The sequence below is a fragment of the Protopterus annectens genome, chromosome 3.part1 (genome assembly GCF_019279795.1).
Source record: "Protopterus annectens isolate FY-2018-M chromosome 3.part1, PAN1.0, whole genome shotgun sequence".
NCBI lineage: Eukaryota > Metazoa > Chordata > Ceratodontiformes > Protopteridae > Protopterus > Protopterus annectens.
The window spans coordinates 336,948,644-337,020,732 of NC_056732.1; positions in this window are offsets into that span (position 1 = coordinate 336,948,644).

Here is a 72,089-nt window from a genome sequence, read left to right on the forward strand (position 1 = left end):
ATTGTAAGTTCTCTAGGTTCTCATGCACAGATTTTTCACTAGGGTAGCCCTAAACTTTTAGGTTCTATACTTTAAAAACTACATATTTACGTAAAGATGGGGATAGAAAATGGGCTTTGAATATACTTGAAACTACTTTAATTTTAAATAAAACGTGTTACATAGCTCTCAGTGGTCCAACAGGTGCTGACTGAGGTTTCTTTTTTGGGGATAACTCTTGGCTAGGCTTGTAAGGACCTTAGGCCCATTTGCCTAATAACCTCCTATGATCCTATGAATACTGACCTAGCATGACAATATCTGACTTATTCATAGGATCATAGGAGGTTACTATGCTGTTGTCCCAAAGGCTTCTACAAGCCTAGCCATGTTATACCCTTGTTCCCTTATGGACCAAGATACATAGTCTATGTTTGCACATGAGTCTAAGATCAGCACTGGCTGCCCCTGTCTAAGAGGGACATAGGTGAAACCCCCAATGTAAATTTACGGTTTTCAGTCCAGTTGTCCAGGTTATACTTAAATAGGGTCATTGAGGAGCTCTATTTTACATGAATTGGGAGTTTGTTCAAGAGGAGTGGCAACCTCTGGGAGGCATATCTGTCTCTCCAGCATGGCCTGCTCTGTAGGCCAGACACAAGTCATTTCTAAGCAATCTGCATGATACAGAGTAAAGTGATAGGGCCTTCAGTCTGTCCGTGTAGGTCATGTGTTGTAGGCCCCGAGTTTTCTTGGTGAGCAACTTCTGATGTCTCTCCAGTTGCTGCAGATGTCTGGTGAGGTTCATACAGAGGAGAGCATTGTACTCTATTATTAGTCTGATGAGAACTGAGTACAGGAGAGTTCTAACCTCCTTAGCTTTGGATGCTATACCCTTGCTTATGAGGTATGCAACGTAGAAGGCCATACTTACTACTGTGGACACCTGATGATCAAAATTAAGGCTGCTATCAACTTGCATTCCTAAATCTCTCACCACTGGGTTTGAACTTAGGGGGATATTATTAATGTTGTAATTAGCAGGAATATCTTCTTTAATGAAGGGGATGATAATTCATTTTTTGTGTTTAGTTTAAGTCTGTGGTGTTGACACCAGTCATTTGTCTGTGTAAGCCCATTTTGTAGTATGTTGACATCTTTTGGTGGATTCAATGATTGCACCCAGTTTGCACTCATCAGCAAACTTGGTAAGCCATAGTGTATCTATTTTTGCTTGGAAATCTGAAAAATAGATACCAAACAGTAGGGGTCCTAACACAGATCCCTGTAGAACACCATTGGTAACAGGTCTGCTAGTAGAGTTGGCATCCCTAATTCTGTATGTGTTCTGAGCCAGCTGGCAACCCATCTAGTGATGTAAGGGTTAATCCCCAGCTGGGTGAGTTTCTTTATGATGCCTGAGTGAGGGATTGTGTCAAAGGCCTTGGCTAGGTCGAGATAGGCAGTTTGAACTGTTTTGCCTTCATCCAGAGCCTTGGTGACATTCTTGAAGACGTCCACCAGGTTTAACAGGCAAGATCTGCCCTTAACAAAGTCAACTGGGTCGAATCAAGAGTTTGAGGGTCACCTATATCCTTGTTGATAAGATCCATGATGATTCTCTCCATGGTCTTGCAGATGAGGCTGATTAGGCTTATGAGTTTATAATTCCTGTGGTTGGTTGAGGAACCCCCTTTGTGCAAGGGGATTAAGGTTGCTGTTTTCTACTCAGCTGGGAGAAAGCCAGTGCTTAGACCGAGATTAAAGACTGTGCTGCTAACTCCTGTTTTAAACCATTTAAATGGCAGCCTGGGATATTGTATAGAGGCTGTGTTTTTGGCCTTGGAGAGTGTGACTATGACCTGCTCTCTGGAGATACTAGGCAGAAAACTGGTGACAGGTTTGTTATAGGGTATGACTGGTGGGGACAAGCGGGTGAAGTTTTCACTAAACCCATCCGCTTAGTAGGTTGGCAATGTCCTCAAGTTCAGTAAAGTTATACTGTCCACAGCTATTTCGACACAAAGCTGGGCCTTCCCTTTTAGATTTCAAATGTAGCTAAAGAGTGCTTTGTGATTTTCCTTAGCTAGGGATGCTAATTTAGTTTCATAGTTAGCTTTAGAGGACTTTACAAGATGTCTAATCTGCTTGTTTATACTTTGGAGGGAATTCTTCCTTTGCTGGGACTGTTACCTCTTGTTTTTTGACAGCACTTTCTTTCTCTTATTGTATAACCTATTTATGCTGGATGTCCACCTGGGTGGTTTATTTTTTCATGAGAATCTTGATTTGATCCGTTCCAGTGCGACTGAGTCTACACAATTATATAGGTGTTTATACAGGACATTTGTGGACACCTCAGCATAGGGATGATTGCTGTCAGTGTGGGCAGGGGGTCTGAAACTAATGATGCCATTAGTCAGTAGGCTATAGTTTGCTTTGGAGAAATTTTTTAACGTTTTTGCTCCTGAGGGTGGCTCAGGTAGAATCTTTACTTCGAACAAGACTGATTTATGATTGGACTTTACCACAGAGGGCCCCACACATGGGGTGGTACAGTGATCTCCCATGTTGGTAAGCACTATGTCAAGGATGTTAGAGCTCCTTGTGGGGCTGCTATCTGCTCCAGAGCATTTGTGTTAACAAAGTCCAGGAATCTTTGGGGGCATGTTTGTTCTCATATATGTTACCCAATCGATGGAAAGATAGTTAAAGTCACCCATGACCAGGGTATTTGGCTGTACTGAGAGTGACTCAAGTAGGTCCAGGTAGGCTGTGTGGTTTTCTTGGTTCATGGTGGGGGACCTAGAGCTAATATTGACGTTGGGGGGGGGGGTCTTTCCTACAACTAGTTGGACTTGGAGTAACTCTAGGGAGTCATACGGTTTAACCAGTCTAGAGGTGTATATGTCTTTAATGAATATGGATACTGCTCCTCCACTGTATTTTTCATGCTCATTGTGTGCTCTGAATGTGTGGAAGGCATTGTAGCCCTGCAGGGTACTCTCTGAGGCCTTGAACCATGTCTCTGTGGCTGTGGAAACATCAACATCTTCCAGGGTGAGAACTGTTTCAAGTAGGTGCATTTTCTGATTTAGACTGCTGTAATTAGTACCAGGCTAAATGCCCTTGTAGGCCATTCCAAACTCAGCCAATTACACCATGTGAGAATCAAACCCTGCCCCTTATGCCTATAAGGTGAACACCATAACCACTTTTCACATTTTTAGATACTTGCATTTTAAACTGTTGTCTTTGAACTTCTGTTGTTTATTTGTTTCCCATTAATGACAAAAAGACCAGCATTTGTCCTGTAGGAAGAATTTTGTGACACAATTTTATGTATGCCTTCCTTGAATAAAGTCACATTAGTTTAAATAACCTAACCTGGTTATATATGGTTAGAGTCTCTTAGCCAATACTGAATGATATAAAGATGGATAATTTAAAATGAGGGTCAAGATTAACAATAGACTTTGGAGCATATTTCAAAAATAGATAGACTGCATTCAATTTATGCATGTATGAATGTTTTTTTATGCATGTATTTATTTATATAATGGTTGATTTCTTAACTGGGAAAGACTTGATGGACACTGTTCATTTTCAATAAAGAGTTGGGGAAAAGGCTCCTAGCAGTGAATGTAACAACAACTATCACTTGGAAGCTATTTTTGAAATGTAAATTTACAAAAATATTTAACAAATTACATCAATAGACTTTACAGCATTAGTTTTTAATATCTAGCTTTATGTATATATATATGTAAGTATGCATATATATATAGTGAGCTTAGTATAAACAGGATTTTGATTAAATAGTTTTATTATATTACAGACAGAAATATCATTGCATGGATTGTATTATTTTAAACCTGGATAAGAAAAAGTAATCATGACCAGGCATACAACAAACTGATCTGGAATTGGGTAAAGTTGACAGAATAAATAATCATAATTAATTAGGAAACCAGGCAAAAGCCAGCATGAAGGACTGGGTACGAGACACGCAAAGACAGTTTGTTTAAATTATTTTATTAGATAGTTAGAATAGCAACTCCTGCAGGGGAGGTATGGTTTTGATGTAGGAAAAGACAGCTAGTGGAGGATACGTTTGAAGAATATAGTTATTAGAGTGAGATAAAGATCAGAGGTATGTTACTTTTTGTAGGGGAATATTGTGTTACTAGATGATAGCTAAACTGAATCTAATGAATACTGATTATATGGCACATCACTGCTTTACCAATTATCAGATACATGGAGGTCTAGTGACTTTTTGTTGACTTTTAAAGAGATAGTTGAGCATTATTTTCTAAGATTTGTATGCCATTTTTCCAACAATTCTCAACATATACAACAAGTATTCTATCCCACAAATCTGTTCTGGCTGTGGGTATAATTATATTGCTCAGCATGCTTAGATTTATTTAGTGTTTTTACAACCTCCTGTACTTTTTTCTTTAACCACGAGGAACTTGTAGCTATACCGGTTTCAGAGTCTTAATGTGGCTATCTCATAGGTTCATAGGTTCATAGGTTCATACTAGGCTATCTGCTTCTCCACCTAGGTTTTAAGTGCCTCCTGCAGGAGTATGTTTACCTTTTTAAATTAATTAATTTTGCCTATTTACCTTTTTTTAGAAGGTATACTGTGCCTCTGTCTAACAGTGACACAGGCATACCGGGTAAACCCGGTAAAATCCCCTCCATCCCACTCATCAAGATTCCTCTCGAGAGCCAGACTCTGCCTAACCTGACTAATTTGGGATTTATCTTTATTCAGAGTTGAAGGAGCCTCTGGGTTATGAATCTGTCCCTCCAGCATGTCCCTATTTATTCAGTGAGGAGCAAGTCTCTTCTCAGATAGCTCAGCTCAATGATTTTTGGATTCAAATTAGAAACTACAAGAATACACCACAAAATGCTAATGTGAAAAGGTAAAATATAAGTCAATAATGTAATCCTGAAATGTCTCTGGGATTGCATCCAGTTTTAGGACTTAGGGAAATGAGAGTAAAATGTAATTTATAATGCTCAGAGTAAGTATTTTGATGTCTCGTACTGACTGTATCTCTACCTTTTTTGACCTCAGACGTTTGCCACATGTCTTATTGTATGCCTGGTGACTGTCATGCAGGAAATGTAAATATTCATGCAAATGTTCTAACTGATTATATTGCTTATTCTGCCTTATGGAAATATAACTGTCTAGCCAATTGCTTCAAACAACATCTAAATGTCTCCAAATAAACTGCAGAAAATAACAGAAAAAGACCCACTTCAACAAAATTCAGAAACATCCGTCAGTTTTTCTGTTGCCATGTTTTACATCCTTTAAGTTCACATAGAGAAACAAGTATACATTTGTACTGTTAATTGAAAGGGATACCATCAGTTGTGAACACATACATACACGCATATATATATATATATATATATATATATGTAAATATATATATATATATATATATATATATATATATATATATATATATATATATGTAAATATATATGGGTTACTGTTAATTGGTCAGTCACATCATTGAATGCAGAACGTGTTTTGAAAAGTGTTAAACAGATATTTTATCAAATGAAAGCTATGTCAAAACAAGTGTAATTGAGTGTAATTCAATAAGGTAAGTGTGGGTTTGGGATGGTAATCCTAACACTTTTAGATACTTCAAAAGTTTCAACATTAAGAGTAGAAATGTGCATGCACATGTTTGAGGGTAAGGGATAGGTAATGAAACAAAATTAATGTTTTTGCATGTGAAGTAATGTATATGGTGCATGTCTGACATCTAGTGCAGTGATGGTGTTACGGAAAGGGTTTTTCTAAGGCCAAGTATACTGATAGACCAAGCTTTTCTGATCATATCAACCAACTGGTTAACGATAGTTATAAACAAAAAGTTGTATAAAAAGATTTCTGGAGTCTAGAAAATGATTCAATATTTTTTTCAAGTTACATTAGACTCAAACTAGAGTACTGAGTAATGATATAGAAACCTTATAAGAAAACTAGCATAAGTAAATTGACAAAGAGTACAGCTGAATATAATCTAGGGCATCCAAAGATGTGGAAGTTTTAAGTTACTGTAAAATATTAAGATATCTTAACTCATACATTGGCTCATAGAGACATTTAAGAGGCAATCATATTCAGCTATATAAGGCATTTAGAACCAGAAGAGCAGAGTGGTGCAGTGGAAGTGTACTAGGCCCATAACCCAGAGGTCGATAGATCAAAACCATCCTCTGCTATGGAAAGGGTAGAAAGCGTTTAACACTAGTCAGGTGTTTGAGTGGGAGGCTGGCATAATGGATAAGGTGTTTACGTTACAGGCACAAGTTGCAGGGTTTGATTCTCACATGGGGTAACTTGCTTAAAATGGCCTGAAAGGTATGTTAGCCTAGTATTAACCTATGAACTACCTTTGAGAATGCTTGGGGTTATCAACAAATAAAAGAAGCATCTGACAACCTGTGTAGATTACACAGGAATGCGAAATGTACTAATTTTATTTATTTATTCCAGTTTGATGACCGGGGAGGTCCACTGGGCTTGGGGAGCCCGTTTTCAGTGAAGGTCCGGGGAGAAAAGCTCCAACAATACATAGTTACATGAATAATTACAAAGAAACTTTGCATTACTGACATAAACAGGTAGCATTCATAAAGAAACAAACAATTACAATTTTGTTTAGGTGTAAAAGACAGGCAAATGGCCTTGAGGCTAGATTTTACAGTATAGTTATATATACATAATACAAATGAGCAAGGTTAGCTAGGTGAGAGGTTAACCAGGAGTAAACGTGGAGTAGACCTTGACAGGTATAGGGTGAAAAGTACAGTGGCATTTCCTGTTTGAGTAAAGGTAAGAATGAAGAAGAGTTTGAAAGTTTTCAAGGTTATTGCAGGTCCTAAGAGTGGAGGGAAGAGCATTCCATTTTTTGGCTAAGGTGAAGGAAAGCAGAAGTTGACCAGCTGGGCGCTTGGGTTTGTGGATGGTGATTAGGTTTTGCTGGGTAGATCTAATTGTTCTATGGGGAGTATATGGTTGTATGATATTGGATAGTGAAGGGCACTTGGTAGGTTGGAATAGTAGTCTACAGGCAGTCGTGATTTGGAGAAAGTCAAGTTGGTTATGGAGTTCAAGCCAGTTTAATGAGTGAAGGGAGGAACAGTGATGACAGGGAGATTTGACTTTGCTAGCAAATCTGGAGATTTTATTATAACATATTTCTAGTTTGGAAGATAGTGAGGAGTATAAATTAGTAAGCAGGGGGCGCCATACAGTAGAGTGGGAAGGAGATAAGTAGTGGCAAGAGTTAGTCTGGTAGCAGGAGAGAGGAAGTGGTTGTTTCTATAAAGTAGGCTGAGTTTTAAGTGGGTTTTCTTTATGTTTAGCTGGACGTGAGTATTAAATTTTAGGTGTTCATTAATGGTTACACCAAGAAGTTTGGCAGAGGGACGACCTCTAAAATGGAGTTGTTATGGCTGATTATTTGGAATGAGTTTTTATCAATAGTGGAGGACTTAGAAGGAGAGAATAGAAGGATTTTAGTTTTGTTAACATTTAATGAGAGGTGATTTTGGAGCATCCAGTATTCGGTAGTTGAGAAGGCTGTTTGTGTCAGTAGTTGGAGATCTGTTAAGTTGGAGGCGCAGCAGATCAAAGTAGAATCGTCAGCATATTGAACAATTTTAGTATTGGGTATGGCCTTGTAAAAGTCGTTAATAAAGATGTTGAATAGAATTGGGCCAAGTATGGATTCTTGGGGTACTCTAGTGGGGGTAAGATGGAAGGTGGAGGTGCCCTGGCCCCATTTGACAGCCTGGGACCTGTTGGAAAGATAGCTGGAGAACCAGGAGACAGTTTTGTGGGAGAGATTGAGATTAGACAGATGATTTAGAAGGTGGGTGTGGGAGATGGTATCAAAAGCTTTAGATAAGTCCAGCAGAACTGAGGATACTAAATTACCGGAGTCATGGACTAAATTGACAGTATGTAAGAAGGAGAGAAGGGCGGAGTTGGTACTGTGTCCTGGGCAGAAACCGTGTTAGGTAGGAGAGAGTAGCTGGTGTTTGGTAAGGAATGGCAAGAGCTGAAGGTGGATGCATTTTTGAAGGAGTTTAGAGAGAGGGGAAAGGATGGCTATGGGGCGGAAATTAGATACGTTACAGTTTTTGCCACCCTTGTGAAGTGGAAGAATATATGCAGAGCACCATAATTTGAGTACATAGGATTCAAGTAGGGATCTATTGATCAAGATGCTAATAGGGAGAGCAATACCATTGGAGGCTATTTTTAAGAAGGAGGAGGGCATGTTGTCGGGGGCTTTGGAGCAAGGCTTTAGTGTAGAGAGTAGTTTCTTTATTTGGTAGGTGGAGATGGGTTTAAGTTCGAAAGTAGGGGAGAGAGGAGGGAGAGGATGTTTGGTTGGGGTGGGGTTGAGGGTTGTTGTTAGTAAAGGTCTTGGTTAGCTTAGCAATAGAAGTGATGAAGAAGGTGTTGAATTGTGAGGCAATTTCAAGGTCAGATTTGCTGGTGTTGGGGCAGGGATTGTTTTTAGTACCTGGCCTAAGGAGAAAGTTGATAGAGTTCCAAAATTTGGGGGTTTTCTTTGCATGATTTGTTTGCATTTTGATGTAGTAGGACTTTTTATCTTTGATAACTTGTTTGTTGGCAAGGTTTCTTAGTTGTTTGTATTTAAGTAAGATGTCTGGTTGTTTAGTTTGGAGGTATGTTTTCCAGGTTTTATTTTTTTGCAGCATAATCTTTTTGGTGTCTTTGGTAAGCCACAGGATGGTCTTAGTTTTTACTCTTTTTGTTCTTACTGGAGCTAGGGAGTTAAGGACATTTAAGAAAGTTGAATTGTAAAAGTCAACGGCTGAGTCTAATGGAAGAGTTTTCAGGGGGTACCAATTGGTATTCCTGAATGAATCAGAGAAAGTAGTAGGGTTAAAGTTAGAGAGGTTCCGAGTATGGATAAACTGGTGGGAGTGTGGGGGTGAGGGAAGCACGATGGGTGAAGGCAGGGAGGTGGTCTCCTAATGGGTCTGGTATGACACCAGATTGTATCACTTTATTGGGATGAGATACTAGGATCCAGTCTAGTATGGAGCCTGGGGGGTTGGTTTTGTTGGGTCTAGTGATGGTGTTAGTAAGTTGAGTGTAGTTAAATAGATTGATTGACATGGTGGGGTTAGGGTTGTTGATTTTGTTCCAGTCTATATTTACATCCACCCAATATGTAGGTTTCCAGTTTAATATTTGAGGAGGCCCAGGACAGGATGTCTTCCAGGGTGTTGGTGTTGTTACCTGGAGGAATATAGAGGGAAATGAAGCAGATGCTTTTATGATTGTTAATTTTTAGAAGGCCTGCTACAAGTTCAGCATTATTGAAAGAAGGGATGGGATTAGGATATGGAGTAAAGGACAGCTGTTTGGAGTAGACTAGTGCAACACCGCCACCTCGAGTACTTAGGCGGTCAGATCGAAGTGATTGAAATCCAGGGGGAAGGAATTCAGAGTCACTTATGTGAGGTTTTAGCCAGGTTTCAGAGATGGCTACAATGTCAGGTGAGTTGTGAGTGAGCTAGGCATGAAAGTGGGTTATTTTATTTTTTAGGCTTTGGGCGTTGATGGTGAGGAATTTGAGGTATTTATTGGTGGAATTATTGTGGGAGCTAGTGTGGTTAGTAGGAGAGAAGTTTGGTCCTGGATTATGGTGAATGTCACTGGCTAAGCAGAGGTAAGTGAGATAAGGAATAAGTTGTTTTGGTTTGTACTTAGTTAGAAGTGTCTGATAATGAAAAGGTCTGGGTTTGTAGTATTTAGTAGTGATTGGGAGAAGTTTTACTTTGAAGAAGAGGGAAGGGTGGGAGGGAACTAAAGAGGCTGAGATGTTGTGGAAGTGTGTTGTGTGGGGGAGGTGGGGAGGCAGAGGTGGAGGGTGTAGATGGAAGTGAGTATAGGAGGTGGCATGGTATAGAGGAAGTAGAAGAAGGATGAGGAAGGAAGTGGAAATAAAGGTTTTAGGAGTAGGAGAGTGCATGATAGGTGGGGCCTGTTGGATGTAATAGAGAGGAGGTTAAGGGACTTAGGAGGGAAGTGGTGAGGTAGTGAGAGGCAGGTGGGGTGGAGGGAAAGTGTTGAAGTCAACAGTCAGGAAATTCAGGAAATCTCAAGGCAGGATACACCAGGGAATGATATACATGCAGCAGGACAAAACTTTGGTTCTTTTGAGTGTTAGTACAGGTTCTGCTCAGGGGACCAGTACAGCACTGGGAAAGTAAGCGTTCACTTTAGATGGATGTCAACAGTCAGGAAATTCAGGATTCAGATATTGGTACAGTTGTTTCATGCCACTCAAAAGTTGTACATATCTTACATGAACAAAACCATTAAATACTACTTATCCAAATTCAGTCAATAGACAGCAACAATTCACAGACAAAAAAATGAAATGCCATTAATATTCTAGTCCCAAACTCAGACCAGTCTTTTCAGCTCGTCATCTTAGTATCTTCAGCCATTGAATTCAAATTTGGTTCATCCAACAGGTGACCATTTTGATGAAGCTATTATGTATCCCTGCAATAATGAAATATATCCCTAAACACTTCCTCTTCTCTGTTCCTGAATTTGTAGACACATTTCTTCACTTTTACTTGTCTGTTAAGGACCTTCAGGGTGCTCTAGGGAAATACTCTTCTCAGGTAGTGCTTCTTAAAGCTTTCAAAAGATGAAGAGAAAGCCAGAAATTATGAAGTCTCACAGCACGCAGGCAGATGGTACAGTCCCATTCCAGGGTCTACAGGTTCCACGTACACATACATCAAAACAACTGCTTCAGTCTCACTGAAATCCAACTTGGGATTTGTTAATGTTGTTCTTGGTAATGTGCTTTACCATGCAGGACTTCTTCCATAACTCCGACACATTTGCTATATATCATCGATCAGATGCTCCTCCTCAGACAGCTCTGTGTATAATGGCTGAAACACTCACGTTAACTTAGTAACTGATGCCTGGAATAGACTATCAACTTATATCAAAGCAGGGATCAATGTCATTATGTCAACTGCAGATATAATTGATATCCATAATATTGAACTGAAAACACTGATGCTGCAGAACATCAAAAAAACACAACAGACCTCAGAAAACATATTTTTTTGCAGGGGGATAAACCCCTTGTACTTGCATCATTTAAACCGCCACACTAATTTTATGTATCAAGTCCAAGATTGCACTACAATGGGCGAAGGGCAAAACCCCAGTCCGTACTGTACCACAATTTCAAACAAACAACAACATCCACAGTTCGATGTGCCATAGCTTCAATGTTTTCAGTTTGATATTCTATCTGTCAACTATTTCTGCAGTTAACATTATGATATAGAGCCTAAAGCAAACACTAGCTTATATAGTTTTAAGAACAGCTTTGACATTTATTATGAGGATGTATGTTCTGGTATGTTGGCAGGCTAGATGGGTATTATAGTCTGTGCCTGAATTATCTGTATGTATGTATGTATGTATGCATGTATGTATTTTAAAGATTTTATAAGTTTCAGTATTTGTCTTTAACATCCTGTGGTGTTACTTTGCTGTGCTTGTTGCATGTTGGTACTGTTTTAGCTAACAGTAGTTGTTTTCTGAGCTACCTGACTGCAGTTACAGAGCTGCAAAGTCATTTATAATGCTAGTATGAAGGTGTGGTTCAGTACCAGTGTCTCCAGACATGACTTGTTTTCCTTTATTACAATTGTCAATAAAATATGAAAACAGACTGCACAATCATCTTACACTTTGAGAATTCAGATCTGATTGTCTGGAGCTGCTTTTGCATAACTGTATGAACTAGCTGAAAGGACAATTGGTTTTGCTGACATTACAAAATACATTCTGCTTGTGTGTCACATGAAACCTAGCAGACAAGTATTGCTCAATTAGACAGACCATCTTAGGTAGGAAAAAACAAGTAATAATGTTAACAAATCCAACATACAGAACAAAAGTATTGGAAGAAGCCCAGCTGAAGTCACGGGGAAGGGGGGGAGGTTAGAGCCCTGAGTGCACCCCAGATGACCTGTGCTGGAGAGACTTGATGGGAAGGATGCCAGTGAGCTGCTGATGCCAGCATGCCTATGATGGAGGACGAGACATTCTGCACTACTGACATCTGCAGGAATGCAGTGCACTGCCACAGCATGCCTGTGCTGCAAGCAGTGTGCCTCTTGGTTAGGAGGTTGTGCATGCAAGGAAGTATGCTTGTCCCTCCTCAAGCAGGCATAGCTGAGCTTCTGAGTGTGTGCGGTTAGGACAATCTGTAGTCCAGGGGATCTGCAGACTGTCCCACTTGCTAACACCTGACTCTGACCTCCACTGGGGAATGAATGGGCCAGGGGTCTCTCAACTTGAAGGAAGAATAAATGGATCATTGGAGTGCAGAAGGGAAGTCAATTGGCAAATCCTGTGGATAAAAAGAAAAAAAAATGTGTTGAATGAAACAATTAAATTAAAGACATAATGGAAATAAAATAAATCAGTAGTGCATTACAAAATCCAGACTGGAAGTATTGATATGTCTGTTTCGACTGCAGTGACAGAAAGCAGTAAACCTGCTACGTTAATTGCCATGGAACTGAATTACTTCTGAAACTTCTAGGCATTTACTGATATCCCCAGTGAAAATCATTTTTATCTTCTTTCTCATTGCATAAATCCCACTCTGATTGCCGAATCAATGTATTTTGCTCACTCGTGCAGTAGTAGTCCCATAAAAATGCAGTGCATAAGAGCAAAAAAATGTTATTGCTAATTTTAAGAACTGAGAAAGTGCCTGACAGGGAGAATTATGAGAAGGTAGTGAGTGGCACTGAACAGAGACAAATTTCACCAAGAAGCGAGTGAAAAGGAAACTTTCAAGAAAACACTTGCAGTGGATGAGAAACATTATTCTGGTGTGTGGATGCCCATACACATGAACATTGTAGCACTGTCCATGTGGATGTTAACTATTCCCGTACACATTTCAGCATTTAATTACTCTCTCTTCATCTAGGAAGCAAATTAATCTATATGGCTGAAGGCATGAATGTAGTCTGCATGACAGTTGAAGATGAACTTTTCCATCATCTGCATTTATCCCTCTTTGTGAACATTGTATAAAATGTCTGTCGAAATAAATGAAACTAAGATATTGTATGTGATTACTTGTCCTCAATTGTAATTTTAATGCAACTCTCCTGCTGTTGTAAAACAATTCCTAATTTGTTTGCCTACTAAATTTTTTTCAGCCATGGGTGTTTAGGTGGGAAAGGACAGCTGTTGTAGATAGTTTTCTTATTTGGTTGGTTGTTGGTAAATATGATACTAATTTATACAGTATTGTCACACTCAGCAATTGATTATATATTTCTGTGTATATCAATTGTTGTCTGGATAAATTTATTTAAGCATTTATATTTATAAAAAATTACACCGCTGTGACTGGAGTTTGGTGTAATGTTATAAAAGATATTTTGGCAGCCTTGTTGGATTTTTTTGTTATAAAAGATATGTTACATTAATTATGAGGCAAAATGCTAAGATAACAGAATCTAAATTCTGAAAGAGAAAATGAGAAATGAATGTCACTCAACAAATGTCTAGTACTATAAAGCTCTCTGATACTTTGAATTGTTCATTTAGTCTGTTGTATTTTGTGTTTGTGTGTGTGTGTGTGTGTGTGTGTGTGTGTGTGTGTGTGTGTGTGTGTGTGTGTGTGTGTGTGTGTGTGTGTGTGTGTGTGTGTGTGTGTGTGTGTGTGTGTGTATGTGTTTGTGTGCGTATCTGCAGCTGTGCACACATACACGTGGGTGCCTGTATCTCTGCCTATATACTTAGCAGGACTATGACATATTTGCTACATATGCCACAATACTGACTGTTACAAAAATATGATAAGTACTTGCTTCTATTTTATACTGTCATGTACTGGGATGTGAGCTGTTAGGATAAGAATCATGAAGTATTTCAGTAGTTTAACATATGCTTGAGATTCAGTGAGTGTGACTCATAAAGTAAATCTGGTTAATGTATAGGGGCAAAAGATCTATAAAAAATTATTTTACAGCCCTGAAGAGTGTATAATATTTGAAAATGTCAAAATAGTTTGATTTCATATTTTTGCAGTGACAATTTATTGAAGGGCAAAAAAGAGGCATTCACAAGACTGTGACACATAATAAAAAGCACCAAAAGTGATTAGACAAATCTTTATTGTTGGTATTTGTTGAGACATCTAGCAGGAGGAGGCAGAACAGCTGAGAATGCAAAATATAAACCTAAAATTACAGGATGAGCTGAAATAAGTCTCAATGCGTGCGTGTGTGCGTGCGTGTGTGTGTGTGTGTGTGTGTGTGTGTGTGTGTGTGTGTGTGTGTGTGTGTGTGTGTACATTTCTGTGTGTTTTTATTCATGTGTGTATGAGAGTGCCTGTGTAGTGGGTTGATCTCCCAGCCTATGTTTGCATGTATATTTGGAGTATGTATGTTTCTGTTTGTATGTTTGTGTTTTTGTGCATATGTGTGTGTGGGGGTGGTTGGATGGGTACATGCCTGTGTGTGAGTGCGGGCGGGGGAAGAAAGGGAAGACAGCTGCACACATTTACCATGAGGGATAACAGAGACAAAAAAGAGAAGTATGGACCTTGACAGCACTTTATGAACTCTTGACTAATTTAGTCCGCATATTTTCTTCACTACTGAATAATCTACAGTAAGAGTGAAAGGGAAGGTCTACAAGAGGGTAGTGAGACCAGCTATGTTATATGTGTTGGAGACACTGGCATTGACAAAAAGGCAGGAGTTTGAGCTGGATGTGGCAGAGTTAAAGATGTTAAGATTTGCACTGGGTGTGACGAGGGTGGACAGGATTAGGAATAAGTATATTAGAGGGTCAACCCAAGTTGGAAGGTTTGGAGACAAAGCCAGAGAGACAAGATTATGTTGGTTTGGACATGTGCTGAGGAGGGATGCTGAGTATATTGGGAAAAAGATGCTAAGGATGAAGCTACCAGGTAACAGGAAAAGAGGAAGGCCTAAGATAAGGTCTATGGATGTGGTGAGAGAGGACATGCAGGTGGTTGGTGTGACAGAGCAAGATGCAGAGGACAGGAAGAAATGGAAACAGATGATCCACTGTGGCGACCCCTAATGGGAACAACTGAAAGAAGATGATGATGACTGGATAATCTACAGGGCCTACCATACAGTTTATGTCCACCCAGGTCTCATAAGAATAGCGTTGACTTTTCTATACGTTTTCAAATTATCTTCTGTTTTTTAAGTTCACTACAAAGAATGTACAAATCATTCACCATTCTTTCTGTGAAAAATGACTTTCCTGTATTCCTCTTCTAAGTCTAAGCAGTATCTTCAAATCATGGCATCTTCTTTTTGTGCACCTATTTTTTCATAGTTAGAGTCTGTAGATTTTCTTTAAGTACTGACTACTTATACTATACCTTTATCTATAATTCTTTTATTAGAACTTCCAGTCCTTTCAAGTGAATGCCTTACACTATCATTTTTGGGGGGATGGGAGTGCTCCAGCTGTCCATAGAGAGGCAACAATTTGTAATCTTCTCCTTTTTGTTTCTTCCTGATCCTAATGTCTTTCGCTGATCTAATGATCCTAATGTCTCTCGCTGATCTCCTGTGACTAATGTCTTTAGCTGATCTCCTGTGACTAAAGTCTCTCGCTGATATCCTGATCCTAATGTCTCTTGCTGATCTCCTGTGACTAATGTCTCTAGCTGATCTCCTGTGACTAATGTATCTCGCTGATCTCCTGATCCTAATGTCTCTTGCTGATCTCCTGTGAATTGCTCATCTGCTTTATGCTCTTGCAAAACTAAGATCTCAGGAGCTGCATACTCTACTCTAAAGGATTTTACATTACTGTCTCTACAAAAGACTACAGTTTCACAAAAAAAGGCCACAGTTTTCCTGGAAAAAAAATCAAACTCAAACCTTCAAAAATACAGAAATAATCAAAAAACAGTGATTTTGAATGTAGAAAGCCCCCTACACCTCTCACATATAAGAGACTGTGGCCTCCACACCCCACCAGCTCTAAACATACTAGTACAAAATAGAGGATAAGGAGAAACTTTCTTTCCGCTACTGTTCTATGATCTCATTTCAACACACTTACCTACACAAACAAACACACACACACACACACACACACACACACACACACACACACACACACACACACACACACACACACACACACACACACACACAGACATACACACACACACACACACACACACACACACACACACACACATATATATATATATATATACATATGTGAGTGTATAGCTACTCCACATTGCGTCTGCTGTAGACTTACTCTGCACAATAAAGGCACTGCAAACTAAAGAAAGGTTGTCTGTTTATTTCCTGTTGCTGTATATCTATGCACCTGTACAATCTGCACAGCCCTAGACATAAACAAACATCTTCCCATTCTGCACTTAAACGTTTTTCTTATCTGAATGCAATATTATAGGACAAACCAGCATTATGTGGATACTGTTTTATAAAGCATGAGAAACTGCATAACTTGAGGGTAATAAATAATTCAGTCTGGATCCCTCTGAAGTACACAGATACATTGGTGACAAAACATTTACAAATTGTATATTTACAGTTTGATTCTCAGTCAGACACCATACTTTTTGCACCCCAAATATGCGCAATATAAAAATATTTTAATCTGTACATGTTTTGGACATCTTGTCTGACAACAGGATATTGGATTAGTTAAAAATATGACTCTTAAAATTAATTTTTTTAAAAATTATTTTAATTTACAATTGTAAAGTTTATACACACATGCACACGCACACACAAACACGCACACACGCACACACACACACACACACACACACACACACACACACACACACACACACACACACACACACACACACACACACACACTGAGTTCTTCACACTGTCTGTCATTTCATAGCTAAAAAAACAGTGACTCACTTGTGATCAATTCACTTCCTAATTAGAAGAGTAAATAAAATATGTCATCTGAAATGTTATCACATCAGAGAAATTTACAGTGTTTTTGGGTGACAATCTTCCTTATTGCCATTTCTGTATTGATTATTTAAAATGTACACCTGAATTTCTTTTTCCCATGCATTTCAAATTAGATTATATTCCCATTTCTGTGCAATTATAAACCTATTAATCAAAGGAATATTCTAGGAAACCTACTCAGCGCAGCAATACACAGTGTCAATATACAGTTATTTTGTGAGCAGTTCTCAGTCTTGCTACCATAATGAAAACAGTGTTTTTCTGTACAATAGTAATATGTTTAGGTCATACATGAGATGCCTGGATAAAACTAATACTTTTAAGTCAACTTTTGCTCAGCACTAGGACAGATTTTCAATTACATTTGTTGCCGCCATAGATTCTGTCAGTACCTTTGATAGTAATTTTTGAAGAAAATAAACCAAGTGGGATAGAAACCAAAATCAGCAGCAGGCAAACTGGCCTCAGCTATACATGCCTTTGCATACCAGAACTCCCAGAAGTCCATGCTCAGCTGTGTTTGATCACTTCCTTTTCCTTCCTCTCTCTGCCTGCAGCTGTTCATCACAGTGAGAGCAGTGTTGTTAAGCTGTCATCCTCCAGTCAACAGTAAACCCATTCTGAGGAGAAAGAAATATGGGTGGCTTCAGCGGGGTCTAGTTAGGTGACCATACAGGTTTAATTCCTTTTCCACTGGGGGAGGTAGAGAGGGAGGGGAAGAGATGGGTCTGACTCTCGGGCTTCAGTTTCTTTAGTATGAATCTGAAATGCAGTGTTGCTGTATATGAAAGACTTGCTTCACACATCTCTTGTGAGATGAAGCTATACAAAGCTCTTTCATACAGCCACTGTTAAGATGATTTCATTGGTCCACCCCCACTTTAACAAAATCCTTCTCACAGAGTGTAAATAAAGTGTAGTGGTGTAGTACAGCTTTTCTACTCTGAAGTGTACTTATTTTTTAAAAATGATGATTTGACATTGTGCGACAGACACTATCAAAAACTATTTTCCTGTCCTATTTAGTATTCATGATGTGAAAAAACAATGAAAATGTAGTTAAAATGGTGCTGTTGTTTCATTTCAATTCACTTATCAGAAATATTTACTTCTCAGGTATTCACTTAACTGGAATCGACTGTGCTATAATTGCCTATTTCTTTGGTCCATTGGCTGTTAACCTTGAAGTGACTAGGGTAAAACTGTTGAGGCCTTCCCTGTCAGACCTGACCTCTCACTGCGCTGGAGAGGGTGCTGCCATGACAACCGCGACAGATGTCAGCTAAGCAATATGCACCCTAGAAAGACTCCTGTATTGAGAAAATCGATCTTGCAATGGTACTACTGAGTGCATTCAGTGAACTGCCAAATGTTCCAGGCTTAATCATTTATTTCATCTCACAGAGAGGAGAAAACATAAAAGAAATGAAATGAATTTGACCTCTGTCTCTGGGTGACTTTAGTTCTGTACTAAACTCAACCAAGAGCCTTTTATGAATTAAAAAAAAAAATCACATTAGGAATAACATTTTGCAGTGAAATGATTCTTGTAATACTTACCCTCCAGAAACATGCTGCTGCTGTTTGAAATGTCAAAACATAATAGTCATTTACAAATTCCGTCATGTGAGCAGAGGTTATCTATATCCAGACTGTATACATCAAGTAAATCAGTACTAGGAAAATAGAAAAGTGCCTTGAAAAAAATAAAGGAAGGAAAAGTTTATTTTCATCACAGCAAATATTTTTAAAATGACATATGTAAGCTGCATAGACACACTGAGTGTGATTATTTGAAACACGTAAGGAGGTCAGGCCTCTGTTGAATTCTCTCTGCACTTCTCTACCATCACACAAACCCCTCCTTTCTTGTTCCAAACCATGTTTCACAAAGTACACAAATCGTGGCGTATAGAAGAATTCATGAAAGGTAGGCAGGTTTCATTCCTTTTTCTGCCATTACTTAAGAAAGATAAGGAGGCTTCAGTTCATAAGGTTGTAAAGAGATGGGATCATGTTTATACCTGCTGGGACAGCAATAAAGTGCATTATTTTTATGTTTCATTATAGGACCATAAATAATGGCACAACCATTTATTACGCATTGTTTTTTATATCAGCCGTCTTCTTCTAGGGTACTTTTGTGTGTTGTAATACAAAATTAAGAAAATCAAGTATTTCCCTTAAGTAGATTTTTGATCTGCTATAGATAAAGGCTGTGAGGAAGACTGGAATCAATGACAAAGCACCGTTTGCATATAGTGCACCTTTTCCATGCTACACTGATCTTTACTTGATCTTCCTTCAGTCTGACAAAGCCAGGGGCAAAAAGCAACATTTTATTGCAGCAATGTGTTTTCTGATGCAGATTGCTGAGGTAAACAAACAGAGGGTACAGAAGTCCAAATAATTCTCTGGCTGGGCTTGACAGATTTTGCAGAGCAACAACAACAAAAAAGCAGTGTTGTGCAAACCTTCATTTTTCAGAGTACATGAGAGTGTAACACTTGCAAAATATATTAATTGCATGTGAATTAATATAGATGTGCAACTTCACATCCAACCCGTAGTCAGTCAAGCAGGCATCTGATTCAATCTTCGGTTAGATTTATTCCAATCCAAGATGCGCAGCTTTAAAATGATGCTTGTAAAGTAATATGTGTTTGCTTTAGTACAACTGCATTTGATACTTTTATTAATTTACAAGTAGTATTTTTTGTTGTCCAGCTGTTTTCACAAATGGATTTATAAATGTTGCCAATAATTACACCATAAATAAAACATAATACCTATGTAAAACCAAAATATATTTTGAAACAATAATATGATGTTTTCTCTCTCCCTACACCATTTGCATTCACTTAGGTTTCTATGTGATACAGCTCAGACAGATATTTTGAATAGGATTCTTCAAGTCATCTGTCACTTCTAATGACAATCATCGCACTTCATTATCAGTACCGACTGTGACGTCACTAATAGTAACATCACAAGAAAGTGACCAAGTCAAGCCTCTACTGAAGGGTTCTCCTTGGTGGTTAGAATGCCATTGTTAATGATGATCCAATGAAGCTGACGAAACACAAGGAAAAGTTACTTATTTCAATTGCTGGCAAAATAAGAAACATCTAGTAGTCAAGTTTATTTACAAAAGGATGTATTTGTGCATTTATTTATTTATTTGTTTTTTGAAATTGGTAAAGTCCGATTAGATACATTTTCTGTAAAAAAATTAGAAAATAAAAGTTCCTCAAATTACATTACAATAAAACATAAACATAAGTAATTAATTACAATAAACTGAAATTTGCAAAAACATTTGACTAACATAAAATTTCCAACCACAGTATTTATTTTTGTACATATAAAGAATTAACAACAATGACGGAAATTTCCTTACACATTTTAGATTACAAAGTTATAGGGCTGACAAAACAATATGTGTTTATAAATTGTGTACATGCCTTAAATAGATAATTTCCTGTAAGATTCATAGATGGCTAACGAAAGGCACAGTACAAACATAGGAGGGGTAGCAGCTATGTGTAAGGTGTTCGAAGACACTGACAGTATATAAGCACAATGTCCAATGACATTATACTGTCATGTAAATTGCACAGCAAATACAAACAAGTGACAACGAATATGTAAATGCAGCGAGCCAATATGACAGACTGATTCCTAGACCTATAAAATGGCAGTGCTGCTTTTCCTTGCACACAGATTTTGAACACTATGATTTATGGAGTACATGTTGGTAGCTGCCATCAGAGTCAGTGCTGACAATGTTGTATATCAAAGACTGTTATGTCATGAAGAGGGTGCAGGAAGGAACTCACTTCAGCTGACATCATCCCTCTTTTGTCCATTCGCGCTGACTCCTCCACCACCATAGCCGCCTTAGGCATAGGCCAACTAGGCGGCTGCCTAGGGTGCCGGTCTAGCAGGGGCACTTTTCCAGTATTTATTTGGTGTAGGTAGACAGGATGGAGGCACCAGGTGGTGTGGGGGGGTGCCATGGAGCCCTTTTGCCTAGGGCACCAGTTGACCTAAGGCCACTCCTGTCCACCACTGAAACTTGTGAATAGATAATAAATGAGACATCATTGTAAGGTCACAGACATGTGCTATTAATATCCCCCTATGATACACATCTTGGTACATATGGACCAACAGCACTATAAATAGGTTTTAACATGCAACCTGTTAGGCAGGGTGCTGTAGTTGAAAACTAGAACTGCCTAGAAGGTTAGATGTGCAGGGAGCAAATGGTCATATCCTCTACACTTTGTGCATAGCTATGTGACATAGCCTACTCTGCAGTGCTAATGTGGTACTTCCCGAAATGAGACACACGGGTAGCATATACTAGACCTATAGCCACATCCAAGCCTCCAACTGGTATGAGGGCCTTTTCTGCAGTCCAGAAGGTGACACTAAAATATCTCCCAGCTCTGTTTCTACTACTACAGTGTTGGTGATCCTCCCCCTGTGGTAGTCCTGTCTTATATAATGTCCTCAGCTCCTTGTTTAGCATGGGATATCAAATCCATAATCATCCTTTGCACTTGCTATTGGGACTTATGATTACCCACGGCAATCACATCCTGGACCATGCCTGCTAGATTTAGTTTCTGACATGCTAGCCTGCACCATCTTTGTCCAGTAGGCACATGCCTGTATGTGGTGGATATGCAGTAGCAAATATTTCTCCTCAACTGTGAATGTCTCTAGGTGTTGCTTCCCCAAGTGGCCATACCAGTAGATGCACGTCTGCAGAAAAACTGTTGCTCATTGAGTGTATGTTCTAAGCTTACTCATGCATCTACTAATGACAAAAGCCCCCCCCCCCCACTGTATCTACCAGAATATTACCTACATTTGCTAATGAGAAAGGTCTCCCCTTTGTATATGGTAGACTAGTCATGCAGTTATGTTGAGGCATGACAGCCCATTATATACAGTGATATAACTCATGCAGTTTGCTCTGGGCAATGCAATCCCCTCCCACACTGGCATACAAAATTGTGCTGTATAACTATGTGGTGTCCCTGAGGTGTGTATCACCTGTGGACCTGACACTACCATATGTTTGCCATAAGTGGAGTGGAATAACCATGTATGACTAATGCCTGCATATTTGTCATGTATACAAAGAACAATACAATGACTCTCCCTTGACCTGAGGGGCACCATCACCACCATTACAAGGTATATTATCAGCATAATTTTCCTTCATTGTGTCTCTCAAATTCTGCATTTATAACACAGCTGTTGCAGCTCTATTAAATCCCTTTCATTAGGTTAAAAGCAGTCATGCACAAGATGGTGGCAACACTTTAAATCACATTAATACATGGCAATTTGCTTGATAGTTCTTCAGATGCGGCCAGATAGAACAGATGTCTTTGAAATGCTTACTTTGTGCACAGCACTACCCATATCTAGCCTCCTGAATCACTCATGCATTGTTTAGTAGGAGGCATGCAATGTCTATGCCCTTGTACATCATACTTGTGAATGAGTAGACTGACAGTGCCGCTCTATGCTGCATAGCACAGGATTCAGAAATGTGTATCCATATCCATGCATACTGCTCCTTGAGTGGACCAACTGAGTGGCCATGACTGCTTCATCATATACCACACACACATAACTTCAGCATACTGTGCCAAAGAAAATGTGATTTTCCTGTATTTTCTGCAAAGGGATTATAAGGGACATTCGCTGGGGCACTATGATGACCCCTTTAAAAAGAACAGGACTAGGTTTGACCTGAAATGGGTGTTGTCTAACGTCAAGGGCAAAGCGGCCTTCAATAAGGTGACCTACAGCGGCTTCAACCTGACTTGTTCTGATTTCTCTCGGTTTAATTTCTCCAAATCTTTTAGGTTGCTAATACCATAATGGGAATGGACCCCATTCCTAAGTCAAAGAATGAGTAACATTTGTGAAATTAGTATTGTTTCTTTGATGTTAGTCAATGTGCCCAGAATTAAGTCCTTCTGCAATTCATATGATGTTACATGCACTGGTAGCATATCTAAATATTACTGTAAATTCTTTATTTAGATACCCATTGCTCCTATTACTATTGGAACTGTGTGAGTATCCTTCTTTCACATTCCCCTCCTTTCTGCCTGCAGATCCTGGTACTTTATGACTTTGTGCCTTTCTGTATGTAAGACACTGAAATCACTGGGTGTAGGAATTTCAATGATCAGCAATACTTTTGTCTTCTTTTCCTGGACTAACATATCTGGTTTTCTTGCATTTTGAACTGTTGGTAATGGGTGATCCTGTGGTATATAAACTTCATCATTCTTTATAATGCTTTGTGGCTCATGTTTCCAATCCTGCTCAGCTACTTCAATATTGTAATGTTTGCACAATCCTCAATGCAACAGTCTTGCCACATTATTATGACTTTCAGTATACAGGCCCTCTGCCATTAGTGTATCATACCCACCAACAAGATGTGTGTCTGTTTCCAGCTCTGTTTTTTAGAATCTGCATTTGTCTGTTTCTCATAAATGTTCAATGGATTTTGTAAACCAATGTCTACATAGTCCACTATCCTGAGCTGCCATTATTAACCTTTCATTGTTTGCTTTAAATTAATCTCTCCTTAACCATTTCCGAATCAGATCCTGATTGATATGAGGTTGTTCCAGGAGTTTTCCATACTTGTAACTATATTTATGCCTTTTCCACATTTCTTGCCTTCTCATCTTATCTTTTTCCTTATATTCTCTCTTTTGTGTTTTTCTTTTTTTTTTGGTGCATTCAGTTGCTGTCTGATTTTTATCTACTTCTGGTTTGATTTCCATTCCCACTTGACACAGATATGCTTCTGCTAAACTAAGCAGGAAAGTCATCTTAGACTTGTTCTCCTCATGTTTCAAAACTTTCACTATGTTTGGCCCTGGTGAAGTCAGCAGATATGTATTCAGTCCTATGATTGCAGCTCTATACATGTAATCAATTTTTGAGGAGGTATGTACCGCCTTCAGAATTAGGAATATATATTCTTGGTGTACACTGATTTTTATACATCATTTGATAAGCCTGAAGAATTTTTCTTGTTTTCCAGTCCAACTGATCCAATGCCTTTTGGGGCCAGTCCATCACCCCAAAAACTGTTAAGTCAGAACAGAAAGAACAAATTGGTTTATAGCTTGGACTCTTGTTGCTAGGTGTCAGGACTGTTTCCAATATTAATTTTAGTCTTATAAAATATTCCTTACTGAGTTTTGTTCACATATGTTCATGTTTTATTGTCAATCCTTCATCAATTTCCAAATATTTATACACTCCCTCCTGCTCAAATTCCTTTATAGCACAGTCCTGTCCCAGATTGATATTTTCTTGGTGCTGTAGCTTTCCTGCTTTAAATGTTACTTTTTCACATTTATCAAGACCAAATGACATTCTTATATCATTTGAGAAAGTTTTGACCACTTGCAGTTGTGCTATCAGCTCCTCATCTGATGAACTATACAGTTTTAAATAATCCACATAGAGATAATGAGAAGGATTTATGTGTTGTTGCTTTCTGGAAGCCAGTTTGTAACCATGACCTAATCTGTTAAGTAGACAGCTCAATGGGTTAAGGGCAAGGCAAAAGAGCAGCGGTGACAAAGAATCACCCTAAAATATCTCCTTTGAATTTTTATCACTGAGTAATAAAAAATAATAATTTGTCCTTTATCATGGCTTAGTTGCAAAGTGGTTTGTCACTGTTTCATGGTCGCTGTAATGTAATTGATCAATACAGGGTGCATCTTCTACATCTGTAAAAACTTTATCCATGAATGTGGGATGCTGTCAAATGCTTTTTATTTGTAATCTATCCATACCATACTTAGATTCTTCCCCTTTTTGCAATTCCCCATTATGACTTTATTTAACAACAAATGAGCCTTTCTTCCATATCACTTTCTTTTGTTACCCTTTTGTTCTATTGTCACAACTGAGTTTTCTTCTAAGTATAAACTCTGTTGGCATCAATTCCACTATATAGTTTATACATCACTGGAAGGCAAGTTAATGGTCTATAGTTTTTAGGATAAACAAAGAAAGGAAACCACCCAATGAGTAAAAGAACTGTCGTAGAACATGAGCACAAGTAAAAATACTGAAAAGGCAATGACAGTAAGACACACGACTACCATACTGTCATAAAATACGTACTTTAATAAACAAAGCAGTACAAGTCGGTAAGTGCTTTCACCACATTACAGCGGCTTCTTCAGGCCAGAAACACAGTACAAGCCAAAAAACTCTCATTAAAATATAATGCATATATAACAAATCAAGCAATAAAATCAAACCACCTACTTCATTATGCCATCAAGGTCCTCCATGTTGAAAGCATATAGCACGATGACATCATCGCACACAAGCATGAGATCTTAAAGTGACAAACACTTTAATACTAACATAGTGCCCTGACCTATACACATTAAAGAACAATATAAAACATGTATTCTAAAAACAATACACCATAAAATATGAATTATATAAAGAAGCAAGGTAAATAATAAAAAAGTAATAAAATAAAAAAGGGCAGCAAGGGGACATACAAGAATATGGGCAAACATACAAACATATAGGATATTATTTAGGTAGACCCCCTCTTATTTAAAATAGGTTTGATGGAAACCATCCCATTAAGGCCAGGCCCCCCAGCTTCTTCTGTCCTATTCTCAATGTTCCCCAGTCTAACACTCACCCCTATAACTTCTTTGGCCCTAAACTTAAAATTATGCTGACTACTCCCTGCTACATACCTAGCCAATGCACTTTGAGAATAGGACAGAAGAGGCTGAGCTTTGGTGGATCCTGAAGTTGAGGACAGATAGGGGGTCTGGCCTTAACGGGATGGTTTCCATTAAATCTATTTTAAATAAGAGGGGTCTACCTAAATAATATCCTATATGTTTGTATGTTTGCCCATATTCTTGTATGTCCCCTTGCTGCCCTTTTTTATTTTATTATTTTTTATTATTGTTAAATATGCATTATATTTAATGAGAGTTTTTTGGCTTGTACTGTGTTTATGGTCTGAAGAAGCCATTGTAACATGGTGAAAGCGCTTACCGACTTGTACTGCTGTGTTTATTAAAGGACTTGTTTTATGACAGTTTTATGGTAGCCGTGTGTCTTATTGTTGTTGTTTTTTCAGTATTCATAGTTTTTAGGATAGCTTGAAGGTTCACTCTTAAGGAGGGGTATCGTTTTTCCTTTTGTTTACCAGGTTTGTGTCTGTTCAGGATGCGTTATGTAAGTAGTTCTCCTTCTTCTTCTTTCGGCTTTTCCCGGTTAGGGGTCGCCACAGTGGATCACCTGTCCGCTCATGATTGGCAGTGGAGTTTTACAGTGTCGAGTTGCCAGCCCGGCACCCAACCTTCCATAGAAGGCACACCTAAATCTTCATGTAAAAATGTTAACACTTTTAGCCAGAAGTTAAGTACTTCATCTGGACTTGGGAGTTTCCTTTTAGGAGCTTTTCTTAATTTTGTTTCAATTTTTCTGGTCATTAATTTATCCCATTTCATATCCTGTACATTTGAACTTCTTACTGTTTCTTTTACGTCTTCTATCTTTTCAGCATCTTTGTTATGTCCACTGGGTTTTCATAGATATTTCTCCAGACTGTGTCTATTTCTTCTTTTTTGCTGGTATTTCTATTCCTTTTACTTTGTTTCACAATTCTGTCTAAAACTTTTTTCCTTTATATTTATCTGCATAACTTCTAAGTTTTTTTCTGTCTGGGCTGATATCTTTAATTTATTATTTTCAATAGTGTATGATAGATCTTGGTCTTTTCTGATACTGCACATTCCTTTTACCATGTCTATCTTTCTAAGTATTTTTGTTGACCTGTTCCCTCTTCTATACTCTTCTAATAATGACACTTCTTGTCTTAACTGCTTTAGAGTTTTCTGTTTGATGCTTCTATGGTGGCATTTGATTTCTTCCCTTCCTTTCCCTTATTGCTCTATGTTTTTGAGGTAAGACTTTATCTCTTATAGCTGCACAGTACAATATCCTGTTTATTTCTGTTATATCACACACATTTCTGTTAATAGTTTTGATTACTGTGTTCATTTGTTTTATCAGACTTCTAACATTTTGGGTCTTAAAGACTTTCTGTAATCTATTTCTTTCATCGATCTTAATATGACTATCCATCTGTATTAAATCAAGCAACTCTTCCGTTAGATAATGTTCTGCAAAACTGAGGGCTAATTCTTTGTTCTCCATTTCCTGAAGACACTCTACAGAAAGTTCCAGAACATTTTCATGTGACATTTCCTCCTCAGCTGTATTCTGCTTCATCCATTGCTCATTCATATGGGAATTCATTGGCCCATCATTCCACAGCATTGAGTATGTCAGACTTGCCACCATTTCCTGCTCCTTCCCTTGCTGTGCAACTCAAACTGTACTGGTTTCCTACTGAAAGCTCTAGAATATCTTCATGTGGAAAATTATCACATGCTTCCCATTCCACCTGTTTCTCCTTAATTTGGGGACTTATTGTTTCATCGTGCTGTGACATTACCAGAGCTGGATTTTCTAGACTAAATCTTTCACTTTACAGGTAACCCATAACTTCAGTTTCTATTTCTTTAACTCCTCCACTACTAATCCTGCTCTCTACTTTCCCCCTTTGTTTTCTTATTTTTTTGTATTGTGAAATTTTCCAAATCTGGATGCTTTTGCCCGTATTTCTCTTCAAATATCTTTGGTGCTGCTTTTTTGTATTATTTTTGGTTTCTCCTTTGAATAAATATTGCTCCACATTAAATCTCCTTTTCTTTTTCTTTCCCATGCTCATATTTCTTCTTCAGATGCCTCCTGTACCACCTGTTCCATCATACTGTGACATAACTTGTGTTAGCCTTCCTACACTAAATCATTCTTTGCAGGTATTCTTTAAATTCAGCTTCTGTTTGTTTAACTTCTTCATTACTAATCTTATCTTCTATTTGTTTAACTTCTACTTTACTAATCTTCTGTTCTTTGTTCCCATTTATGATCTTATTTTTTTATTGTGAAATTTTCCATATCTGGGTTCCTTTGCTTGTATTTCTCTTCCAATATCTTTGGAGTTGCTTTTTATATTGCACCATATCAGATCTGTCTTTCTTTCTCATGTCCTTGTTTCTTTTTTATATCTTTCAAAAATCTCTAGGTTTTGTTCTTTATGTTTTCACACTTCCTCTGTTGCCTCTTTTTTAAAACAGCCCAACATTTCTTGGTCTATATAATGTTTTTCATGGGTCTGTTGTATTAATGAACACAAATTTTTATTTGAAGCTTGTGACAGTTTTTCTTGTGCAAGTATTTTTTTTCTAATTTCTGTCTTAATAATTTTGAATAGCATATTAGTAACACTACATAAATTCTTCCTTATCCTCAATAGTTCACTCTATCATCCTTATGGCTCTGTTTTGGCCTGTCCATTTTTGTGTTTTTTGTGGACTACTATTTCCTTCTACAAAGGGGGACATGAGCAATGTGACTCAGGAGATGCCACCAGAGATGTACTATAAGTATGTTATGTACATGCATCTGCTACTACCTTCAGTGCTGTCTTCCACTGTGTAGTCTTTCTTCATCCATCCTCCAGCTGCTGAAGAGCATCACTTGAATGTGGATAAATGTCATAGAAGGCAGGAGTGGCTCATAAGACAGAGAGTGTATATATGTTGGAGAGTACCCTGGTGCATAGCTACAGTGGTGTTTATGTCATATGAGTGTCTTATCATTTTATTCCCATTGTGTTTCTCATATATTGGTCCAGCTGAGGAAGAGTAGCAGCTGTAGCCACATACACCTTAGTGCCCTCCAGCTGCTTTTGCTGATGCTGGTCACAGTTGCCCTCAAGGTCTGTCTCTCAAAAGAAAGGTAATGGCTTCTTAGCTGGGTTTCAGTCAGCCTCTCAGGAGGTGGTAAAGGATCCTCTGCTGAAGGTGAAAATGTATAACATCTACGTTGACACAGCATTAGCTATTGAGACTGGTGGTTGTTGAGGTGTGGAAGGCAACTGGACACCCACAGTGGTAACATAAAGCATCTTGTGGAGTGAACCAGGGGTTTGCACATTTGGCAAGCCGCAGAGCAACTAGTCCATAGCATCCAACACTCAGGTGTTTGATGCCTGAGCATGTTCCCCTTTCAGCTGACCTGGCCGTCAACAAATCAAGCAGCCCACACCATCTCCTTCTTGGTGCTACCCATTCCTTCTATGTCTTTACCCTACTTTGTCCATTGCCCAGCCCTCCCATTCACTTATTGTCCAGCCTCTGTCTGTATGTATCCATCTGATGTTCACCCTACATTTTGTATGTACACCATCTTATCTGAGTCTGTGTCCCATGTCTGTCTGCACCCACTGCTTTCCCATTTCCCTCTTTCTCAACAAAGGCACCCCTTAATGCCTTTCCTGTCTATCTTTCTCTGTTAATAATGATGAGGGAATTTTATCCTCATAAAAATATATAGTTTCTTTGCCCTACCTTCCATTCCATATTGGCTACCACTGTGTGTTGATTTCTCCTTGCTGAATCTTCTTTGCTACATCCTACCAATCAATTTTCTCCCCATTATATGATAAACAGAATGGTCACTTTGGTGCACTCACCCACACTGGTGCTCTTGTTGGCTTGCTGGCTGTTGTGCTGTTCTGGCTACTCTGGGTAAGTATATGCCAGTGTGCCGAAAGGAGACTTCCTCCAAAATTTCAGCTTTTGTCCTTAAAAGAGACAATGCAGATTCTATCTTGGTCATGGAACAGTGGAGCAACTCTCTGTCCTTGCTAGATACTGGATATCTAGTAAAGTTCACCAATACCGTTTACCAACATTTTAAGGATTTTATCAGTATGTGATTATGTATCCCAGAACAACTAGTGGAAAATACTACAGCAGTATGGCTTTCCAGGGCTCGAGTTATATACTATTGGCTTCCTATACTTGAAGACTGAGAGTTACCTCTGAATTTTCACTATTAAGTTGAATACATTCAAGGCAGGTGTTTTTGTTTTTGAATTTGCAAAAAAGGATGTATAGTTGACTAAAATTAATTACAAAACTGCTTGAGGCTCAATATATTTAGCTGTATGGTGATACCACATTAAAGGCAGATTGTCTCAGTCATTATTAGTAGGAAACAATAATAAATATTTTATGGGTAACTGAAGACTTGTGTTGCTTGCCTCCTCTTTGACTGGCCCAAGTAACTGGATTATCGCACAAGTTTTCCATACCCAAAAGCACACATCTACCAAGCAGGAACTGAGTCCTCACTCTCCTCACCAATCATAATAAACCTTTTGGTAGCCATTGGTTTGAAACAACCATTGGTATCGTCCATTCAGTACTGTTAGGTTGCGTACTCCTATAGTGATCCTCTGAACATTTGGCAACATCCACTGAGTTTACTGGTCAAGTAAGGAATGGAAGTAGATTGCCAGGCTTTTATTTGGTGTCACAAACACGCCAGAAACAAACACAAACACACAGACACACACACACACACACACACACACACACACACACACACACACACACACACACACACACACACACACACACTCTCTCTCTCTCTCTTACTGTTATTTTCCCTATACATGGGAACTATAATTAAGAAATGAACCTGCATTCGTAGAACTTAAATTCAGACAACTGAGTCTTTACTTATTTTACTCTTAGCCTCCATCAAACTCACCTAAATATCAGAAAAGTACTTTGGGTCTCTGTATACTAAAAAGCCTATGCACTATGCAGAAGGACACTGAGCACCCCATCCAATACACACACACACACACACACACACACACACACACACACACACACGCACGCACGCACGCACGCACGCACACACACACACACACACACACACACACGCACGCACGCACGCACACACACACACACACACATACATGCATACAAGTGGGCACACACATGCATACATATACACACAAACACATACACATACACTACATACACACAGAAAATAATAAAGATTTGTATCAGTGTAATATTTTTAATTTATTTGCATTTAAACACTCATTTTCATTACTACAATATTTCTACATTTATTCTGATTCTACATAAAATTAATTTTGAACAGTTAACTTTTAAGTACATAAAATATTTCAGACCTTCTTGGATTTCCCATAAAACAGTCCTGAGACTACCCGGGGAGACTGTCTTCATCATTTGAAAACAACTGGCTTAGATAATATATTACTTTAACCACCTCTTTACCATAATATATGCCTTTTTATAGACTAGCATGACTACAAACACATCCTCAGTAATATTTTTAAATGAATATAGAAATGGAATAAAAACCTTTGTTTTGTTTGTGACCTGCACCTGCATTCCCAGTTCAGTTTAAAATAATTTGCTGAGCTATGCATTTATCGTGACTATAGACAAATATCCTTGAAAACCTTTTTGTGAACATATATCCCCCTAACTGATTGTAGTGGAAAGAATCCACTGCAATTTTTAAAGTGATATGTCTTTCCCCTTGTGCTCTGCCTGGATATTTTATTGAGGGTTTGCTCTGAAGTAAAGCTAATGGGAGCCATCCATGTGATTTAAATCAATACGAACCCTTTTCTGGAGCCATAAAATACTTGGCTAAACCTTTTGAAGTGGTCACACATGAATGCTCGGTGAACAGAGTGTAAATGTACCCTAAGATGTATTGTTTTAAAACAGCTCAGCTAAGAACACTGCTCAAAGGATTCTGTGAAGGATGAGAAGCGGTATTAGCCCTTTCTTTTGATCCTTTGCATTCAGTCTTCTCACTGATGCCTTGCTGTTGTGTGCAGATGCCATAAACAAGCAGTCTAATTGGCACATCACACCAAGATGCAGATGTGAGCCTTTCCTGTCAGCCTTTCTTGCTGCTGCCTTTGACAGTTTGATAGGAGAAGCATGAGTTCTAATTCAATAATCAGCATCTGACTTGCCAAGACATCAGTTGTCATCTCAGTGTTTGTGCTGCTGTTAGACGAACATCTAAGCGATATATGGCTGCCGTTCTGACTAAACAATTTGTAGGAAAATGCAGAATTACTTTATGTCGCGGAATTATCCCTGGCCTCAGGTTCTATCTATCTATCTATCTATCTATCTATCTATCTATCTATCTATCTATCTATCTATCTATCTATCTATTTGCCTTTCTCTCTGTCTGCTTATCTGTTTATTTATCTATCCATGTAGTCGTTTCTTTATTTATTTATATTTGTTTATCATGATAGAACTGTGATCATGTTGACCTGTTTCAGGATCATTATCAATTAATTACAGAAAATGCCAGCACATCTTGTTTAATTCAATTTGTTTAAGTCTGTGCTCAGTGTTGTCATCATTGTACTACATCTATGTACCAAGCAGTGGCTGAAGTGAATAGTAAAAAGCTGGAACGTAGCTGCCCTACAGTAACTGGCTACTCCCTCAGGTCTTCATTACACAGCTGCAGGGCTCCTGCTGCACTCTATAAACTTCGTCATTTGTGAAAACAGTGGCAATCAGTACTAAGATGTACCATTCCTCCACTGCCCTGCCACACTGCTCAGATATCAGTTGCCATGCTGTGACATTTTTCTGGAGCGGATGCACCACATGAATCACAGAGCACTCCCATGGGATGTTTCCTGTCACTGCTTAGCCACTCTGTTTCCAGGAACATTAAGTCAGATGAAAGCCATGCACCACTGACAATGACACATAGTTTGACACTTTCTCCATTGATTTTGCATAATCCTTTCAGGTAAATGACAGTAGAAGAGACACATGCAATACACCGTCACTTTAGTAACAAGAAATGTTTGATCTACTTCCATATGGCACAATGCAGGTAGAATTACATTTCAGCATGTAAGTCTTCTTATAGATTTTATTGTTATTATTATTTTTTTGTATAAGATATAGTATGTCCTCCTATAGCCATCCTCTTTGGAGGCCTAGATATTGCAGCATTTAGCACCACAGTGCCTCTGTATGATTAACCTGTAAGCCCCCATCTTCTCATTAAATATTTTCTGTTTTCTTTGTCAATTCTCTGAGCTTACAACGTGGCACAGACTAAAAAATAAAAACAGAAAGCCCCATGGTCAACATTCCTTGTTATTTATATTTCTTGTCTTTACCTGTAGCAAACAGATCAGTCACAGATATTGGGGACTGTATACCTGTGACATTCAGGTGGGGAGGTAAGACAAAGCAAACAGCTGATTCAAATGTCCCCAGTCTTGCATCCCTCTACTGAATTAGTAATAAAGAAAACAGCAATTATACAATAAAAGGACATTAATATTCCAGGATGTACATGCTAACTGGGCAAACCAGTCAGTGTGTTCATTGTAAATCAAGGGTTCCATAAGGCAGCGCTGTGTAAAAAAAAAAAATAAAAACTTTCCCTCAATGGAAAACTGCTCCATAAAGCACAATAATGCAATACATTAAAAACATCAATGATGTGCCAGACGATTAAACACAAATACCATAAGTGCACCATTAAACCTTTCTATAATAGATACAACGGCAAATTAAAAAAGACAGAGGCACATTACATATTTTGGATGCCCCAGACTACCAGAAGGAGGCAGACGAATGCTAAAATCCTTTCATACAATGACATTATAAAAAGTAGGATGTTTTTCTTAAATAATGTTAATGTATAATAGCAATAATCCACTTCCATGTGTGGTGAATGCAGAATTTACTTAGTTAGTTAGTCAAGTACTGTTAAACAGCTTAGCCGTTTTGGGCAAAGGTAATTTACAGAGGCGACCTAGAGTGAAAAGTTTCAGGATGAATATAGAATCTAGTAAGAAAGATAAATTATTCATAATACAAACAGTTTTGCTGAACTACATCAAATAATGATGAAACATTACATTCATGACATGCTATGGAGACAACTATGGTCATTGAATAAATCCTAATAATGCATAGGGTTAAACTCTTATCTGTAGTATTCTCAACACTAATGATGTAATATTTTGTGTAAAACATAAAGTTTCATTCTGAATGTGTAATAATGAAATCTATTGGCAGCTGGATTACAGATTATCTCTATGCTGCATTCCAGAAACTGCACAGAAGCCATCTAGCCCCTGATAAAGACAGGCACACAATCCCTGATAATGGCAGGCACACAATCTCTGATAATGGCAGGCACACAATCTCTGGTAATGGCAGGCACACAATCCCTGGCACTGTCAGGCACACAATCCCTGGTAATGGCAGGCACACAATCCCCGGTAATGGCAGGCACATAGTCCCTGGTAATGGCGGGCACACAATTCCAAAACAACAATGTGCACTTGTCAGTACTCACTCCTGCATGCCATAGCACAACACGTGTAGTACTCTGACAGTTCACATCCTTAACCCTCTGCACCAACCCTATCAGCTAGCTATGTTCTTCATGTCAGCAATGCATTGAGTAATTTTGACCCCCACTGTTGATGTTGAGAGGGATCAGCAATTTATGGTGCACAGTTCAGCAAACTTGTGCATCCCCACCACCACTGTAGACAGAGAACCTGGAGGAAGGCAAGTCCAGAGGGGCTCACAGCATGAGCAGTCTGTCTACCCTGTATAGACAAAGCACCACAGTATTTATTCAGACAGCAAGAGTTCACAAGGGTTCACAGCATCAGTAGCTTGTCCGCCGTGCATGGATAAATTACCTCAGCATGTAGAAAACAGATATCAGGATAACAAGGCCATGGATACAGGAGAAGGGTGTGCACCCTGCAGACTATAGGCACCAGAAGTACTGGGAAGAACATGGAAACTTCAACATGGGTGCACAGACTGCCATGCTGTTCTCCTACTACTGTCACTAGTAGATTCAGCACTGAAGAAATGAGATAGACTGCAACAAAATGGCATCGTATGGTAACGTTTGTGCCCAGCACCATAATTTGGATCTGGGCAGGATGATGCAAACCAGGACATACCTGACTGGGATGGAGGCACACAGAGATGCACATGTGGTTATGACTATATATATTTTTACATTTGTGTGTGTATGTGTGTGTATGTATGCGTGTCTGTGTGTACGTCTGTGTGTGTTTGTGTGCATGTGCACACGTGTGTGTGTTTGTGTGTGGAGGTATGGTTGTGTGATTATGTTTATACGTGTGTGTGTGTGTGTGTGTGTGTGTGTGTGTGTGTGTGTGTGTGTGTGTGTGTGTGCGCACGCCCATGTGTGCATGTTCGCATGTGTGAGAGAAAGACACACTGCTGGCAATGCTAAATTAGTGATTCTATTGACTAAGTGCTTTTCCAGTGTGTACTGAATCTGGTTGCTTCTTAAGCTTTGTGCGGCTCATTTCCCATTCTTGTGCACCACTACTTACTTACGTCTCCCTAAGCCTTTGTACTCATATAGCGATGTCTTTCTACTGCAATGTTAAATGACTCTCTTGGGTTGTCCTCTGTGTTATACTGGCACTAATGCATGAAAGTGCATTTGTTCCCTCCAATGTGCAAACAAGATGCAACATTTTTTTTACATTTTGTAGTACTTTGCTTGAACTGCATGCATGAACAGATACATGTATGTTTTCATGTATGTATCTGTATTTGGTTACTGAATGCGCACACTTATTGCTGCTCCCATGTCTACATGCAGTAGTCATGTTCAGACTATGTGTTGTTTTTGGTGTGCTCAGACTGTAACTATAGTGGCTGTGGTAGCCCTTTGGGTTTGGAGGGGAGAGCTTTTGTCCAGGTGATTGACCTCTGTGATTGCACTGATGACAGACTTTGTACTCAGAAGGTCATCTCTGCACTGCATGTATGTATAAACATATTTATGTATATATTTATGGTTTGCTGACCAAAGTAATGTGCTTTTCAGATGCAGCCTGGGTGTAGTGTAAAGGGTAACATAAAATTACAATTAGTCAATAAATGACAGTAACAGTCACTATCACACTAGATAAAAGTAGCTGTGGGTATAAATTCTAACTCTTTAGAGACATTGCATGCAGTTCACATTCACACTGTTCATAAATGTACAGGGAGTCCATTGAAGTTTAGTAGAAAAAATGCAAGACAGTGGGTAGAACAAAGTAAATGACTACAGACTATTTTACTATTACTTCTGGAAAGCCCAACTTATGTCACGGGGGAAAGGGGAAATGGGGTAAATTAAGAGTAGCCATATGGTCACTTGGAGATGAAAACAGTGACAATTGTCTTTCTTGAAGTAAGAGTATAAGCTGGGAACAAAAAGCCTTACAAACCCTTCATTGCTAGGGGAAAGGAATCTCATATTTGGGCCTAAATATGGAGAAGTTGTGGTCACATGTGATGAATGTGCACTGTAGCCTTCTGAGGATACTGATTTCTTGGTGTGAAAATATTGATGGTATGAGGAGATATAAGCCACTACCCTGCAAGATAAGAAGAAGTCCAAACTGGAATTAATTTGTTTAAAGATGAATGACACAAGCAAATGTAAAATGCATTCTTGGTTAGAAACCATTTGGCCTTTAAAAGGACTGAACAGTGATGTTCATATGTTGGCTCTGGAGTTAAAAAACACATTTGGATAATAGAGTTTTGTAAGAGGAATGGGTTATTATGGAAATGGGTGCAATGAGGTGTTACATTCAAGATGAGGGATGACATATCCTATCACAGTGGCCAATCTAACATTAGGTGAGAGGTCATGTGAGATTATCTATGCCCAAACAGTGGTTTGTTTAATTTTGATTTAGACTGCGGCATATGATATTAAAGTTTAGAAAGATATGGTAAGTTCTAGGCTCTAGCCATGAGTAAGTATTTGAAATTATATGAATAATATGAAGTTACCTTCTTTCACATCTAACTTCTCTAGTGCACACTGCAGAGTGCATTCTTTTCAATCTTACCTTTAAGCATCCCTGTGACTAGCACTTTCTCTAATACCTGCTGGAAAGCACTAGGAAGCCTTAAACTCATACAAACACTGAACTCTCCTTGTTAACAAGGAGAAATTAATAGTAGGCACTAAACAGCCTATAATTGCAAAGTACCTTGCTAAGGAAACAGCTCCTATACTTTACAAAGAAAAAAAAAAAAGCCCCAAACCAGGCATGTCCAAGGGTCAGCTTCAGGTGATTTCTCCTGTCCACCTGGTGAATCTGGGCATACTGGGGCAATGCAGCAATTGCCTCATGTACACAGACAACCCTCTCCTCCTACCACCCAACACTACAACCTGTGAGAGATGCACTTATATAGCCAAAATGGAAGCAAAGCTCTCTCCACCCAAGATTGTGCTAAACAGTCAAGAGGAGAAGGTTAACACCCACACTACACCTCAAGCAACACATAGCCCTTCTAAACCCGCACCACCAACACCCACATATAACAACACTAAATCCACATATGCAGAGGCTCTTAACTGTAACCTGCCCAAGCAACAAAGACCTCTGAAGCTGAAACGCAAACAAACACCAATCACAACCAATGTGTCACATAGTTCACAACACCAGTGTGCCACCCAGCAACAGCCCCTAAGGCAAGACAATGTACCTAACACTTTAGTCATAGGTGACTCTATAGTCCGGCACACTGATGTCCCTCTCACCAGGTTGAATAAGGAGAAAATTACAGTCAGCTGCCTGTCGGGTGCCAGGATCCGCCACATAACGCATGCACTCAAGTCACTCCACAACAAGTACAAATATGACTCTGTCATTGTCCATGTTGGAGTGAATGACTTGAGACGTACCTCCCTGGACTACATGAAAAGAGACATGGAAGAGCTCTCGGATCATGTGGCCCAGGCATGTATGACCCTAGCCCTGAGTAGCATCCTGCCTTCGCCCAGAATGATACCACAATATAAGGATAAAATGATTGACTTCAACAATTGGCTAAGCTTATGGTGTCATTCAAAGGGGATCCAGTATCTGTCTGCCTGGGATGACATGATTGACAGACCATGATGCTTTGCCAGAGATGGTCTGCACCTGTCGCCCCTGTGATTCAGGTTACTGGCTAAGGCTCTTGCCACCTCTATAGTGCCTTTTTAGGCAAACTTGAAGGACAAAACCACCACCGTAACAGGTACAAGCATGCAAAATCTGAAGGTAATGCTACTCAATGCTAGAAGTCTAAACCTCAAAATGCACTCTCTCGAGGCACTCCTAAAAATGGAGAACATCGATATCTGTGCAGTAACTGAGACCTGGTTCAAGGCTCCAGAGAGCACCCTGCAATACCAGGCTACAACTCTTACCACACTTTTCGCCACCAAACCAGGACCGAAACACTAAAGGTGGAGGAGTGTCAATATTCACCAAGGATATTCACACCACCAGGCTAGTTGGCCAACACAATGTGTCTGAAATTCTCCAAGTGCAACTAACATTAGGTAAGACTGCAATCCAAATTGTAGCTTGCTACAGATCCCCACCATACCCCAAGATTCTCACTACACCTTTCTAAACATACTGGAAAATATTAAGATAGAACCAAACACCCTAATACTGGGTGATTTTTAACTACCCTGCCATTAACTGGGAAAACTACTCATGTCCCAACACCTTTAAGAACGGTTCTTGGAATTCATAAATTCCAACACCCTGGATCAACTAATCCATAGTCCCACCAGGGGCTCCAATATCCTAGACCTGGTCATTACCAACATGGGAAATCAATGCTCCATACCTATGGTCACCCCCTCGTTAGTCAGGTCCGACCATAAGCTAATCACCCTTAGCATCCACATCCCACCCCCACCCCCCAGTAAAGAAACCACCATAAAAAACTTCTCCAAAGCCAACTTCATGCTACTCAAGTCAGAAGTGACAAACTTCATGACACCCATGCAGATGGGAACTGAAAGTTCAACTGCTGAATCCTACACTAAGGCACAGTATGAGCACATCCACTCATGCATGAATCGTGCCATCCCAAATAGAACCAAAATGCTCTCATCCAAAAAAAGGAAGCCAATCTGGTGGTCCCCTGCCATAAACAAACTTTACAACAAAAGGAAGAAACTTTTGCAGAAAAGAGGAAAATCCCAGGATGCAAAAATCTCCCTTACTAGCCTCAGTAAGAAACTGAGATGCCTCATAAAATCCTCCAAAGCTAGTTACGAAAATAAAATTGCCAAAGATTCCAAAGACAACCACAAAGCATTCTATAACTATGTCAAGAATCTAAATGGCAATGCTCAGATCTGCTCTGAGCTAAAACAGAATGGCATTAAATATACTGATCCGAAGGATATTGCCAATATCCTGGCAGATCGATTCAGTGCCAACTTCACCCCCATCTCACCCCCTAAATGGCCCATCTCAATACTGGAAGATTGCCAAATTCCAGTAATAACAGCCACACAGGTACAAAACGCACTCTCTAAAGCCAAGAATACAGCATCCATGGGACCAGATGACATCCTGGGCTGTGTACTACATGAACTACAATATGAACTGGCACCTTACCTAAGTGTCATGTTTAATCATAGCCTCACCTCAGGTTTCATGCCCACTGAGTGGCGCAGAGCTACAGTTATCCCAATCCACAAGGGGGCATCTACCTTGGATCCCGGAAACTACCGTCCCATCAGTCTGGCAAGCCTTATCTGCAAGGCCATGGAGCGTATGATCATGGAACTTATAAACAAAGACATTGGCAACCTTCAAACACTGGACCCCACCCAGTTTGGGTTTGTGAAGGGCCGATCTTGTCTCCTGAACCTGATTGACTTCTTTGAATCAGTCTCCAGAGCCATGGATAAGGGTAAGGTGGTCCACACAGCCTATCTAGACCTTGCCAAGGCCTTTGACACCATCCCCCACTCTGGAATCATAGATAAACTTACTAAGTTGGGCATTAATCCCTATGTCACCCAATGGGTTGCTAAATGGCTTACTGATAGAACCCACACTGTAAAAGTAGCCGACTCCAAATCCAGCTCCAGACAAGTGACAAGTGGAGTACCTCAGGGTTCAGTCCTGGGGCCGCTCTTGTTTGGCATCTACTTCTCTGAAGTACAGGTCAACACTAAGGGACTCTGGCTAACAAGGTTTGCAGATGACTGCAAACTGGGAGCCATTATTGAATCCCCAAATGATGTGGATACTCTACAAAAGGGCCTTACAGAAACAGATGCTTGGTGCCAGAGCCATGGGCTCAAGCTCAATGCCAAGAAATGTATTGTTATCCCCTTTGGGAAAAAACATGTATCCATGAATTACCATATAGGTGGCAGTACACTAAACACAGAAAGTGTGATAAGAGACTTAGGGACACAGGTGGACAGTGGTCTCACCTTTGATAACCACATCGCCACAACAGTCAGGAAATCCTTCTATGTGGCACACCTCATCACGAAGGGCTTTTCATCCAGAAAAAAGGAGGTCATTGTCCCACTGTACTCATCCCTCATTAGACCCATTATAGAATACAACGCCCCATTTGGTATGTACCTCTCAAGACATCTGCAACAACTGGAAAGGCCTCAGAAATACCTCACTAAAAGAATCACAGGCCTAAAGCAGATGCCCTATGCTGACCGCTTTAAAAAACTCCAGCTATACTCTGTCGCATATCGTCTACTCAGAGGCGATCTCTGCTTAACATACAAGGCCATGTCAAACCCAGAGCTGTTGGACATGCTACACTTAAAGAAATCCCAATCCCTCAGAGCTACGCACTCCAGGGATCTAAACCTTGTCATCACAATAAACAAAACATGCTGGAGGGATAGGTTCCTGACCCAGAGACTCCCCAGACTCTGGAATAGATTGCCCATACATGTCAAGCAGAGTGCCTCTTTGGACCTCTTCAAGAGGAACCTTGATGATTGGATGGGAGAAAGGAAATTCACCCCAGGGATCACGTCAGTCGCCCTGCTAGACAGGGGTCCAGGAAAGTAAATAATGTGGAAAGAAATAGCCAGGGAATTGTTATTGCTAGGCTTGTATAGGCCCTAGGGCTGATAGCCTAGTACCAACCTATGAACCTATGAACCTATGAATTTCCAAGAGTGGTTTTGATGCGTCAGTGATTGAGCTGCCTGTGGAAATTCATCTCAGCCTTGACTTGGCTACACAGATCGCATCTTTTGTTTTAATTTGTGTTAAGTAATAAACCATGATTGAAATAAAAACAGGTTTGGAGGATAGTGACTTCTTGTTTGAGCTTATGTTTGATCAGGGAGGAGGAGGGGAATTATCTTCCTTCTAGCAGTTGGTGCAGAGGGTTTAGGCTGTGAACTGCCATTCCTGTGTACAGGGTTTGATTCCCTCAGCCATCATTTGCCTACTGTTTGACCTTGAATTAGTCACTTAACCAGACATTTGGTGCAACTGGAAGTTTGGGATAGGCTTCTCAATGGTCCCTTGGACTGCAAGCTTAGTAACTACCTAGGAACCTATCTGCAATTAACAATGTCATCAGCATATAGAATGACTCATTTATTCTCTGTACAACCCTGCCTGATGGCTCTAGTAACATTTTGCAATCAGTACATTCATTATGTGGCAGTGAGAGCCAGCCATCTGCAATCTAAGTGAGACCCTTGCAGCTCATTTGTTCTTGCCTAGGTAAGTCATTCATTCCTCCAGCAGTGAGAGTCATGATAATCAAACATGGGGAGCAGCTAGGGCTTTATTTCTGTATATCATGGGAGGTGGAGCATATAGAATGAGTATGATGTCGGGAGGTGCAACCGGTAGTAGACTGATAGAGGAGCACTGGGGCAAGTGCTGAGCCTTGGGGTACACCTTTGACAAAGGGAGAAGTGGGGGGTATGGTCAATCTAACATATAGATAGAAGGATCTTTAGCTAAGAAAGTTGAAAAATGATTTATGGCTACAGCACCAAAACCATCCTGAAGAATAGTAAAGGTTAGGATCTGGTAATTTACCAGAAAAAAGGCCTTAGTCAAAGCTCCAGCAAGGGTGCCATTACCAGTTCTATGCCCTTTCGCACCTCCCTCTGTCTGTATGCATCAGCGCCAAAGCCACTAACTGGACCCTGATTACTTGAGTCACTACAAGGGCTCCATCCTTCTGCACTGCGGAGCCAGGCAGAAAGTGATTACCTAAACTGGAAGTAAAACTTCATTCTCATTTTGACAGATGAAATGTCTGTGTGCAAGAAGTGGAGAAATGCTTAGGCTGTAAATTTTTGGTGAACATTTTAAAAGCTGGGACATTGACTCTGCTGCATTTTTCATTTTAACTTAAGCACCAAATTGTGATGGTTTACCAGTGTTTCACCCCTTGACATTGATGTGGTATTTTCACAGGCAGACAGAAAGTTGCAGAGGGAGAGTTCACATTGGTGATGTGTATCTAGGGTCAGTCACACTGTAATTCTGCCAAGTGACACTGCATGGGCAGATAAATTGGACTAACAGAGGAAAAGGGGGAGGAGGAGGGGTGCAAGAATGTGGTACACATGCTGGCCATGCAAGCTATGAGGTCATCATCTTTAGACCTTAATCATAAGGTAGAGATGAAATGGAGGGAATAATACCACCTTAGCTTGCATTATGATAGGTCCCAATCTGCCAGTAAGCTTTTGTACCTAGTGGGAAAAAGTGTGGGGAGTAAGGGTGATTTGCAGCTCCATCACCCACAAGAGCTTACTGATGGACAGGGCTAAAAAGATTACAAACAGTATAACTTTTCATACATTGTCATAAAGATGATTTCTGGCAATAAGAGTAAGCATGTCTTGCAGTTTTTCCAGAGGTTGAAGGCTCTGTGATTTTGAAGAGGGTAGAGGAGATGATTTTAGTTATCCTTTGTATTAAAAGCAAGAATAGGCATAGTTGTTTTTCAAGTGTGGAAGAGGTTTTGTTCTGAATACTGAATGTGATTATTCTCTGATGAAATCAGAAGGCTGATGGTTCCACTTGGCAGATATTATTTTAGAAAAGCTGTTTTTCTTCTGTATCTTAGATGATCGTGGGTGTTTGGAGTGACAGCTATCATTGTCAGCTTGTAGGTTTTATGGTGAGGGTCTGAGTTTGGTTTCCTTTTAAGTGAGGGTCAGTAATTGTTGACAAGAGGCATGTGGCATGAGCTGGCACAGGCGTCCAATCAGCTTTGAGGAGTGTAGAACAATACTGTTCATTTGTCGGTGCTACACTGATAAACAGTCAGATTATTTCAATAGCTGTTTGATTAATCTTGGTATTCCATAGAGTTTCATGGAATTAAGAGTACTCTGGGTATTAGGACATTTTGTTTTGACATTCGGACAGTTTAATCCCTGTGGGATTGGTAGGTGGGTGGGGTAATCTAAAAATGATATAACAGGTTCATAGTTGTTTAGTAACTTTGTGATATGTTGTGTATGGAAATTGAGGCAGGGATCTAGATGAAGGCTAACATATTTATATCTCTGAATTTATTCTAAGTTGTTTTCAATGTCTGAAATAGTGAGTTGCTGCGGCTAATGTTTTTTATTGGTTCTGAAGAGTGTTGTGTCTGTTTTTTTCTGATATTTAAGGTAAGTTGATTTGAAAATGCTCAGTGACAAAATATGTTACAGTTGTTTTGTGATTGTTTCCTGACAGCTAAACTTGAAGAAAGGCCCAGAAAAGTGAAGTATTATATTACCTGCATACAGGGTAATTTCTGACAGAGGGATTATGGTGATTATATTGTTGTTGATAAACAGTGAAGAAAATAGGACCTATAATTAAACCTTTAGGGACTCCTGATTGTTAGAGTCTATTTAACACTTAAATGTAGAAATAGAGTTTAGCAATATGTGATTAGCATCCATACTAAATGACTGTGGCTTGAAAAATAAGGAATTTGCTTAATGGGCAGGTTTCCCTACAGAATCAGTAAGAATGTATGCACTGTCAGCAAAAAGGCTGACCTCTTACAGACTTGGCAAAAATGTAAAAAACAGGATGTATGCATTTCACATTGTCAGTAAGAAAGCTAACCTGCGTCCTTAAAGAATGGACAACAGGGAAACAATCTGTATGTGTTTCTATCAAATGACACTGTTAACCAAGGAAGTTTGAATGGATATGCTTTTATCAAGTCAGCAGTTGCACAAGATGGTTCCTTAAAAGACAATACCAGCATTATTTCTCTACAGAATGAAAACATATTTTTCTGCAAACACCAGCAAACAGATGTTTTCATACAAAGACCAGAATAAAATACCAAAGAAAAAAACAGGATGTAAAAACACTATAGAAAGACTATAGCAAATGAAATTGTTAAGAGAGGTATTTTGTACAGGAAAGTTATCTTCTATGCTGATCGAGAAGTAATGTGGTACAGTGTAACTAAAGCTGCAACAGCAGTACGTGTGGTTTGTTATAAAAAGTTATTTATTAATTACTGCTTTTAAAGTGAAAGGGTTTGGTGCTGCATCAGTATATATTCTGCAAGTTTTTGTGGGCAACAGACTGTGAATGCAATTATAACTAGACTTTGATTTCAGTAGAATCCAGCCAGCAAGACCTTAGTGTCTTAAGAAGACTTCGGATCCATCACAGTAAGCAGCACCTTGATAATTAATTTTCCACTGATGTGAATATTGCCGCTCATCTTGTGCATTCAGATAAGACGATAAGGCATTCGTTTAAGTAGTTTATAACACACAGACATCTCAGGATGGATGACTGGAACATTAAAAAATGAACTAAATGACTGACTGCTACACACATACATGCTTTCACTCTAGCTGCTTACTCAAAATGGCACTCTTGCTTGCAATTGGTCAGTACTTATATGCATGTGCCCACAGACTGGAATGGCTCTTAAAGGTACAGCACACACTCTGATCTATAGCCTCCCTCTTTGACTATTCTGTCTTGCAATGAAAATGAAAATTGGATAAGCATGCAATTTATACAGCTATGTACAAACAATAACAATCATGTCCAGGTTGCTGTCTATCTAGGATTAGGTCTTGAGATATCACCTGACCTCGTAATGTAATAATTAGAACTGGGTTTAGCAACAGTGACAGTCACTGGGGAATATTCTGCTTCAAGATTTTCAGAGATACTTTCAGGAACAGGAACAGATGATGAAATGTTCTCTGGAACAGATATATTGGACAAATCGCTCTGTGAATTAGATTATTTATTACAGGCAAGATGCTGTAACACTGGTTCAGACACCGGTAGTAAATGTTTCTGATTCCACCTGAATTCCATCCCTTGTGACTCAGTGATATACGATCTCAGTTCCTTTCGCTGTCTGCATCCTCACTATCTCTTCTTCTTTTAATGGATTCAGAGGGTTGCTGGTTTTATCATAGTAAGACTTTGGGATAAATGCTTCTTTAGGAGTTGAGCTTTTACTGCATTGTTGTTTTTAGTACTCTGAGTCAACATATTCTTACTGATTGGTAGCATGGTTCTGGTTTGTCTAGACATTAATCTCTGGGCAGGTGAACCAAGTAAACTGTTGCGTGGAATGTTTCTGAGATTCAACAGATTAAGAAAAAAACATCAGTATTGTCACATTTAGAGTCCTCCAACAGCTGTTTTGCACTTTAAAATGCACATTCAGGCAGGCCATTCGATTGTGGGTATTCAGAACTACTAGTAACATGAACAAAGTTCCACGTTTCAGCAAATCTTTTAAACAACTGACTTATTAACTGTACACCATTGTCAGAAATGACTTTCTGCGGACTACCATAGACAGAAAAATGTCTCTTCAGCTTTGTAATGACAGTGCTGGATATGAGATTAAGAAATAGGTCAATCTCAAACCAATTTTAGTAAGAGTCTACTAACACCAAATAATGTTGACCATTCCATTTGAGAACATCTGTAGCTACTGGCAACCAAGGTAGTACAGGAATCTAGCTTAGCTGAAGTGATTCTTTTTGTTGGTGTGGTTTAGTACAATTACAAACAGAACAAGCTGAAAGTTCTTTCTCAATATCTTTTGACATAGAAGGCCAAAATACTAGTCCTCTCACCCTTCTTTTAGTAGAATCAGTTCCTGTGTGGCCATGATGGAAGATTTTAATATACTCTTGTTGCAAGTATTTTGGAATAATCACTTTTGGACCTTTTATGATGATATCAACTTCCATCAAAATCTTATCTCTGTAAGGAAAATACTGCTGCACATATGGTGGTAAACAAGATTGCTTTGACAACCATCCTCGACTGATAAAGTGCTTGAGCTTCTGGAGAGTTGGATCTGAAGTTGTGTGAGTTCTGAGTTTATCAAGACATGTAGAAGAAAAATTTCTCACTTCCATGACTTCAAAATCAGGTTGCTGATTTTCGTGTTGTTCAGTAGTTTTTTCTGGGCGATCTGGATAAAGTATCAGCAAGATAAAGAAGATTGCCTTTTGTGTAAACCAAGTGAAATTGTACTTTTGCAATTTCAACATCATGCATTGCAGTCTCGCAGGAGCTGTGTGCATTCACTTTTTCAAAATAGTAACCAAAGACTGGTGGTCAGTCTTGATTTGAATGGGTCGGCCATAAATATAATCATGGAACTTTGAACATGCAAACACAATGTCCTAGAGCTCTTTCTCCATTTGAGCATACTGCATCTCAGTCTGTGTTAGAGTTCTGGATGCATAGGCTACTGGTCTGCCCTCTTGAAGAATGACTGCACCAAGACCAAACTTCGAAGCATCACAAGAAATTGTTACAGGTTTGTGAACATAATATCTTAAAGTGGTTGGACTGGCAATTCTCTGTTTCAGGACATCAAATATTCTTTGTTGTTGTTCCAACCAGGACCAGGTTACATCTTTGTGTGTCAACGCTCTTAGCAGTGCTGAAAGGTCACTCAAATCTGGAATAAACTTGCCCAAATAGTTGACCATGCCAAGAAAATGTTGTAAGGAGGTGACATTGTCTGGAGCTGGCATCTCAAGAATTGCAGCTTGTTTGGAAGGATCTGGTTGTAAGCCTGAACTGGTAAGCAAATGACCCACATAAATAACATTTTATAGCCTGAAATTACATTTCTGAGGATTTAGCTTAAGATTCACCTCATAACATATTCTGCATTGGAATCCTTAGCATGGATGGGGTCTGTGAGTTGAATGTTGCTACTGTGGGTTATCCAAGTAGGTAGTATCTTTAATGACCTTATAGTCTTGTTTTGGGTTCAAAGACATAATTAACTGGTTCTTACAAAAATAAAAAGACTCTGCTTTCATTTATATTAAGTTTATATTGCTGTCTCAGTTAGAGGAAAGCAAGGTGGTTTGAGGGGAGTTAGGATTCTTTCATGTTTTAGGCTTTATCCCTTTGTTTCAATTGGTTTATTATTTTTTTTAAGTTCTGAGGATTATCCATGAGCAGGATTTATGTTTTAGACTTTTTTCTTTTGGCAGCAAGGATCACTTTATTAACTTTTTGGGAGCAAGTGAGACTAGAAATAGGGCTATGTTTGGGTCTGTTGGTTGATACTGTCTTAACCAGTTAAATGCATAAAGTTCAACAACTAACTTATTATTCTTAGTTTCTGGGACAGACCTGGTAGTTATTACACATGGTATCTTATGGGATTTATATGAGATTAAGGTTTAGATGTGGTGGTGGTGGTGGTAACTAATGGGATTAAGGAGGCAGGTAACAGATCTGCATTTTGGGAGATACTGGCAATAATGTGCTTCTCATTGTGGTAGTACTTGGCCTTGTAGGATCAGTGGCAAGTTGAGTCAGTTCATTTATGGTGAGGTAGCAATTTACATACTGTTGTTTAGGTTTAAAAAAGTCAGCATTAAAGTTATTTAAATATTGCTTGTGGTATAATGCTTTTGGTTGCTGTTAATAGTATTCTCTAAGTGACTGGGTTTAGGCATTTGCTATGTGACATCTTACTTTATTACTTAGTGTTAGTTGAGTTATGATCCATTTAGGGAGGTAGTCACTGGTAGTTTTTCAGATAAGTTTCTATGAGTATATCTGTATGTATGCATATATATCTATATTTGTATCTATCTATCTATCTATCTATGTATTTATATCTATAACACTCTATCTATAGATACAGATATAGATATAGCTAGATATACATGTTTATATGGGAGCACTTATAGCATAGCAAGCAAACCTCGGAAATGCTGATGTCTGTTTTGACAACAAACTTTTGGTTGATGATACAGATGGCTGACATGTCTGCAAGATCGACAGTCCCGAGGATTATGGAATATGCTGCTAACCCAGGGGATTGTGCAGTCTTGTAGTTATATGTGCTTTTGGGTTTGTACCTTTTTGTTTTAAGCCTTTTGTGGTCATTGTTTTTACTGTCAATCTACTAAGTTAAGAAAAGTTTAAAATAAATTCAGTAGATTTATATATATGTATATATATATATATATATATATATATATATATATATATATGAAAAGTCATGTATTTATAGCTACATATAAAATGCTACACACACACACACACACACACACATATATATATATATATATATATATTTGTATATAATATATATATATATATATAGGTTCATAGGTTCATAGGTTCATACTAGGCTATCTGCCCAAGGGCATTTATAGCCCCTAGCCCATAGTTATGTGGCTTTACCCACCCCTTTTGTTGAATAAAACTATGCCTATCATTTTGCTGTGCCTCTGTCAAGCAGTGACGCTGAAGTAATATCCATTGGTCAAGATTCCTCTTGAACAAGACCAGAGAGGTGCTCTGCCTCACATGTACCGGGATTTTGTTCCACAGCATAGGGAGTCTCTGGGTGATGAATCTGTCATATATATATATATATATATGTATTATTACGTAGGGAAGATGTATGAATATTATAGAGAATGAAAGGTGAGGGGTGAGTGCATTAGTCCATGACTTAGTTCATAATCATTACAGATTAGCTAAGATATCATCTATCTGTCACTGTTATATATATCACCATGTTTATCAAGTGTAAATATAGGTGACAGCTAGAAAAACTTCTATGTTTGATAATCGCTATCAATATTTTAGTGTGTTGTTAGTCATTATTGTGTTGTTAATTGTTTTCGTGTTGTCTTTGCCCAAAGCCTTGTGTTATGGCTGAAAATGTTTGTTCAACCATTTCATTTTCATTTACCTGGTTACAAATGTAAACTGAAATAAAATAAAAAATATAGATTTACTAGTGGCTTCAGTGATTTTATTTTTTTTTGGTGGGGGGGTATGACGACCATGCCCTGGCCCAGCAATCAAGCAGCCTCAATCCACACCACTAACACCAGGGAGGTCGTCTCATAGAAGAGAAAAGAATATCTAATACACACAGTAAAGTACAATTTCCCTTAAGTGCACACAGAGATCACAGTCAGTCTGAGACTGGTTGCTCCCTTGCTCACCACGTCCTCAATAAGACTCCCCACTGGCACAGCTATAGGGTCCAGATCTCAGCCTAGCTGGGCAAGCTAAAACCTCCATTACCCTCTCTGTCCAACCAGTGCTTCGTGTCCCTGCCAAGTAGCTGACACACCAAACACACACTTTGAGATAGGTATTTATACAACTTCACAGCCACTCCTGGGAAAGGCTGACACAGATTCTCCAGCTGTGCTCCTTTACCCAGACCATACAGTACCAATCCCTGCCACCACCAAGCTAATAATATCAGCTACTAAAAGGCCCTTAAAAGGGTGTCCAATTATTACTGTGCAATATTATTATCCAATGGTAATGTGACTATTCACTCTAAGGCGTATTGGAAGGGCTTAGACAGTAAACTCTATAAATATATAATGTACTCTAAAGCATAATTTATCTCTACATAAACCAGCCACAGGCAGAAGTTTTTAAAAATATTTAATAATAAATAATAAAAACATAAGACAAAACTACTACACCACAGAGATATCTAAGAGTTCAGAGATCACACAGAAACTTAAAATAATACAGTAGGACAGGTCTGATTTCAAAGAAAAATACCTAATTAATCTTTACTAGCTTTAACTATTCCTACAAGAAATCACAGTGCTAAAACTTACATGTATGCATAAGGCAGAATGCTGGTAAGTTGGTTATCCAGGATCAAAATGCTCCCTGTCTCTTGTGAGAAATAGTATTTAAACATTACTTGACAAACATGTCTCTAAGGCCCTACCAAATTACATCATTTTTGACACTTAGTCTGGAGTTTTCAGGTCACAAACTGCATTATTTAGCAATCTAACACCTGCTCAGAAACTTACAACAATATAAATCATTTCACATGTATAGTCTAACAGAGCAATAAAGCACATCCCACATCTAAATTCTGGTCATAAACTTTAGCCTTAAAACAATGGGCATGAAACCTTCATCCAGACGCACTGGAGCCAAATTCTAACATGAAAGGGTCACAACATGCTTCACTGGGCCAGTAGAGTGCAATGTTGTCACATATTTTGCAGTTCCACATTTCATAATATTCTTTTACACTCAAGAAAACATGGCTGTATTTTACATTTATTTACAAATGCCAGAATTATATATCAAATTCTATTTGACTAGGCTGGCAGCCTTCGCCCATCTCTCCCTAGTCGTCACAGGGGAATATTCTTTTTAATCTGAAAAAAATGTGATTCCTTCTTTTTTATCCAGGTCTGTTATTTCATAATGACTGAAACTTTTTTCTGGAAGAAAGCTGAATGACAAAATGTGTCCTTCAACTATGTTTCACATATTCCAAAAATGTTTGGATTATGATCGAAAACCCAGACTTTCAGCATGTCTCATTTGATATTAGTGTTTTGACCATTAATGTAAATATGAATTGTAATGCTTTTCTCACTGTCTGAGTTTGCACTTGGGTGTGACAGGGGATTAGACTACTGGAGTGTAGAGAAACACCACAGTGCAGCTGGTAAAAGGGTTGAGTTTATGACAGATTAAATTGAGAAAGACTGGCTATGGAAGAGAAGGTTATTATCTTGGGAGTGGGTGAGTGAACGTTTGATTTTAGAGGTGTTATCTGAGTTTTCAAGGGGACATAGGTTGGTGTTGATATCATCTGCTATCATTAGTAAAGTATATTTAGGTAAAGAAGTGTACAGTCTCTTTTTGTCTGTTTAAAAAAGACTGAAATGTAATAAAAGTTAATTTAATTCTTATGTAAAGCATCTGACTAGAAAGACAAAGGGCAGAAGCTTTCACGTTTTATCAAAGCAAGTCATATCTGAATGTTGTGGGGCTGGTTGAATAGGTTAAGGAGAGCTCTGTGAAGCAAATTTGTTGAGCATATATGCTGAGCATATATATATATATATATATATATATATATATATATGCGTGTGTGTGTGTGTGTGTGTGTGTGTGTGTGGGTGGCGAGAGAGAGGGATAGATGTATGGATATGCATATATACTGTGTGTGTGTGTTTGTGTGTGTGTGTGTGTGTGTGTGTGTGTGTGTGTGTGTGTGTGTGTATATATATATATATATATATATATATATATATATATATATATATAGATCCACTTTTAAATGTTGAAATTCGAAATCTCGACTTTTAAAAAAACTTACCCAAAACATCGAGATTTCAGAATCTCGACATTTAAAAGTGGGCTAAAAAAAAAACAAAAATAAAGTAAAACAAGTTGTTTGCAGGGGGACAAGCCCTCCTGCACCCCCACACCCCCTACTTAAATATACCAACTCCGAGATTGCACTACAGTACAGAGAACAGTAAGTGCAACAGGAGCATTACCGTTCTCTTCACTGTAGCACGATCTCGGAGTTGATATATTTAAGTAGAGGGGTGTGGGGGATGCAGCGGGGCTTGCCCCCATACAAACATTTTATTTCAAGTCTCTCTCTTTTTTTTAACCCACTTTTAAATGTTGAGATTCTGAAATCTCAATGTTTTGGGTACTTTTTTTAAAAGTCGAGATTTCAGAATTCCGACATTTAAAAGTGGACATAATATATATATATATATATATATATATATATATATATATATATATATATATGTATATATATGTGTGTGTGTGTATATATATATATATATATATATATATATATATATATATATATATATATATATATATATATATATATATAGGTCTACTTTGTTTGGTTGAATCTCATTTCAGTGAATTTCATTTCAGCCCGACCACATCGCTGAAAACTCAAATTACTGAAAACTCATTTCACTGAATCTCATTTCACAGAACTGACCTTAGTATATATGGCACTATGTAGAGTACTGTAAGGCAGGTAAAAGGTATATGCCCTTTTCCCTACTGTAGTGCAATCCTGGAGTTAGTATATATAGTTAGGGGTGTATGGGGGGCATAGCACCCCACATTGGGGGGTGTGGGGGCATAGTCCCCCACCTGGTTTTTTTAGATTGTATTTTACCAAAAACTTCAAAACAATACATTTTAAACCATACACATGTATGGGCATATATATTTTACTTGCCTTACAGTACTCTACACAGTGCCATATATACTAAGTTCAGTTCAGTGAAATGACATTCAGTGAAATGAGTTTTCAGTAATTTGAGTTTTCAGTGATATGGATGGGTTAAAATGAAATTCAGTGAAATGAGCTTCAACGAAACAAAGTAGACCCATATATATATACATATATATATATATATATATATACATATATATATATATATATATATATATATATATATATATATATAGATATATATATATATATATATATATATATATATATATATATCTATGGGTCTAGGACACATGCTCGACTGAAATTCAGTGAAATGAGCTTAAAGGAAACAAAGTAGACCCATATATATATATATATATATATATATATATATATATATATATATATATATATATAGGTCTAGGACACATGCTCGACTAGCATATGTCCGAATCACAAAATATCGAACACACATACATGAAAGCGCTTAACATCGAAAAGCGCTTTTGTGTATGTGTAGTCCAAAAAAAAATCTACATTTCTGCAGGGGGGGCTTTGTCCCCCCTGCACCCCCACCTGGGGGTTGTGCCCCCACACCCCCCCTACTTTATTATTCTCACTCTGAGATCGCACTGCAGTGAGGCAAAGGCAATTTTCCCTTACCTGCACTGTAGTCCGATCTACAAAACAGGCGCACATACACGGAAGTGCTTGTCGATGTTAAGCGCTTTCGTGTGTGTCTGTTCGATGTTTTGGGATTCGGACATATGCTAGTCGAGCATGTGTCTGGATCCCATATATATATATATATATATATATATATATATATATATATATATATATATATATATAGTAACTTACTTAGTGCACAAAATATGGGCACTAAGAACAATTGAATAAATGTGAAATAATTCAGTTTTGAAAGTATCCTATCTCTAGTATTAGTATTATAGAGAAGAGATAGGAGACCATGCAAAAGCCTAGAACTGAAAATTGAGAATGTCAGCTTACTCTTGTTTAGAGATTTTGGAAGTGTGCTAAAGGTCAAGACACCATTAGATTTACACCAAATCTAATTAATGACAATGCACATTGAGCTGGCTGTCAAGGGATGGGAAATAAAAGTCTATGAGTATCTTATAGTCAAGGGTTCTTAAGTAAGAATAGGGCTGTTTGGGTTACTGGAAACAGAGCGAGAGAAGAAACTGTAATACAGCAATCCATTCTTTGTATCAAAAGGGATGATCTGTCTGCCATGTTTACAGTTGCATCATTTTAAAGGTGGAGAAAGGCATATAAGAGTAGATCAGAATCAGTTTTTGCAAGAATAACTTTTTTTGCAGCAGAGTAACTTTATGGACAATCTTAAGACTGTTTATAATGATCATATTCATAGGGTTTGAGAAACAGAAGGATAATGAAATGTGATGTTTACGTACTGAAAAATATGCCCTTACTGCAATATTCCCATTAGCATAACTATGGAAGGTAAATTTCTAGATGTTGTTACAAATAATAGTTTTTAGACTTGGTTTCAGTGATACTTGTGGTAAACTTATGCTCCTGATACCAGAACCATAAGTCCAGAAATGCAGACTGTGGCTAGGCTAGATTAGGCAAACTCTACAATTATATCACAGAAGGATTATATCATTAACAGTGAAGGTGAAAGTCCTAAAATGAAAATCTAGTATTTTTTTTTCTTTATGAGGATGGAAATTAGAAATGGAATTAGAATAACTAACTGTAGTATGTCACTAAGCAAGTGGCTAAGAATAGATGTGGTTTAGTGAACCTTAATAATGAAAGTTATATGCTACAGATAGCTATTAAACCAGGTTAAAGAAACAGAATTAGCAGCAATTTCTGAAGAAGTCTGTGAGAAACAAATGGTTCAAAGAGTCAAAGACACATTTGAAGTTTATAAAGATAAAACTTGTGATTAGGCATGGGTCTATTTTAAAAGGAATAGATGGTGATTTCCTCACAGGGTCAACTATCCTGAAAAAGGTACTTAATTTCTTTCCAGAAGAATGTTTAATCATTTTGCAAGGGTTGCAGTTCAACTCCAAAAAATCAAGAAGCAAATATTACTCCGGTTTGAATGTATAAATCTCTTTCTTAAACCATACTGCAAATACGAGAAGATATATTTTCTTATAATAAAGTGGAAGACCTGTTTGTGAACAACATTTTCTAGGCTTTAGTTTGGAGACAATTTCAATATACACTTGAAGTCATCTGGAGAATGCTGTGGGAATATTTCAGGTAATTGGATAATAGTAGAATGTTTCCAGGCAGGGGGCAGAATACCAGCAGTGGGAGAGCGATTAATGCTATGTATGGCCAGAATGAAGTTAGCAATTAAGAAAATTCAAGAGACAGGAATTTTCCCAGTGCTTCTGGATGTCAAGTCTTCCTCAACAGTCACCCTGTCTTTTATATTTATATTTGAACGTTTAAAGTAGAGTGTAGTTTGAACAACAGAAGTGTAAAGTTTAAATCCTGATGTTAAGTGATTTATGGATTAGAAAATGTTGGAAATGTTGGAAAAGAATGTATCTGTGGTGATACAAAGAGAAACTACCATGGACAGAATTATAGTCCTGGCATTTTTCAAACAGGATGGTTATTCTGCATGAACTGAAACTGCCTGCTAACAAGATAGTGATACATACAAGGCAACGGGAATTTGGTGAAGGCAAAAATGGTAAGCTATTGCGGGAACTGTCAGAAGAAATTTTTTCCCACTCAACATGTCTTAAAATCAGAGATAAATTGACTGAGGAAAGCAGGCAGATATTACAATATTCCATGCAGAGCAGCAGCTGATGAGTTGGATGGAGAACTTTAAGAGTACAGCTTCTGAAGGAGAAAAGGGACTGGGGTGTATGAACCTCATGAAAGAGAAAATGATGGATTGGACTTGTTTTTCTAAAAAGTCTTGACTGTTGCAGATAGTCATGGGAAAGCCGTAAGTTATATCAGTGCAGTTGTATGCAAATGTGCAGATCCTTTGGCAGATTTGACAATCAGGCAAAAAGTGTTTGGTGTAATGATAACCTAAATGCATTGATCATGTCTCTGTCTGAGTGCAAATGTCACAATTTAGTGAAGTTATTAAAAGGTGTCAGCAAAAGAATGTGATGTATAAATTGACTTTTCCAGTGATGAAAGTGTTTCTTCCCAGTTGGATGCAGATGTTTACAAACTCATAATTGTTGACTGGCAGTATTAAATGTATACAGCACAGATAAGATTTTGATCTGGAGGAACACATTATTTCATTTAGAGTCAGGACTTGGTCACACTCTGACTTGCGATAGGCCATTGATGATGATGTGTCACAAAGTGAAAATGATTCGGACAGTTTTTCTGTTTTTCTTGTGTAAATGTCCACAGCATAGAAAAGGCTGATATTGTCTAAAAAGTCAAGTAAATGGGACTTTAGAATATTCAGCTTGATTGTAGTCCAACATGGTAGCTGTGTTTGAAGTGCATACAGTGCGGTTTTAAACTTAATCTGGAGTTAACTTTTAAAAAGGCCAGGACCATGAGGGAAAGTACACGATTTTCCTTCAAGCACGAGTGAAGGTATCCAGAATAACTAGAATAGGGCTAGCTGAATTCGGAGTACAAAATGGTTAGTGCTACTAGAGAATGACAGATTCCTAAAGGGAGAGGATTAGAAGGAGTATTCAGGGACTAACAAGGAATCTGTTAACTGGAAAGCATTTCTAGAAGGTATGCTGGAGTAACTGATTTCATCTAATTGGAAAGTGAGTGATAAATTCTGCTGAAAGATGAAGGAAGTAGAATGAACTGTGCTTTTTATAAGCACTGGACCGTTTTTGTAAACTCAATTTGATACTGCATCAGATTGCAATAACCTGAACTGCAAAGGTTTTGCATTCAGTACTTGGACTTTGCTTCAAGAAGAATTGTTATGCTATTTATATGTTAATTTGATTCATGTTGTTTTATTGACTTTTTTTATTGTTTTGTTGATTCATGTTGTTCCTGTTGTTCGCCAAACTGATGACAAATATATTTAATGTATTCCTGTATGTAAAATTGAGTTTTGAAATTTAAAAATCAGGCTTTCAGACTGGTTTTCTACATGCATGTTGAAGAAAGGCCCCACATTGGTTGTTTTCAGTGGGAAACAAAAAACAATTTTCTCTGAAGGTGCAGCGTGGGATTCTGTGCTACCTGTAATCTACCAGGATAACTTCCCCACAGTTGTTCCTCACCCAAGATTGCAACATATTACCACTGTTAGTACTTAATGTGATAATTACTGACTTTGGGAACTAATGCCTGCTTAATTTTTTTCATCCTGAATGTATGACTTCATTAAACCTGTCAAGAAAACAGCAAGTCAGACTTTTGTGTTAACCTTGTGCCAATATATACTTTTTGAGATTCTTATGGTAGTAAAAATGATTTATTGTAAAGATTGGTACAAATCCTGTGTCTAAAAAGGAATACACACTAGGAAGAGGAGTGTAATGGGAGACAATGCATTTTTTCTTAGAGATTGGTCTATACCTTACTTCCCATCAATTGCAAATGCAGGTGTCCAAAAATGAAAAATTTACTCAAGTATTTTGTGAATTCTATCATGTCTCTCCAGAAGCATCTGCAGAAGCAATGTGCAATGACAGATTAACACATATCATACATGCAATAATAGCACCATATTCTAGTAAGCTGACAGGCCACCACACTGGGTTGTTCCAAAAACTGGCATCACCCTGAAGAAGCTGGGCTGAGACAATGACACTGTTGACTAGCTAATGGTATTTGAAACATGTGCAGTGAGAGAAAACTGTCCTCAAGTGCACTGGGCTAAGATTCTGCCTTCAACACCTAAGGACACCCTAAAAGCCGATATTGATTTTAAAAGGAGCTGATACATATAATTGTCAAAAACTTAAAAAAGAAATATTAGTTAGGGCTGGTGCTTCACCCGAGGCATAGGTTTTTGTGTTCCACAACTGAACATTCATTGTGAGAAAATTGGTATGGTTACAAATGACTGATTTAATGTATATTTTAAAATTGTAGTTAGAACCTAATGTAAATGATGTAAGAAAAAAAATAGAAATACCGTCTCTAAGTAAATGTAAAAAGGTACTTTCTAGAACTTAAGAAAGTGGATGCAGTAGTACAGGATGGATACAAGTCTTCTGAAGGATTTGGAAAGGCTGACCAAGAGGGCTTTACAAAATGGTGGCCAAGCTTCTTCTTAGAGAAATGTAACATACTGCATTTAAGCCACAATAAACTTTGTATGAACTATTAGCAGAAGGGAGTGGAAGTGATCACAAGACAGCAGAAAAAGGCTCTGAGAGTGCTGCTGACATCTGGAATGGATCACCAGGAGCAGAGTGAAAGGGTGGTGACAGCAACAAACAGAACGATTAGATACATTACAGATATAAACTCCACAAACAAAGAGGTAGTGCTTCTTCTCTGCTGTGCCCTTGATTACTCTGCCCAGTTCTAGGATCCAGACGTCGACAGGGACATCAGACTGCTGGATAAAATCCAGAAGAAAGCCACCACAAGGTACATGGCATGGACAAGAAAGTATATGACCAGAAAATGGAAAAGCTAGAGTTCTTCTCACCAGAGATGAAAATAGATAAGGGAGATGTGATATGAGAGTATAAGATCATATCAAAGAAATGTGAAGAAGCAGGACAGTGGGGGAGTAGAGGAAGCATGCAACAAATTTAAGGGACAAAACTAATCCGTGAATCTCTGAAAACATGTTTTCACAAGAAGGGTTAAAGACCCATGTGACTACTGGAGTAGTTGGTGTTGATTTTCATTCAAGAGGAATTAGGTGGGTGAAGAAAGGGTGAGGGGGGGGGAAGAATGACATGGAGAGAAGGTAGACTGTTAAATGTACTTAATGGACAGACTAGGTACACTTATGGCCTCCTTTTGCCATTGGAGACATGTAATGTAATAGATATTCATACCTTCTTCATTTATTTGTTTTATTTATGAAAACTTTACAGTCTACCAGATCATGCTAAAAGTTTTGCAATAATGCTTTTTGCTACTTTTTTAAGAATAAAATATCAGATAATCATTGAAACACAGCCTATCTACTGAATTACATCAGTTCGCTGGCTGTCATATAGAAACAGCACCTGAAAGTGAAACACGGTATAATATGTGCTTAAAAATGAAGATGGACAACATTTTAAAGAGGAATTTAGAAAATGGTGTTTAATCACAGCAAACTATTCAAAGTGGGAGTTGTCAAAATCCCTGCATACTGAACAGCGTCACTTTTCTTGGAGATGTGGTGACCCTGATTACGACTGTAACCATGTGTGTTAGAGGCCTGTACCTGCAAGGAAAGTGTGTGTGTGTGTGTGTGTGTGTGTGTGTGTGTGTGTGTGTGTGTGTGTGTGTGTGTGTGTGTGTGTGTGTGTGTGTGTGTGTGTGTGTGTGTGTGTGTGTGTGTGTGTGTGTGTGTGTATACATACGTATGTGTGATGCAGACTTTTTCCACCCGTATAAAGCCTTTGCATTTTATTTGACTTTCACTGAACTCTGTTTTGCTCATCTTGCTGTAATTAAATAGCATTTAGCAAAACTGACTTAATTTGGTCTACAGCAATTTGGGAAAAAAATGTATGCTGACCTTTTTAGCATAGGCTACCAGCCTTAAAATTTTTGAGCTGAAGGTAAAAGCAAATTTTCAGATAATTACATTTAATAAGAAGAAAGAGATAAAGTATTCACAGAGCACATAAATAGTGTAATTCTTTTCCCTTAATTGTTTTTCTGGAAACAGTATAGCAAATAAATAAACATGAGTAAGTTTGTACCATGTTTCTTGTAAGACCATGTTACAGTTAACAGTCGGACAAATAAGAGAGTTCCAGACCAGAGTTCCAAGACCCATAAATGCATGGCCTGTAATAGGAAAATGTGACTGCAGAAAAAATGCAGTGAATCTCAATAACATTAAGATTATTCCTGCAGAGGGGAGCACCCTGCAACCCTTCATGGGCAGGGAATGATATTCTAGCATGGTCCAGCATGTTTATTTGGCTAGATGACTGTGTTTGGTCATAGCATGTTGTGGGTGTTTGTAGTTCTGAATGCTGCTGTTAATGATAACACTGGACCTCTGTATGGTGTCCCCCTCTGTAAATAAAAAAAATTCCCTTGTTATACTCATCTAATACTTTGCTTTACTTTTCTGCATATGTGACAGTCTACACTGGTGTCTCTCCTCTGAGTACCAGTGGTACGTGCGTCATCCAGTAGTTGGACTGGTATCATGTAAATCATTTCATATTTCAGCAGCAAAAGGATGCTGACATTGATTTGTGCTAGATTTGGAAATTATAGGTGTTCAGCTGAGTATCTTCACTGACCTGCCAATCGATGAGCTGTCATGCCATTACACCTCTTGATTCCCTATTTTTGAATGACATCATTCAGAGTTTTGTACGTGGTATATTTAGCACCCAGTGTTAGTTGTGCCACTTGTAAGTGCTGGACCCATGTAAGTTATACTTTGTCACACATGCACCTATATTTCTTACAACATTAACTGCAGATGGGATTAAATGTTAAACACCATGTGTTTTGAAAAATTCTGAGGTGTGAACATCACTTGAAAATTCTTGCCTAATTTTAATAGTTATTAATTATTGCCCTGATGGGAAATGTGGTTTTGGGCAACTGCTGATTAATGAGTGAGGGTACCATTTAAGAAAGTCAAGTCATATCTTAACCGAAGACATGCAACAGAAGAAAAGCCATCACAGGGTAGTCATATTTCCCTGTAGTGGCAGCAGCCTATTCCTGCATTAAAAATGTTTCCGCCTGCCAAGACACAGAAGGGTTACTAAGTCATGATTGCCTGACCTTGTCACTTGCTTGTGTTGTACAGACTAAATATGATACTGCCTGGGGACTTGGCTAATACTATCAAACAGAACTGGAAAGCGGAGTATGAAATATATGCTGTTACTAGGACCCCGGCCACCCTCCCCACACATTCCATTCATCTTTTTCTTGCTACAGTTTAAAGAGCAAGAATCATTCTTTTTCTTTCATGTCTTGAAATTATATTACAATGAAACACTTTTAATGTGTTTTCTGTATGGATGGGGAAGCTATAAGCATACACAGACATTTATTCTAGCTGCCTTAAGGAAATTTAAATGTTTGGTACTTATATATCTTGCCTTGGCATGAAACATGTTCTGCAAGGTCACAAATCCATTTATAACTAGTATTGTAGCAGTTTATGTGGTATATGAATTACAGACAACAGGCATTTCATCTAATATGATTTTTTTTATGTAGAGTGCCTTATATTCTGTGGAAATTTTTGCTCTAACTGTAATGTACTTCGTATTACTTAAAAATTACTAACACCAATACCTGAAGTCTAAGTACTGTAATTTTTGACACATAATGATGATAACATTCTACATGTGAGACTTAAGTCAAGTCATGACCTTGGAATGGCATTATTTGCATTTTATGTATTAGTTACATTTAAATCCTCTAATGGCATTCACCATGTCCTCTTTTAATTTACAAAAATTAAAAACAGATTGACAGGCATTCCTTCCCTATCATGTTCAAAGGTATAGTTCTTAATCGGAAGTGGGAGATGCTGACACTAATTTGCTTTATGGCCTTCTAATCCAGTTGTTGAGTTGAAATTCCATGTCTATATCCTCCTCTGCCCCAACACTAACTCAGTCTATTTAAAGAAAAGGTATTAATCCAATGTTATGAAAATCTGGGTATATTCTGAGTCCACAATGGCTCTGTGACTAATTATATGAAACGAAACCTGTGTTCAAACAGCAGGTATATTTCATGGTGTTTAGGTTTGTTATTAATCAGTGTAGTACTACAATTGTCTTGCTTCCCGAAAGTTTTTAGACAGTTTATAAAACAATGGTGTCTACTGGAGTAAACTCAGCATTTTAAAGTCTATCTTAAACTTTGTGTGCTTTTATACTTCCCTTCATAATATTACTGGGATCATCATGTGATTTTTAAGCAAAAAAAAATCCATATTCTCCACTGATGACTCTTACCCCATAAACACACTGTATAAAGATCAAAAGTGGCTTGTCACAGGTTCAAAGTACCTGCAGTCTGATAATCTCCAGAATCTTAAGAGTCATAACAAAGAAAACAGAATTTGCTATTAATTCACAGGAAACCTGAGTGATATTATGCCTCTTAAAGTAAAAGAGAGCACAGTAGAGTTTTAAAAATACAATAAAATATATGTAGTGCATGGAGCACAATGATTACACGCTAATATCTAGCAAAGGACAGCACACAGTGAAGCACTTCTATAGAGGAAGACCCTATCATAACAATTAAGCACCTCCTGCTTCACTCGTTAAGATCAGCTATCATGTTAGCCACTTAAATCTGCCAGTAATGACCAACAAATGACAGTGGCGGAACTAAAAACAGATTTGTTTCTGCCTGCTGTCTGTGCCAGTAATGTGTCCCTGGCTTTTTCTAAAATAATGCAGCATCTCATGCTGTCTTTCTGGCAGCACTCACTAAGTGCTTTACAGCTTTCAAAGCTGGAAAAACACTTCACACTTTTATCTTCAGTAGCTAGTAGTACATGGAGTAGACAAAGCTCTACGCAAAACAAAGAATTATGGCCAGGTTGCCCTTGAGCTAAACGTCTTGGCATCCATTTCTCAAATACATAATAAGCCGGCTATGATTGGCAGCCTGCTTGTAATCCTGAATGTAGAAAATTAGTTACATTCAGCAGAGGGCCAAGAAAAAGAGAGTTCAGTGCTTTAATTGTAATTACTTTGGGGTCTTAAATTGTTTATTTTACATCTGGGGACTTATTTTGTCATGTTTCCAATGTCTTCTATTCAGTGATATTTGTTGTACATAGTGGGTGGCACAATGGTGCAGCTTTTAGCATTGCTACTTCATAGTTGCTGGCCCTCTTATTCTGCTCCTATCTAGGATGCTTTCCATGTGGATTATACATCTCCTCCCTGTGTCCACCTGCATTTTCGTTGTGTGGCACTGTGTCTTCCCACATCTGAAAGGCAAGCCTGTAAGTGAACTGGTGATCCTTCAGATTGCTCATTATTTGTATATGTGTGGTGTGTCTGTCTGTGTGTATATATGTGTGCACGTGACTGTGTGTGTGTGTGTGTGTGTGCGCATGCGCACGTGTGAGCGTGTGTGTGTCTGTGTCTGTGTGTATATATGTGTGCACATGAGTGTGTGTGTGTGTGTGTGTGTGTGTATATATGTGTGCACGTGAGTGTGTGTGTGTGTGTGTGTGTGTGTGTGTGTGTGTGCGCATGTGCACGTGTGAGCGTGTGTGTGTCTGTGTGTATATATGTGTGCACATGAGTGTGTGTGTGTGTGTGTGTGTGTGTGTGTGTGTGCATGCGCGTGTGTGTGAGCGTGTGTGTGTCTGTGTCTGTGTGTATATATGTGTGCACATGAGTGTGTGTGTGTGTCTGTGTGTATATATGTGTGCAAGTGTGTGTGTGTGTGTGTGTGTGTGTGTGTGTGTGTGTGTGTGTGTGTGTGTCTGTGTTTGTTTCCTGTGTCTGTGTGTATATATGTGTGTGTGTGTGTGTGTGTGTGTGTGTGTGTGTGTGTGTCTATGTGTATATATGTGTGTGTGTGTGTGTGTGTGTGTGTGTGTGTGTGTGTGTGTGTGTGTGTGTGTGTGTGTGTGTGTGTGTGTGTACCACATGCATGAGAGCTGTGATGGACTGGTGTCTCATCTTGAAATACTTTTCTACAATGTGCACTGAGAGCTAGAATATGATCTGGGCTCCCCACGGTCCTGTATAGGACATTATCATAAAATGAATGGAAGAATGCTCATTTATGTTATCGAGTTAGAGTGATGTAAGATTGCATACTGTCTATCTTACAATGTAGCAAACAGTTATACATTCCATGTCTGACTCAAGCAGGTAATATTAAAAATCCTGGTTGAGGAACATATTACTTTTATGGCTCATTTCAGAACTGCTTAGTATATTTTCTGGATTGGTTTGCATTGAGAATAGATACTGATTATTTTTTTCTTGCAGATACACAGACCAAACATTTTTGCTATTTCCCTAAGACAGCTTCTCTACACAGATTTCTGTCTTCAGAATTTTATAGTTAGACTTTTACACGGAATACATTTCTAGCATGTTGTTTGTTGAGCTGCACTTGTGGAAAGCTCAGATGAAGCTTGTGGTGCGAGTGTACTGGCAAATTCTGAGGAAAACAGGAATAGGAGGAAAGAGAGAGAGAGAGAGAGTGAGCAGAGACAGAGATGGTCAGAGGTAACTACTGATGTGCTCATATCAATACCAGAGTGGACCACTTTTTTTCATGAATCATTGTCTGTCATATTGTTTGATAGATGGTGCTGTGGTTAGTATAGACCCAGCCACTGAAACAGATAAGGCAATCAAACTAGCAGCATTATGAGATCAAACAGCTTAATCTTCCATTCACACTGTATCACATCTCAGTGTACTTTGGCATGGTGCCAGGCACCGCTATTCAGTTTTGCTCAGTTAATGTTGCTGTTGTTTATAGCTACCTCTACTGATCTGCACTAAACAGACTTGTTAAGAAGAAATAGATAATAAAATAGAGTACCATCCTTGGTTCCCTGTGTGACTGGAAGCACAATGTTTTAATGGTGTCTTCAATACCCTAAAGATCTTCATTTTCCCTAGCAGTTATAGAACATTGTTTGAACAGATTTTTGCTTCTCCTTTCTAGCTCACTGTAGCTAGTCCCAAAATGTTTATTGCACCTAGATGTTCTGTGCTGTAGATGTTCTACAGCTTCACTGTGATAGTTTTCTAAATATGTAAAAAAAGTACACAATGTAACAAACCTGATGCAAAGACACAACAGTCTCTTCATAAAATGAAAACATGTAAGATGTCCCCCAAATATGTTTGCTAAATGCTTCCCTTTCTCATTTGTGTTACTTAATCTTACTGAAGCAGTTAGCATGCTTTATATTTTCTCCTTATGCAACATTATGAAGGTCAGCAATATAATCCAAAATGCCCATACTAATGGTCTGTATCAACATTTGCATAATATATAACAAGTATTACCCCCTTAAATAATTGTAACAGAATGAATGGCAAGCATTTGTCAGTGCATTAACTATACCCTTGTATATAAGTGCAAAGTCAATTATAAGGAAAAAGAAAGTTTAGCTATAGTTAGTAACGTGACAGTTCTCACATTTTTATCCTGAACTGTTACAATGCAAAAATGCTAGCAGCTTAATACTAGTAATGAAAACCTGGATCAAAGCATTTGAAATTATACAAAAAAAAAAAAAACATATGACATGGTAAACCCCAGTTTAGCTATTACCTGAATGTAATGTATCGATTACCCTCTTCCCCATATTTTCAGAATTTACTTTCAAACATGGTTAAAGGATACAATGCATAGAACTGACTGGGATGTCTTTTGAATAGCAGTTTAATTTAGTATCCGAAATGTTGTAGAAGCACTCTTGACAACTCATCTTTTGGAAATAGTAAAAATAGAAAAATAGACAGAATTTTGTAAAGATTAACTGCTGTATTGGGCTCTGTAAAGACATGATGAATTTAAAAATATGTGTCAAAATGTTTATGAGGATTTTGTGGAGAATGATAGTTCAATATAGATCATCCATCCATTCAGCCACTCATCCATCCATTAATCCATCCATCCCTATTCTCAGCTACTTGTTGCAGTGAGGGTCATCTTGATAGAGTGCATTGTAGGGTACAGCAGACTTCCCTATGCCCAGTGACAGTCTCCCACCCATCCTAGAATTCCTGGGTGCTTCCAATCAAGCTGTGAGACATAATCTCACTAGCAAGTCCTGGGGCACTCTCCGAGAGTGTCATATCTGGTACACCTACTGTTGAAGGACAAAGGTAGTAGCCTCTAAAAAGGTGCCCATACAACTGTAACTGACTCCTCTCAACCCAGCAGTGAATGTATAACAGCATACTTCTAGACTGTTGAGCTCCTCATGAGCACATTTACCCTGTGAAGAAACTCATTTCAGCCACTTATACTGATGATTTCATCCTTTCGGTCATTACCTAATATTCAAGACCAGAGATGAGGATGGAGTTGCATATTAGCCTGAAAACTGAGAGCTTCTCTTTGTGACCCAGTTCTCTATTCATCACTACCACAGTCCACTGAAATGCCCACAGTAGTACTGCTGGACACATCTTTTTGTCAATGTCCCACTGACCTTCACTTGTGACCGAGACCCCAAGATACTTAAATTCCTTCCATGAGGGAGCTGCTCTGCTCTTACTAGTATAGAGTAATCTAATCTCTTTTTGGAGACAGATTCATGACCTCTGATTTGGAGACACTGATTTCATCAAAACTGCTCCACACTCAGCAGGTGATCACTACACTACATGCTACAGATCAGTGATTTTAGGCTGATGACAATGTTATATGCAAACAGTTCAGATGCAACTTTTATTTCCCAGAAATAGACATTCTCTAGATTTTGGATGTACTTTGAATTCCTGTCCTTGAAACTACAAACAGGAGGGTGCAGTGACAAGTTACACCTTTGGCAGAGTCCTGCACTCACCTTGACCCTGTCTGTCTTAACAGGGAGACTGCTGTCAGAACTCCCCTTCCTCATAGGACTGAGTGACATGTAAAGTGACTTATTTTATTAGCCTGGCTTTAACAGCTAGTTTTAGAAGGTTAGTTACTGGCCTTGAAGACTTCATTATACAGCTGCTTTTGTTTAGAGAGAACTTGTTGCTCTCATAACTGCTGCATGTCGGGGAATTTTCTGTACCCTATTTGTACTCTACCTTTCAGCCTGTATGAGAGTGTTTGTATTATATAGTTCAAGCCTTACTGCTTAAATGAGTAGCTTCTTGTGTGTTGTTCATCACTTCATACAGGAACAACTTGCTGCTATTTAAACACTGTTTTTATGTTAGAACATCAGCCTTCTACAGAAACAGTGAGAGTTTTCTTGTCTGCTAGTGAACACTCTTTTTCTGAGGTTCAGTAACCACAGAGTAGCAACAGTAAAGTAAGAAGGTGGTGAGGTGAAATCCTCCCCTCATGGCAGGTACAGACAGTATTTGGTGATGTTTTACTATACAGTGTGCGTGTGTCTGTAAACTGTAAATTCTTGAGTACCTGTGCATATATATCTGAACTGAGAGGTATGAGTAGTGTTTGCCATGAGATTGTAATACAGGCAGAGTTGATGTGAGGACTTTTAGTGGCTCTGTTTGCTATTTCCCATAACCTTGAATGTGCAATGACATCTGTGGCTATCCATTTATTCCCAGGCACATACCCAGATATCCATCAGTACATCCTTGATCATGCAATTTTAGAGTACCACTGGTACTGTACCAGCATTTCTCCACAAAAGTTCAGGTTTGTGACCATGTTCTCTTCCACTGCACTCTCTCTATGGAAAGCTGACCAAATGTCTGCGCAGTAGGTCAGCTAGATTTTTTTTTTAATTTCTATCATGATGCTGTCAGACTAGATCAGCTAACAGTGATGTTTTATATTCCTACCTTGTGTTCTACCATCTGCTTGCTTTCTTTTTTTATCTCTAGTCTATATTCACATATCCATAGATAAACAGAAAACACACGTTCATCTTTCAGTGGTCATATGTTGCACGATGTGTTCCAGAAAGTAACATCAATGCACATGTATAGCCAATGAGACATAATACCTTCTGACTGTCTCTATGGTTTCTGTTGTGCTAGTAAAATTTCTACTCCACCCAAAGCCATCCATGACATTTTCCCTGTTCAACATCAACATCATCAATGTTGTTTTCCTGTCTGTGTGAATGACACAAGACACTCGTGCACATTCAGTATTTACCTCATCTGTTCATACTGTAACCTAACCATTAAGCACGCTAACACAATCTGGCCATGGGTCTGTGCTATGGATACAATGAGAAGATGCTCATTGCACACAATGCCCTGGCCACCTGCATAAGGTAATAAGCACCGAAGATCATTGTGCACCCAAAGTATATAGTGCTAGCCTGGCCACAGTCACAGAAACAGCATTTCTAAATCTCTGGGTTTGATATCACCAAAGCGCAAGCCTCAGTCACAGACATGGCATTTCTAAATCCCTGGGTTTAATGTCACCAAAGAGCTTCCACTTTCTCCCAAAATGTTCTTCTTCAAACTTTTCTTCCCCATTGTTTATATGTTTTATATGTGTTATTTTTTTGTGAATAAGTGATTATTGTAACCACCTTGGGAGGAAGGAAAGTGTTAACTGCCATTAATAGAAGTGGAGATGCCAGATACTTAGACTTAGTCAGTAAATGCCCACATAGGGTCAGTCCAAGGAATGGCACATGAGAGTCCTTAGTTAATGAAAACAGAAAGGTTTTTCCAACAGATGAAGCAGAAAATGGGAAGACTGTATTCAGTGAGGCCAAAATGGGTCTATGAGAATTACTTTGGGCTTGTATTGCTTTGCTTTCTGAATGGAGATTAGTGGGTCATTTCAGGACCACTGGATCCCAGGGACATCCCCCATTTGGGATGACTAGGGAATTGAATCTCCTGCCCTTGGTATTATGTGGGTGGTGAGACAAAGAGGTCACAGTAGTGCTTGTTCCAAAGAGAGAACAGCTCCTGTACCACTGAGGTGCTGGGACCCCAGTCAGGAAACATCATTACACAGAGGCAGAGCCTGTGCATAAAGGAATTGCCTTCCCCTGTAATATGACTGGCTATTATAAAACAGCTGGGTGTCCTAGCTCATTCACAAACCTGGAGAGATTCTCAAAACAAGGCGTAGGAGTGGGATTCCATTGCTTACCTGATGTGCTATACCACTGATACATTGCTGGAATAGATGGCAGCCAGACATCATGGCAGCGAGCCTTGAAAGGATAGCATGGTTAGAATGATTGACATCATGGCAGCGAGCCTTGAAAGGATAGCATGGTTAGAATGATCGCTCTCATTTTCAGTACACAGATGTGAATTTTCACATCTGTGGGAATTCAGGCACCTGAGATGTAATATCCCTAACTCTAGGCCAGGCACATCTATGATAACTGTCACAAGGAAGATTAAAGTTTAGAATGGATTGTCATGTATGTGATTGGGCAGATGTATCAGTCAGTCAAGAAGCTTCTTGCAAACTGTTGACATTCTGATTTGTTGTGACATCACATGCAATGGCTGTGGCAAGTGAATTCATTGTGCCCACTGAAGTACTGTCATTTGGACCATAAGGATCATTGCTGCCATGAGGAAAATGGAAAAATGTTTTGGGCTACTATTATGAACATCCTATGGGACTGACTGCTACTACTGAACATCCTTGGGGCTGTGGTGAGGCTAAATGGTATAGTCTTGAATTCATAATGACTAGTTCCTACCTAAAAGAAAGAATAATTACAAGACTCCTTGGCAATCTTGATATGGAGGTAGGTGGCCATAATTCCAAAGACCAAATCCAATCTCTATCAGATAAGCAATGAAAGATGGACTACATTATTACTATTCAGAAGGCTTCTTTGGGAATGAAATTATTTAGGCCACTTAAATCCAATATGTGTCTGGGCCTTCGGCACTAAAGAAAAAAAATATTGATCTCGTGGGACCTCTCAGATAACTCTTTTTAACAGAAGGTTGTTGATCGCTTTTCTTGCTTTTATGTTCTGATGGAATGAGGCACTGAACAAGGGTAATACATGGGGAGATAGGTAAGTGTGGAATGGAACTGTATATTTCCTGCATCACTGTCCATATCTATTTATCCTTTGAGATAGATAACCATATAGGGAAGATGGAGGAAGGCTGGTCCCAGCTGCCTCCAAATTGTGACTATTACAGAAAGCCTCTAGTATACTATTTCTATCCACCTGGAGGTGGATATTTCTCCCTCTATTACTGCTAAGAACCTTCAACTCTGGATGGGTGACCTCTGTGTGTTGTACTGAGCATTTGGGTTTCTTCCCAGACTATTGTTTTTTTTTTTAGCTGTTCCCCACTTTTGAGCCCAGTTTTCTTTAGGTTACACTATTATTTAAGAAATATGTATAAACCTGCTTCTTGGAATAGATATTACTTAAGCTGGTATCTGAATTTGTGAAGTGTTCAATGGACTTTATCTTGTTGGTTAGAGATTCCCATTTTAGGCACTAGTACTGAAAACACATGGTCAGCATGGTGTTGTTTATTATACGGGAAGGTATTTGTTTGGGAATGAAAGATGGGAGTGATCTTGTGCTTCTTTTTGTCAATCTGGGGCTGAAAAAGGGGAAAGGGTCCAGACCAGGACTAGACAGACTGTTAGCAGTATTGATCTGAGCTTGATGTGGAGGAATTTTGCTTTTGAGATGGTTGTACAATGGTGTTCTTTATGCTGGGGTAATGTTATGATTCTGAATATATATTACTGGATGTAGTCTGAAGAAAAAGAAAGTTAATTTGGTCTTTGAAAGTTCAACTATTGAAAAGGAGGCTTAGACTCCAACCCTGCAATACTGTTTTCTGTACAGCATCATCCATTTTCTTGAAGGAAGGCTGAAGTACTGGAAAGGAAGAGTAGGTGTGTTTTATGCAGCTTCTGTTTCTTTAAATGTTTGAGATCATCTGAAGCTGACATGGAAGTGGAGACTTTTGGGTTTTAGGAAGTATCTCTTTGGGCTTGAGATGATATTTCTCATGCATGAAAATCATTAATACTTTTTCTATTTCATAATGAATGTGTTTGTCATAAATGCCTTGCAAACTGTACACATTTAAATGTGCTTTTCCCCAAGATACTCATGCTTGTTTCACAATTAGATTCCCCCCTTCCTGCTAGCTGAGCATCTGCTACCTGCAGCCCCTCTTCTCTTTCACCAGACCAGCCTCAGGCTCCCCCAGGCTTAATTCACCTCATGTCTGGGGTGCTGAGGAAATGAAGAACACTGGTGTAGCACCATCCTGTTGCAGGGGCGTGAGCCCTAATCTGCACCATTCTATGGCAGTCTTCTGAGGTTCACAACTGTTGCCTGGGGGAGGTGCATGAACACTTCCACACATGCAGAATCCTGACCAATGGGTACTTCACTGACAGCATGGAGCTCCCAAGGCTCTTAACACTGCTATAGCAGTCAGATTTGGCTGCCTCCTTGTCCCTATAATGGGTGAGGCAACATCAGCTGCTCACGCCTATCTTCCTCTGTATTGCTAGTTGAACACAGGTCATCTGGGTCACAGTACTGACTTTATCCCTCAGCACTACAGCACTGCAGTCTCATGGTGAGATTTTTGTACTTGTAGCCTAACCTTTTAAAACTATGGTCTATCTTGAATAAAAAAGAGTGAGCAAACCCCACCACAGCTAGCCACAGCAATGACAACAGTAACCACAAATAGTAGGACTTATTTAATTCAGCAAGATGCTGAAAAAAAGTGACCCAATGACCAAGAAAACTTAGTTTTAAATTTATAACTTTAGAAGTGGAAGGATATAGCATTAAATAAATTTGAAGGGGTTATCCTAAAGTTTAAAGCAGGAGTGTCCAACTTTCTGGCTTGCCTGGGCCGCACTGATTGAAGAAGAATTGTCTTGGGGCTGCATATAAAATATATAATACAGTTAACTGTTTAGCTGCCACTGGTGACCAAAGTCGACCTCCTGGCTCCACTCTAGGTACGTTCAAGCAATAAATGTAATAATGAATGCCTAATTACAAGGTTTAAATCATGAAAATAAAAGGTCATGGTTATATTACTGTATTTCTTTCACATCACATAGCCAGGAACTTGTACTTGATCTTACTTCAATTCACCAAGACACTGTACTCATGCAAGAGTAGAATTTGTTTCAACAACAAATCATTTACAAACCATCCTAATGTATCTTGACTGAGCCTGCAAAAGGATATTAGGTAAAAAAAAAAAAACATGTCATCCCCAAACCTCCCCTCAGAACACACTACATACCTAGTATCTCTTTGACATGTGCCAGGGTTTTCATTAACATGTATTATCTGAAATATGAAGTCTGAAACTCAAATGTCTGTCATTATTTAATGACTTCAATCCTCAGTCATTTCCCAAAAAACTACACATTTTATGAGGTAGGGGTCAAACATATGAACAAAAAATCTGGACATTTTGCAAAATCTGGACAGTTGATAAGGTATGCTGTGTTGACTCTTAGCTCAAGTATCTGGATAAACAAGATAAAAAGGGGACAAAAGCTCAAAATAGGAACATATTTCACTTGATGTTTAGGATTTGTGCTAGCATACATTTTCTGAAACAGAGGTGTGTGTATTAGTGTATTTATTTTTCATACTTTATGCTGCCTATATACCTTTCAGTCTAACCAGATATAGGGAGACAATGTGTTTTGGGAACTTTTGATGATTTTCTTTTGTTAACATAATACACTGTTAGGGTCAACCAGAATGTAGTGGTCTGTGTGTTCTGGGGGCTGTTGATGACTTTATTTTTTTATATAATATCCTGGTAGGGTTAAGCAGATATAGGGAGGTAATATGTTTTTGGGCTG